The 71,819-nt window shown below is 47.2% G+C and overlaps 2 protein-coding genes and 1 long non-coding RNA gene across 8 annotated transcripts in view; 2 read left to right on the plus strand and 1 right to left on the minus strand.

Moving 5' to 3' along the window:
• The window catches only part of LOC123077468 (ATP-dependent RNA helicase DEAH11, chloroplastic), an 8,036-nt gene extending 3,637 nt beyond the window's left edge, over positions 1-4,399 (minus strand). For both annotated transcript variants that reach the window (XM_044499744.1, XM_044499745.1), the window contains exons 1-2: positions 3,236-4,399; positions 1-2,823 (exon numbers count right to left, since the gene is read on the minus strand). The exon at positions 1-2,823 is cut by the window's left edge. In XM_044499744.1, coding sequence (XP_044355679.1) covers positions 1-2,823; positions 3,236-4,051 — 3,639 coding nt within the window. In that variant the 5' untranslated portion in view covers positions 4,052-4,399. The remainder of the gene's footprint in view (positions 2,824-3,235) is intronic.
• Positions 4,400-29,411: 25,012 nt separating this feature from the next.
• Positions 29,412-33,998, plus strand: LOC123077472 (uncharacterized). Of its 2 annotated transcripts, XR_006436661.1 has the most exons (6): positions 29,412-31,733; positions 31,988-32,043; positions 32,141-32,226; positions 32,311-32,695; positions 33,427-33,516; positions 33,597-33,998. It is a non-coding gene; the product is annotated as an uncharacterized lncRNA (long non-coding RNA). The 2 variants fall into 2 exon arrangements; XR_006436660.1 differs by having other exon boundaries at positions 29,414-31,733; positions 33,427-33,998.
• A 690-nt stretch (positions 33,999-34,688) lies between these two features.
• Positions 34,689-39,304, plus strand: LOC123077470 (protein TWIN LOV 1). 4 transcript variants are annotated; one of them, XM_044499747.1, is made up of 8 exons: positions 34,689-35,617; positions 36,178-36,195; positions 36,939-37,146; positions 37,281-37,345; positions 38,019-38,137; positions 38,230-38,285; positions 38,508-38,571; positions 38,846-39,304. In XM_044499747.1, the coding sequence occupies exons 1-8, from the start codon at positions 35,083-35,085 to the stop codon at positions 38,999-39,001; spliced, it is 1,221 nt and encodes a 406-aa protein (XP_044355682.1). In that variant the 5' UTR covers positions 34,689-35,082; the 3' UTR covers positions 39,002-39,304. The 4 variants fall into 4 exon arrangements, with proteins under 4 accessions (XP_044355682.1, XP_044355683.1, XP_044355684.1 ...); XM_044499749.1 differs by having other exon boundaries at positions 34,694-35,617; positions 38,058-38,137; XM_044499748.1 differs by lacking the exon at positions 36,178-36,195 and having other exon boundaries at positions 34,690-35,617.
• The last annotated feature ends 32,515 nt before the right edge of the window (positions 39,305-71,819 follow it).

The raw sequence follows: 71,819 nt of genomic DNA on the forward strand, positions 1-71,819 counted from the left end.
AGAGGGGCTAGCTATAGTGGCTTCCTTGACCCTGAGCAGGCGGATATTAAGGATTCTCCTTGTTGTTGTGCTGCGAAAAGCATCATATAGTTCCCGCTCCGAGACATGCAATGGAATTCTTTCGACAAATACACAGTTCTCCTCCTTCGTACTAACCCTACAACTGATATACCTTCCATCGATTCCTAAGGCAAAGCAGTCATCTACAACAGATTGAGCTTCCCCACTGGCACATGTTACAAGTGCAAGGCCCCTGCTTTCCTTACGTGGCCAACATAATTTAGCTCTTACTGAAGGAAATCGTAAACCTTGATTATCAGGAGAACATACAGGAACTATTCTTAGAGAGGAACCATGAAATTCTACCCCGTTCAATTTTGAGACAGCATCTTCAGCATTTTCAGGTTTGAGGAATGTAATCTTCCCCCATTTAGTTTCATCTGAGCCTAGCCGGAAATTTCCACTGGATTTATGAAAATTAGCAATACCGGAGACAAGACTATCCACCAAGCTAATAAGCTCCTTGTCATTGATGTCACTTGCATTTTGATGTAGAACCTCTACTGTCAGATATCTCTTCCCAAGTTCTAAATGTTTGACTTCAGCACCTGAGCCAAATAGTGCAATAGGAGAACTGCCTGACCTCTCGGGAAATAAACTTCTCTCAAGGCACTCGTTCCTCATCAACTTACCTTCACATTCCAAAGCATTGTTAACAATGCAAAAGACCTTCTCCATGTGCTGTGCGGTAGCAAATAACACAACTTCGTTATTGTTAAAGTTAACTTCAACAGTTAATCGGTCATCCTTGCAATCTTCCTTGAGACGTGAGATGATCTTCTGCTGATTTTGGCCAGATTTGCCAACAAATTTTCCCAGCAAGTTATTACCAAGCCCACTAATCACCTTTATCTGCAATTTATGTATCTCCAGTTGCTGAATGGAAGACATTGGGTGAATTGCATACAAAGCATCATGATCAACAGCAGTTACGCATACCAGATATTGATTTGGGACGGATAAGATTTCTGAAAACACCACCCAATCTGGCTTGGTACAATAATTAAGCAATGAGCATGAGGGATGAAGGTTCACAATCTGATCTGTTGAAATCACCTGGTAACCAAACCTTTCATGTCCTAAAAACATAGCAAGATTACCTGCAAGAGATGACAGGATAATTCTTTTTAGCAACTTATCATGCTCACTGGGAGCCTCAGGATTCCAACACCAATAACTTGGGATTATAATTTTCAATTCATGCTTTAGACAATTTTCAAGTTCTGATATAGTTTCCTGGCACCTCCTCATGGTTTTGGCGTTGATGCTGTTCTGCCAACACCACATGTTCCTGTTTTCATGCCCGTCCTCCCATTTCTTATAAACAGCGAGTAGAGTGAACAGATCTCCATCTTGGTGACACAAACGGACTTTCTGAAGGTCAGCTTTGTGTTTCTCCTCATCAGTGCCCACTCTACAAAAGATGCTGCTAGAATTTGCCATAACTGCAGCTAAAACTACACCTTCCTTCCTCAAACCAAAACCAAAGCAATCAAGCATAATTTTTCCAAGCCTTGGCTCAATTCCCAATTTGACCAAGTGGCGTCCGGTATCAGTCAGCTCATAGCAATTACAATTACAATTGACAGCACCCAACTGTTCAAGGTTCTTCACAGCCATATTGATTGCTTCTGGATTTGGGGCATCAACAAACTCAAAATTCTGTGCATCTTTAACACCCAAAGCAAGTATTCTTAGAACAGCAGTGCCAAGATGAACTTTTTGGATTTCAGGTTCTTGATGCAGTTCCATCATACTGAAGTCGGCTTCGGAGTAAAGCCTATAACACTTCCCCACTCCTGTTCGACCTGCCCGGCCAGCGCGTTGATTAGCTGAACTTTGGGAAATCCAATTGACTTTCAGAACATTAAGACCACTGCTAGGCACAAATCTGCTGTCCTTGACCAGTCCAGAATCAACAACATACTTCACTTCTTTTATAGTAAGTGATGTTTCAGCTATATTAGTGCAGAAGATAATTTTTCTCATTCCAGAATAACTTTTGAAAACACGACTCTGTTCCACAGGGGAAAGCTTTCCATAAATAGGAAGTACCACCGCACTTGCATCGGTGAAATTTTCACAAGCCCATTCAACTTCTAGCTGGGATGTCAAGAAAGCAAGGATGGCACCCTCTTCTTCGTTCTTGTGGATGATGCTTACCTGTCTTATAACATCATTGACATAAGAAGCAGCAGCACAAGGACCACGCAAAGAGCTTGCCACAATATTGAAAGAAGCATCAACTGATACATCAGGTACATATTTAATTTCAACAGGAAAATTTCTCCCTTTCACATGGAATGTTTGGCAGCCATAAAAGTATTCAGCAAGTCTATTAGCATCAGCAGTGGCAGACATTATAATGAGTCGCAAATCCAACCTATCAAGCAGCTTCTTCTTGATCAAAGCTAAGAGAAGATCGGTGTTCAAGCTTCTTTCATGAGCTTCATCAACAATGATATAGGAAATGCCATTCAGGTCCGCATCGTTCATACAGTGATGTAAAAGACAACTATCTGTGCAAAATATAATCTTCGAACTGAAGTTTTGACCATTCAAAAAGCTTGAATATGACGACATAAAATTGTCCGCATAGCAGCCCTTGCTTTCTTCATCTACTCTATGTGCCAATGATAAAGCAGCAATTTTCCGAGGTTGTGTGCAGACAATTGAATCGTTACCAGAAAGACCTGAGTCAGCAAGAAACTGAACTAGTTGTGTGCTTTTCCCAGAACCAGTTTCCCCAATTAAGATCATAACCTGTAGAGAAGAAAGCTCGTATAATTGAACCTTGACTTTTGCATCAGCATGTTACGGCCGACAAATTCAAATAAACAAGTGAAACTAAATGGTGCACTGCAATATAATAACATGCACATGACAAAGCTCCACAGGCACGGCTCTTTCTCATTGATCCTAAGCATGCAACTCCATAGTTAAAGAATGCACACGGAGGCAGGCGCTTAAGCGTGCCTACGTTATAGAAAAACTTCTAGCGCTTTATTACGCTTATTAAGCATCGCTTTAGTTAGAAAAGCACAAGACGGTGGCAAAACGCACAATTAACGCCTAACGTTTTCTTTAACTTTGTGAAAAATCATAAATTATCAAATGGGTTGCACTGCATTGCAAATTTGCAATGCCATCACAAATAGAACTGCAAATAAGTCACCTGGTTATTGAAAATGTGATTGAGAATCTTTCTGCGGTATGCGTAGATTGGTAGCCCCTCGTTGAGCGTCCTGCACTCGCGCAGCATCATCATGTGCAACCTCACAAAGTCCACATCCTCTCCTTCCCCAATCCCAAACACATCCACACCTTCTTCCTCCACCTCCTCCCCGTCATCCGTCCCACGTAACATGGCGCGCGTTATCAAACTCATCGCTGCTTTGTACTCGGCAATTCGGGCATCTACCAATTCCTTCTCAGCCTCCAGCGTTTTCTTCTGGAGATTGAACTGATCGAAGTCGCGGAAGTTATTGTGACCGCGCAGGCGGCGTTTCACAGACTGGATGGAGACTGCGAGCTCAGCGGAGCGGGCGGCGGAACGGGAGATGAGGCCGGAGTCGAGGAGGCGGGACGCGTGGGAGGCGAAGAGGGAGGCGACGAGAGGGAAGGCGTGGGAGGCGAGGGCGGCGTCGGGGAGGTGCGGGGTGAGGAGGTGGAGGCCGTCGAGGCGGAGCGACCAGAGCTCGCGCGCGGCGGCCGCGGCGGCGGGGAGGGAGCGGAAGAGGAGTCGGGCGGCGTGGCGGCCGGAGGAGCAGACGGAGAGGCCGTCGGGAGGCGGCGACTGGAGGCCCGCGACGAGGGCGTCGACCTCCGTGGCCGGCGGGGAGGAGAAAGTGGGGCCCGCGAGGAGGAGGATCACCGCGAACTGCCGCGCGTGCGGGGGCGGCTGGCGGAGGCGCTGCTGGCGGTGGAGGTGGGGAGGCGGCGAGACCCGGTCCGGCGGGCGGAAGGGGCGGCGGTCCTGAGACGGACGCATGGCGTCGGCGTGCGCTCCGAGGGTTTTGGAGGGTTTCGGCGATGGTTAGAATCGAGGTCGCGGGGGGAGCCCTGCCCTGGGTCGCCGGAGTCGGTGCGGTCGCGCTTCAGGGGACGGTGCGAGATTCTGGTCGAGTTAATTGCACGTTGATACCACACTTCAGCATCTACTCACGGACTGGTACTATTACTCAGAAGTTTTACAGTTCAGTATCAATTCAAGGCCTAAGTGTTACAAAACGGTCTAAGCTATGTATAAACACATATTGACGGTGTATCTGACCTCTGTGACCCGCTGTAAGGGGCTGATGTGGCATGCTTACTCAAAAGTTTTACAGTTCAGTATCAATTCAAGGCCTAAGTGTTACAAAACGGTTTAAGTTGTGTATAAATGCGTATTGACGGTATATCTGACCGCTGGGACCCGCTGTAAGGGGCTTATGTGGCATGCTCTTTTACAAAAAGAACCCTTACTTTTTATTTAATCACGCATATACCCTCTGTTTGTCAAAAAAAGGTATTGCCGCAAGAAATACTTTTATCGAAAATAACCACACGCGCGCCTGCTACACAGTTAATTGCATGTTGATACCACACTTCAGCATCTACTCACGGACTGGTACTATTACTCAAAAGTTTTACAGTTCAGTACCAATTCAAGGCCTAAGTGTTACAAAATGGTCTAAGCTGTGTATAAACGCGTATTGACGGTGTATCTAACCGCTGGGACCCGCTGGAAGGGGCTTATGTGGCATGCTCTTTTACAAAAAGAACCTTTACTTTTTATTTAATCACGCATATACCTCTGTTTGTCAAAAAATGGTATTGCCGCAAAAAATACTTTTATCAAAAATAACCAAACGCGTATTGACGGTGTATCTAACCGCTGGGACCCGCTGGAAGGGGCTTATGTGGCATGCTCTTTTACAAAAAGAACCTTTACTTTTTATTTAATCACGCATATACCTCTGTTTGTCAAAAAATGGTATTGCCGCAAAAAATACTTTTATCAAAAATAACCACAAGCACGCCTGCTGCCGGGTTTCGAACCCACGCCGTGCCGTCCTAAGCGATAGCTGGCTGCCGCTGCACTACTGCTCCTATTCCTTTAGAAAGGACGCCTAAATATATATATACCTTGCGATGTTCGATTTTTTTACGAAGTACAAAAACGCGCACCCGCCCGCCGGAAATCGATCCGCGCCGAGTCGTTCGCGGCGCGCCCTTGCTGTCTCTGCCCCATGGCATCCTATGCGTCAACTCGTTCGTATACGTCTTTAAACTCCGAGCAGTTCCAGTTCTTACACGATATAGAAAATATTATATGACATTAAAAAAATGTTCATCGCGTCATATAATTAAAAATCTGTTCATTGCATCATATATTAAAAGTTTATCGTATAAAAGCTTATCATATATTAGAAAATGTTCACTACATCTTTTAATATATATATATATATATATATATATATATATATATATATATATTAAAAATTATTAATATACAATGATCTTATTTAAATATACGATTTCATATTATAGAAAGTTTATCTTTTTTGGGAAAAGTTAAAAAATATTTGTGCATTTGAAAAAAAATGTTCAGAACATTTTTGGGAAAAGTTGAACGTGTATGTAAAAGCCGTAAATGTATTTTCTAAAATGTTCATCATGCATTATAAAATTTATTACGATAACAAAATAATTTTTAGTACATGTTATCAGTTTTTCGAGTAACTGTGCATTAAAAATACAACAAATATATGCAGTAACTATGAGTAACTTTTCGAGTAATTTTTTATCATATTTTTTAAAAAAATTCATCTTATATTTAAATAAGATATTTCTATATTGAAAATGGTTAAATATATATAAAAAATCACAGAAAAAGATTTAACAGCGCACTTATACATTTTCTGTCAAATCTACTGTGTCAGGTACAACAACGTGGCAGCGGGCCCATGTGAGTCCTTCTTGTCAGTGGGATGGAAGAAATAATTCGAAACTAAAAATAGTAAATGTATTTTTTTAAATGTTCGTCATGCATTATAAAATTTATTATGATTACACAATAATTTTTAATACATGTTATCATATTTTTGAGTAACTGTGCTTTTAAAAAAATACAATCAATATATGCAGTAAGTGTGATATAAATTGTTTAACTGTGATAAAATTTTCTTACATTTGTTCTTTTTTAATCCACATAAATTTTAGAAAAAAGTTCATGCTTGGCACTAAATAATACTAACCCACATGAAATCTTGTCGCGTGTGGGTTCTTGTCTGGTGCTTGGCACTAACTTGTACTAATATATAATCGCAAAAAAACTAATAATTAATATCTTTTTCAGGTCTTTATGTATTAATATCCTGATAAAAAGATGTTGTCAATGTGCAGGCCTCACTCCCCTAAAAAAATGTGAAAAATACTGGAAGTTTTAACAAGCTGGAAGAATACTGGAGGAATGCCATGGCCATTCAGGTGCAGGAGACGAAAGAAATAGTGATGTCGGCTCAACAGCAGTCGATGTGTAAAAAAACTAATAATTAATATCCATTTGTGCCACCGTTGGGCTGCACTGGGACGCGGTTGGGCTGTCCTGCGGCCCACGTGGTGCTGGCTCTCGTCCAGGTCGAGCGAGTAACTCAGGTCGAGCGATTGAGGGTTCGAGGGCGAGGCACACAGGAGCGGCAGATTGTAAATCCAGCGGCGGTTCCTTCGCCCACCGGCAACCACGCCGCCGTGACGCCCTCACCCCTCGTCGCCTAACACCAGATCTGTGGATCTGGGCGACGCCCACACCGCCACCACATCACCCACCTGTGCGCCCCACCAGCATCGCCGACCACCACCGCCCCGGCGAACCAGCGAAGAGGAGAGGAAAGGAAGGAGATGGGAGAGGGGCACCGGTGCTCCGGCGAGCAAGCGACCGGGCTCCGGCGAGGTTGAGGCGACGGGGCTCCGGCGAGCAAGCCCGGCAAGGTCGAGGGGGCGGGGCACAGGGGAGGCGGCTGGGAGTGATTAAATTTAAAGGAAAACGTTTAGAATCAACCGGATGAAATTTTCCTCCCGTAAACCTCTCTCTCCGCGCAACACGTGTCCCTGCCCACCCCACCACTTCCTTCCCCTCCACCTTATCTTCTCCCCGAAGCCTGTCGTCCACCAGTTTCTTCCCCCTTCTCGTTGGCCACTTAGCAGAGAGACAAGCAAAGCCACCGCACTGGAGGAGGGGGACGAACCGTCGGCAGCGGCTGCATCGAAGCTCCGTCCTGGCCGCATTGAAGCTCCGCCGTGGATGCATTGAAGCTCCGTCGTTGTCGCCGCGCGCTGCATAGCAGCTTCCGCCGTCGCTGCGCGCTGCATTTCCAGCTACCGCCATGGCCGTCGTCGGAGCTGCATCATGGCGTCCTCGCGTTGCGTCCCTGCATAGCAGTTCCTGTCGTCGCCGCCGCGTGCTGCGTTTGCAGCTACCGCCATGGCCGTCGCCGGAGCTGTATCGTAGCGTCCCCGCGCTGCGTCGCTGCATAGCAGCTCCTGTCGTCATCGCCGCGTGCTGCATAGCAGCTTCGACCGTCATCGCCGCGCGCCGCGTTGCAGCTTCCGCCATGGCCGTCGCGTGCTGCGTCGCAGCACCTGTCTTCGCCGGCGCTGCATCACAGCCTCCGCCATGGGCACCGCGTGCTGCGTCGCCACACCTGTCGCCGTCGGCACTGCATCGCAAAATCCGCCATCGTCTCCGGCGCTGCAAAGCACATCCCCCGCTCCGCTCGCAGCTTCCGCCGTCATCACCGTGTGCGTCTTAACATCCGCCATGGCCGCCGCGCGCTGCGATGCAACATCCGTCGCCGGCCACCTGTGCTGCGATGCATCCTCACCGGCGTTTGCTGCCGTCGGCGACGTCGAACTGCTGCGTGTGCTCGGGAGGAAGAAAGCGACGGACCGACGAACTCGGGGGAGGAAGGAAGCGACGAAGTGTTGACCCATCGAACGGCTTGGGCGGGATAGATCGGACGGCCACCTACCCGACGGATTTCCTGAAGAAATCAGCCGGATGACGCCTAGCACCGGCCAAATTTAAAACAAAAGGTGTTTTTTGCCAAAAAAAATGCCGAGTTGGCTCCTCACACGTGGGTCCCAGCGGTCAGATACGCCGTCAATACGTCTTTATACGCAGCTTAGACCGTTTTGCAACACTTAGGCCCTGAGTTGGTACTGAACTGTAAAACTTTTGAGTAGCGGTATCAATCCATGAGTAGGTGCTAAAGTGTGGTACCAACATGCAATTAACTCATTCTGATCCGAACTCGAGTACTCCTCGTCTCCTCCGGTTCGTGCTCCCATAAATCTTTCTCGTTTTCCTTTTCCTGCAAAATTTATCGGTTGTACTACTATACGTCGTTGCACGAAAGAGATATTCTTCAGCAGGTGTATCATTTTGCGAAACAAAAATTGTATGCTTTTTGAGCGCATCTCAAACATGTTTTTTTTAACTCTCAAACATGTTGAGATAGCATAAAATTATTGCTCCAGCTAACCTAAGCTACCTTGGTTTCTCCCACATGTTTTTTTTTTGCGAAAAGGATCAATATCTATTATAAAGATTCATTGAGACTACAAACCACCTCAAACATAATAAAACTTACATCGAGGTCCATGAACCACCGAATGACCATTGTTGCCGCTAGAACGAGTCGCTGACGCGCCGCTGTCGACACTCCCATGCCGGAACCGGCCTGGCATGTCAATGGCAGCCGGGAAGTCTTCATGCACGTGCCCCTACGAACCAGCACCCTGGAGCCGTAGTCGCCGCCGTTGAATCCTTCAATAGATTTGAAGAAATTGACACCAAATGTCGCCGTTGTGTACACGGCGAGAAACCCTAACCTCGCCGCCCCGAGGAGCTTGCAGGAATCTACGTCGGTGCTCCGTCTAATCCGTCCCACCGGACGAACTTGAGGAGGATCAGAACCTAGAAGACTGTCTCGAAGAAGGAGCGCCGCCACCCATCCAAACGCCGTCCTTGTGAGGACTAAAACCCTACCTATCTACTAGAGGGAGTCGAGACACCAAGATTCTCCTCCCCGCCACCGACCGCCGGAGCGGCAGACGGAGGGAAGGCGAATGCACTAACTCGCCGCCGGAGATCGAGGGGAGGATGGCTTCCCAAGTTGCCTTGGGAGAGAAGAAAGAAAAGCCCGGTCATGCTTTGTTTGATCGTTCTCCCACGATGCTTTTGATGTACATATGTCTTGTAGCACCACAATCATGTTTCATTGTTTTGTATATGTGTTTCTATGGTACAGATTTCCAGCAAAATGCCGTGACATGATCCCTTCATCTCTCATCTATGTCGCCAATACATGTCACTTGTATGATTTTTTTTTCAGAAACAATGCATAAATGTGTTACATATGCACAGAGACAACATTGCAATATGTTTGATTCTTATAATAATGTAGTTTATCATGTATTGTGCCGAAAACCCAATTCGGTGACCAGGCTCATCTGCACCCGGTCAGAAAAAAATCAAAACAAATACTAAAAAAATTCAACAAAATCTTTTTTTTGTGATAGAAAATTTCATGCGCGTGGTTCGCTCCAAATTTTAACTTATTTGGACATCTGAGCAGCTCTCAGCAAAAAAGACAAATCGGGTCAGAACAGTATGTAAACATTAAACTTTTTTTACAGACCTTGAAATTGACTTTTTTGTTGAGAGTTGCTCAGATGTCCCAATGAGTCGAAACTAGGAGCGCACCTCACGCATAAACTTATCTACCACACAAAAAACACAAAAAATATGGATTTTTTTGATTTTTTTTGTATTTGTTTTGATTTTTTTCGTCGGGAGGGTGCAAATGAGCTCGGGAGCAGAAACGCCGCACTCGTGTTGTGCTCGCTTCTTTTTTTTTTTCTTTGTATTGATGTGAATGCTTAGGTCTTTGTTCATATATCCACTTCACGTAATTATGCCCCATTGTTTTTCACATATGTAGTTAACTTTTGCTTCAACCATTGTCGGTATGCGCATCCTGTCATTTGCTTCAACCATTGCATCTATGAGCTTCAACCATTTGCGAGTGATGCTTCTTTCGGTCCGACTTTAGTTGTACTTCATCCATGATAGTTAACTTACGATAGTTGCTCCACCAGATTCATGCCAAGCTTCTTTGTTTCCGGCACATACCTATGGCACAAAAACAACAAAAACATGTCTCCACTGCGAAAAATAGATCTTAGATAATAAATCACAATTGATTTTATAGATTATTCGGTAGGAAAGATCACAATTTACCAAAAAATATTTTCAAAACTTCCAGATTTGTTTACACGGAGGGGATCAGGCGTGATTCTAGGAAGCAGTTACTAGTAGGAAGCAAATCAAAGTGCATGGATGGTGCGTGGCCAGTAGGTAGTTTTCTTTTCAGGGGCGCCGCTCGATCGTAGGCGGTAGGCAGCATGCGGCATACATACGCTACCTAGCTCAGCACAGCACAGAGGTATGCGCGTACGCGTACGTGCACACGCACGACTGCTCCTCGCTGGCGACGTTGCGGCGCTCGCCGGCTTCCGACTAGCCGCCTACCGCTCCGGCGCGCTTGCAAGCTGGAACCTGTCCGCCAGTCCATCCCGTGCACCGGGGAGACAGCAAACCCGAAGCTCGCCAGGCTGGTGCTGGAGGCCTGTTCGGCCGCTCGTCAGCCTCGACGGCCACCGCTTGCTCAGCCGTAGTGTGGAAGCCGCGAGACACCAGACCGCCCCGTCACGTTGCGAGCCCAGGGACATGAGATGCCTTTCGTCCCGTAGCGGCCTGGTGCTGGCGGGCGCACACAGACACAGGACACAGCAGGACTGCGCACCCGGAAACCGCGCCAACAGAACAGACGCCGACCTGACCCGTCAAAAGAAAGAACAGATGCCGACCTGGGTGGGCGCGCTGGACCTCAGAGAGAGGCTGACGATGGCCGACGAGCGTGGGCCATGGCGAGACGTGTAGCTCCTATCCGCCACGTCCGCTTGACGAAGAACAGGAATTTTCGCTCCGCGCCACCAGCCGTGCGTGTGCGTGCGTGCTCCACCAACGATGTTATTCTCTCTACATCCTGATGACTGTACGCACCTCCTATATGCTGATGGCTCGGCCGCCCCAACAAAGTCCTCTTTGATTCAAATAATTATTACTACTACTAAACGAAATTTTAAAGAATTCTATTCATTGAGATTTGTTTCCCTGCATGCGTTGTTTGATTCATATAGGATTGCAACTTTGCACAATCCTTGTTAATTCATTTCATTTCATTTGTACTAGATTCACAGGAAAAAATATCCACTTAAAACTCGTGTGAAGAATACTTGCTTTTCTGTGCACAATCAAACATACGTGCAATCCGATATGCTAGTACTATTAAACATGGCAATGACACTTCATATTCATACGAATCTCTATTTATTTTTTTCTATTTCGGCATTTTAGATATCATGTTTGGTATAGAACTCTTGCCTAGTGTTGCGCTACGACACCTCCTCTCCAAGCATAGACGACTCCTTATTCAGACGGTGGGTGTAAGTGCATCTAGTGCCCCTTAATGATTTTGGTGTATTGAAGACTTATAGGTTAAGGGACTAATGTGTTTATGAGTGTACACAGGTCTATAAGTCTATGAGGAGTTTGATATTTACAGAGAAATTCGACCCCTAAAAATGAAGTTCTTCGACTGAAGACTTTGGATTTCTGAAGACTTTCTGAAGACTTTGAAAGTGAAGAAATTGGTGTGACCTTGAAGACTTGGTATTCATTTGAGGAACATGAAGCGTGAAGACTTTTATTTTCGTAGTTTCATTTTCTCTTTTTTGAGTCATAGGAAACACCGTACTGTTAAAGGAGTCGAGGAAATACGAAGGAAAAATTTCCATGTGATGCTCAACTCAAAATCCTACACCTACCAATCCCTTCGAGTGAAGACATTGGAAATCTCATACAGTTCAGTCATATTCTTCACTGACAGAGACGAAGTTCTTCTGGTCTCTGAGGAATTTGTTCTGACTGAGGAGTTAGGAATTCGCCAGTGCGGATTGCCTACACAGTGAGGAACATGATAGCCCTGAGGAATTTGATACAAATTTCCGACTGTTGATGTGCTATGCGCCAGCTGCCCCAAAATATCTACCCACCTAACGGTCATATCATTGAAGGGCATTTATGTCTTATCATGATGGGCTGCTCCCTAGGCTATAAATAGCCGCCCCCTACAACCACTAGCTGGTTGGCTGCTCCGAGAGAAACTGACACTTGTCATTTGAGAGCATCCCATCCTCCGAGGACTTTGAGCGAAAATCATCAAGTGAGGAAAACCAAAACCCAAACACCTACAAACCCAAAGTGATTGAGCATCACTGAAGAGATTGATCCTGCGTGGATCTGACGCTTGTTACCTTTGAAGACTGTGTTTCTTTCAGACGGTTAGGCGTCATGGTCTAGAGCATCCAAGAGGAAATTGTGGATCGCCGAGTGACCGAGTTTGTGAAGGTTCGGAAGTCACCCGAAGACTTACCACTACTGATTGGGCGAGGTCTGTGTGACCTTAGCTCAAGGAGAATACGGTGAGGACTGTGTGTCCTCAGGTTTAAATACCTAGCCGCTCCAACCAGATGTACAACTGAGACAACAGTTGGAACTGGTCTACCAAATCATTGTCTTCACCAAGCTTAATGGTTCTATTTTCTCAACTCTTTCATTTCCTCATTACTGTATTGTGTGCTATTCATATATGTGTTTGAAGACTTTGACTGAAGACTTTCTCAATTTCCTCAGTTCAATTTCTTCAGTCTGTTTGTCTTCATCCTGTGTTATCCTGTGTTTACGCTTTCTGTACTCTGTGCTCGTCTTCATTTCACCATGATGACCATGTTTGTGTTTTGCTATGCATACTTTTGAGTACTTATTCCACTGCAAGTAGTTCTTCCTAAGGAATTCCCTCACCCGCAAATTCCTCAGTGAAGAATTCATAAAAATCGCCTATTCACCCCCCTCTAGTCGATATAACGCACTTTCAATTGGTATCAGAGCAAGATACTCCCTTGTTCTGTGTGATTTTGGTTTAACCGCCTGGAGTTTTACTTATGTCGACCGCAGGTATGATCAAGGTCTCTGCTGGGTGTCCTACCTTCGATGGGACGGACTACCCCTACTGGAAGAATAAGATGCGAATGCATCTTGAGGCAATTGATAACGATCTCTGGTATCTTGTGGAAAATGGTGTTCCCTCTGTCTCACCCTCACTAAACGCTACCGATGTGAAGAGATTTAAGCAACTCGGTTCTCAAGCGAAGAATATCATTTGTGGCCATCTGAGCAAAGGACAGTATGGACGAGTGAGTGCTTTGGAAACTGCTAAGCTGATCTGGGATAGGTTGTCCAAAGTCAATGAAGGAGTCTCAACACAGCATGACTCTCGAGTTGATGTTCTTCGCAATCTCTTCAACCGCTTCAAAATACTCGACACTGAAAATGTTCAACAAACCTTCGATCGCCTCACTGACATCTCAAATGAGTTTCAAGCACTTGGTGCCACTGACATCACCGACCATGAGGTGGTGAAGAAACTGCTGAGATCGCTTGATTCCTCATTTGATACTCTGGCATTGATGATACAAGAGCGTGTTGATTACAAGTCACTTGATCCCGCTGATATCCTCGAGAGGCTAAATACTCATGAGTTCCAGCTTGCCGAAAAGAGAGATCTCTATGGTTCGAGCTATGGCAGATCACGTGCACTGAAGGCCAAGGCAGTTTCTGAGTCTGAAGATGAAGACTCTGGCAGCAGCCTTGGTGATCCTGAAGAACCGAGCCATGAACTAGCACTGCTCGTGAAGAAATTCCAGAAGTTCCCAAGACGTGGTCGCTTTGGAAGACCCTCAAGGAGCAATGATTCCTCATCAAGTGACTACAAGAAGAGGCTTTGTCACAAGTGCAAGAAACCTGGACACTACATTCAAGATTGTCCTCAGTGGGAAAAGGAATCGAAGAAGAAGAAATACAAGATTACAGTTCTGATGATGCGAAGAAAAAGAAGAAATCCTCAAAATCTTCATCATCAAAATCCTCAAAGTCTTCATCTCACAAGAAGAGCAGCTCCAAGAAGGCTCGGGCATTCATTGGCAAGGAAATGGACTCTGAAGCTGAATCTGAGGAACATGAGGAAGAGGAGGAATCTGAGGAGTCCGAGTCTGGAGTAGCGAGTCTAGCTCTCGCTACTGCATTCGTCAACAAGTCTATCTTCAACTCTGAAGAAAATGGCTTCACCAACAAGGCTGATGAAGGCAATGATGACTACGCTCCCACCTATTGCTTAATGGAAAAGGGTTCCAAGGTACTCAAATATACCTCCTCTGAATCTAGTGAGAATGAATCTGATGAAAACCTCAAGCCCAGCTACTCTAAACTTGCTAAGATTGCTATGAAACAACAAAGGGCTTTTGAAAAGGTTCAAAACATGTTAGACAAAAGTGATGATATGTTGGGTGAAGAAATGGATCGCACTAAAACCTTGACTGAAAATCTTCAGAGACTTCAGACTAGGTTTGACAACCTTCAAGGTCATCATAACACTCTCTTATCTGATCATGAGAAGCTTTCTTATGAATTTCTTCAAAGAAAGCAAGATCTTGAGAAGCTAAGAGTGAGTTATGAAGATCTTCAGAAGGAGCGCGATTCATTACTTGCCAAATCAGCGCTGCTCAGGAAGAATTTGTTCCTCCATGTTTGAAATGCATTGAACGTGAATCTGCTAATTCTTCACCTGGATGTTCAAATGCTCCTAATGCTATCTTCAACTGTCTCTGCTATCACTAATTCCTCATCTGAGGACATTGCTAGTATCACTGACGATGCAAGGCTGAAGGAATTGTACATGACAGGCATGTACAAAAGCCTCAAAGGGCATCAAACTCTTTGTGATGTGCTTAAAAAGCAGATCCTCAACAGGAACCCTAGGAAAGAGGGTATTGCCTTTGAGAGGAAACTCAATGCTGATGGTACATATTGGAAGCCTGAGCAGTACCCCAAAACCTCATGGGTTGCTGCAAAGGGACCTCCAGTTGATCCATCTAATTTATCTGGCTTTACATGTGAATCTTCTCATTCTTCTGATGAGTCATTTGACTTCAACTATAATCTGTTTAAAAATCAGAATGGTGAAGTATTTGCTATATATGTTGGCACTAACTGCAGGAACGGTTCTCCTATGAAGAAAATCTGGGTTCCCAAAAGGTGCCTTGAAAGTCTTCAGGTGAATGTCCTCATGACACCACCTGTGAAGAATAGGAACCCCAGATCAAATTCTTCATATGGATCAAATTCTTCATATGGATCCAAGTCCTCATACGGATCGAATTCCTCACATGGATCATATTCCTCAAAAGGATCAAAGTCCTCATATGAACATCATCGTGCTAACAACTCTGTTTCGCAGGGAAGAGCTAAGGGCTATGAATATGAGCATTATTCTTCTAATCATTATGTTCATAAGTCCTCGAAAAATTTCTCTGCTTATTCATATGCTTACCCTAACTCCTCTTATGTGAAACGAAATGGATTGGCTTCTAAGCAACCTTTCTCGTATGGAGCTCGCAGAGTGATGAACTCTTTGCCACCCCTTCAGATGTGGGTGGTGAAGAAAAAGAACTAATCTTCTATGCAGGGTCAGGTCTCCAGACGTGTTCAAACGTCTGATGAATTTGCTGGAGACCTGAAAAGTGCCTGAAAGGACGCAGGCTAATCATGAAGAAATGAACTTTCATTTCTCACGTCCTCATACTGTTTTAACTGTTGCATTGCTTGATGAAATTGGTCTGATGAATTGTGATGTCATATTCTTCACTTATGAAGTATATGAAGTTCGTAAGCTGCACTAATTCATCTGCAGGATGATCAACCCAAAGCCACTGAGTGGGTCCTCGATAGTGGATGTACAAATCACATGACTGGTGACAAGAATCTATTGATGGATGCTCCCTTATCACCATTGCATCTGAAGCATATTATCTTCGCTGACAAAGGCAAAAGTCAGGTATTGGGTCTAGGTAAGGTTGCGATCACAAAGGATCGACACATGGACAAAGTCATGCTTGTCGAGTCCTTAGGATACAACCTTATGTCTGTCTCAATGCTTTGTGATCTTGATATGGTTGTTGTCTTTGGCAAGTATCGTTGTGTTGTGGTTATGGAAGCTGACAATTCCAAAGTCTTCGAAGGCTTTAGGAGAGGAGACTTGTATATTGTTGATTTCTCTACATGACCACAACCAGCCGTGTGCCTACTTGCAAAAGCTTCAGAAGGCTGGGTATGGCATCGACGACTTGATCATGCAGGCATGAGGAATTTGCACACGCTTGTGAAGAAGAAGCACGTCATTGGCATTGAGAATATCAAATTCCTCAAGGATCACTTATGCGGAGCTTGTGAAGCTGGAAAGATGAAAAAGGCTAAGCATCCAGCGAAGACTATCATGACCACTACTCGACCATTTGAATTGCTTCATATGGATCTCTTTGGTCCTAACCATTACTCAGCAGTCACAAATGATGCATCTCTCCATGGCTTTGTTATTGTTGATGATTACTCTCGATACACATGGGTACACATTGTTACTTACAGACATGAAGTGCAGGAAGTCTTCAAACGATTTTCCTCGAGGGCTTCAACCAACTTTGGTGTGAATATCAAGCACATCAGAAGTGACAATGGAACTGAGTTCAAGAATTCTGGTCTTGATGACTATCTTGATGAACTTGGTATTACTCATGAGTTATCTGCTCCTTATACTCCTCAGCAGAATGGCGTCGTGGAGCGCAAGAACAGAACTCTTGTTGAGATGGCTCGCACTATGCTTGATGAGTACAAGACGCCTCGTCACTTCTGGATTGAGGCAATTTATACTGCGTGCCACATCATCAACAGGGTATATCTTCACAAATTCTTCCAGAAGACTGCCTATGAACTCCTCACTGACAAGAAACCCAATGTGAGTTATTTCAAAGTCTTCGGTGCTAAATGTTGGATTAGAGATCCTCATCACAATGCTAAATTTGCACCGAAAGCACATGAAGGTTTTATGCTTGGTTACGGAAAGGACTCGCACACCTACAGAGTCTTCAACAACATTCTTCACAAGGTTGTTGAAACTGTAGATGTGCGGTTCGATGAAACTAATGGCTCGCAAAGAGAGCACCTACCCTCTGTGATAGATGAACGAGCACCTGAGGAAACTATCAAGTTCAAGGCTACTGAGGATGTCATTCCTACCGAAGAATCTGCTGAAGAATTCATTCCAGAACGTGAAGAACGTCGAGCTAATGCACCTGAAGAAGATGCTGAAGAAAATGGTGCTGAAGAAAATGCTGATCAAATTCCTCGACGACAACCAACTCATCCTCGCGTTGCAAAAGAAGTGCAAGTTGAAAAGATCATCGATGACATTGAAGCACCAGGTCCTCTCACACGCTCAAAAGCTTCACATTTATCTAACTTTTGTGGGCACTATGCTTTTGTCTCTATCACAGAGCCCACTATGGTAGATGAAGCATTTCTGGAGCCTGAGTGGATTCAGGCCATGCAAGAAGAATTACATCAATTCGAGCTCAACAACGTCTGGGAACTGGTTAAACGTCTGGGAACTGGTTAAACGTCCAGATCCTCGCAAGCACAATATCATTGGCACAAAGTGGATCTACCGCAACAAGCAAGATGAAAATGGCCTTGTGGTGAGGAATAAGGCACGGCTTGTAGCTCAAGGCTACACACAGGTTGAAGGAATTGATTTCGATGAAACTTTTGCACCTGTTGCTAGACTTGAAGCTATTCGCATATTACTTGCTTATGCTAACCATCATGATATCACTTTATATCAAATGGATGTGAAAAGTGCATTCCTCAATGGTAAGCTTGAGGAAGAAGTATATGTTGCTCAACCCCCAGGTTTTGAAGATCCAAAGCATCCTGACAAAGTCTTCAGACTCAATAAGGCCCTCTATGGCCTCAAGCAGGCCCCTCGGGCATGGTATGATACTTTGAAGGAATTCCTCATGAAGAAAGGCTTCAAACCCGGTTCACTCGACCCTACTCTTTTCACTAAATCTTATGACGGTGAATTGTTTGTGTGCCAAATATATGTTGATGATATTATCTTTGGCTGTACTGACCAACGTTATAGTGATGAATTTGACTATATGATGAGTGAAGAATATCAAATGTCTATGATGGTAGAGTTGAAATTCTTCTTAGGTCTTGAAATTCGTCAACAAAGCAATGGCATATTCATATCTCAGGAGAAGTACCTCAAGGATGTACTGAGGAAATTCAGCATGCAAGATTGCAAAGGCGTCAAAATTCCGATGCCCACAAATGGCCATCTGTGCACTGATGAAAATGGTATTGACTTCGATCATAAGGTATACCGCTCCATGATTGGTTCTTTATTGTATTTATGTGCATCTAGGCCAGATATTATCCTTAGTGTTTGCATGTGTGCCCGATTTCAAGCTACACCAAAGGAATCACACCATAAGGCTGTGAAGCATATTCTTCGATATCTAGCTCACACACCAACACTTGGATTATGGTACCCCAAGGGCTCGGCTTTTGATCTCATTGGATATTCTGACTCTGACTATGCTGGTGATCGTGTGGACCGCAAGTCAACATCTGGTACATGTCATTTCCTCGGACGATCTTTGGTCTGTTGGTCCTCGAAGAAACAGAACTGCGTATCACTGTCTACTGCTGAAGCTGAGTACATTGCTGCTGGTTCTTGCTGTGCTCAATTGCTGTGGATGAAGCAAACTCTCAAGGACTACGGCGTCAACGTGAAGAATGTGCCTCTCTTCTGTGACAATGAGAGTGCCATCAAGATTGCTCACAACCCAGTTCAGCACTCGAAGACAAAGCACATTCAGATTCGTCATCACTTTCTTCGAGATCATGTGTTGAAGGGCGACATTTCTATTGAGCATGTGAAGACTGAAGAACACGTAGCCGATATCTTCACAAAGCCCTTGGATGAGAAGAGATTTAGCAAGTTGCGGTGTGAGCTAAATATCTTAGAATCTTCGAATGTTCTTTGAAAAGGACACTCATCCTAACACTTATGCAAAATTGATGATTTAGATGCGCAACACATGAAGAAACGTTTTTCTTCAATCAATGAAGAATAACACTCTAAGTGTGAAGAAATTAATGAAGAATTTGATTCTCAGAGCCCTACGACAATTGTACGCGGTGTCCGAAATCATCATTCTTATACGGTGGGTCACGCCATCCTGCGCAATCAGAGATTAAGCCATAAGATCCCACCCAGAAACTGGAAGAGTCGGGGGCACCTACCGAAGGAGTCTTCCCTCCATCGATTCAATGACAAAATAGCTCTATTGAGAGGGCCTTTGACAACCCTCACAAAAGTTGAAAATCTTCAATTTGAGTTTTTTCTCAGTTTTTGAAATTCCTCAGTTGTTCATGTTCTTCAACTTTGCATTGTCTTCACTGTTTCCGTCATTTTTCTTCATTGGCTATATATATATATATGAGTTTATGTCCTCTACAGCATTCACTTATGACTAATTCTTCAAGTTGGTTTTTTCTGCTAAGTGAATGTGATCGGACCCTTCCCCCTCTATGCTATACTCAACCCAATCTATTCATAAATTCTTCATATGCGTTCTATTTGAAACTCGTTCAAAATCTTAACTATGTCCTTGTCAGCTGAAGAATTTGCGAACGAAACTTTTAACTTATCTTATCCAAATTTTCGGCTTTGCCGCTCAAACCGTTCCGCATCCCACGAAATACTTATCTATTCACCGACGATCTCCACTTCTCAGTACGTGGGTGACACATGTCAAGCGAATGAGAAGGGTCAGGGGCACGTTCGTCCAATTTCTTCGGGCGAACAGTTTTTCACCGTGGCTATAAATACCCCCTCTCCCTTTCCTCACTTCTTTTACTCCGCTCGACCTCTCTCCAGCTCGAGCTTCTCAAACCCTAGCGCCGCTGCTACTTCATCGTCGCCGGTGAGGAAGAGCTTCACTGCCTCGACCTCGTCGCCACCGTACTCGCACCGGCCGCGGAAATCTTCACTCCGCCGCCGCTGTAGCCGTCTTCCTCCGCCGAGTTAGGGCGTGGAAGATCTGCACAGATGAACTTCTCATTTCTACCTCACAGTTCGTCGTGTTCTTCGTTCAGGGTAATTAAAAGTTACTTTTACTGCCCTCCTTGATTCAAATGATTTCTACAAAATCTTCAAAGGTGTTTATTCTTCAAATTTTTCACACACTAAACACCTCACATGTCATCTGTTCTTGATTCGTTTCTCTAAGCATCATTTTTTCTTCAAGATTCCTCAATTGTGTGTATCTTCGATCTATACAACTCTGGAACCTAAGACAAAGAACGCTTAGTGAAATTCTTCAAGACTCATCTGGTCAAATTCCTCAAACTTTTTTAAAAAATCTTCTGAGAACGCATATGACCTCTCCAAATTCCTCGCAACTATACTCTGTTCACAGGTACTCATGTCCGCTGCTGAATCACTAGGTTCTCATCAACTTAACTCATTTGCAGCGTTCCTCGAAGAAAAGTTGCATACTTCTTCAGAGAATTCAATTGTTCAAATTCCTCAACTGAAGAAAATGGCTGATGGAAAGAAGCCACAGAAAGGAGGAAAGAGGCCTGAAATCAACACTGCCTTTGAAATCCCTAAGGACATCTATGTTGGGTACTGCACACCCCCTGAGGAGGATAAAAATCAGCGCAAGGTGCGCATTCAGAAGATAGAGAGGAGATGGGCAAGAGAGTGGAGGGAGTACAGGTATATGACTCCCGAGTACATGAAGAAATTCGCACTCAATCCTCCATGCTCAAGACCTCCGTTGGCACCTGGCCAAGAAGCTGATCTCACCAGCCTCAAGCGTGGTGAAGATTATCCCGAAGAATGGGCCAAGCGCCAGGCCAAGCTGGCCAAACAGGCAAAAGATGCAGTGAGGAAATTCAACGAAGACTCTGCTGCTGCTGCTGCTGCTGCTGAGGCCTCTATAAGGCCGAAGAAATCCATGGCAAAGAAGCCTGCGCATAAGCCAAGTGCTTCTTCTTCAATGCCCTCATGGCCAAGTTCCTCAGCTAAGCCCTCACGACCAATTCCTCACGCTACTCCTGCTCCTCCAAAGTCCTCAGCTGCTCCGACAAAATCCTCAGCACCTGTGCATCTTGCCACGTGCCAAAGGACTACAGGCATCTCTATTGCCTCAGGAGCTTCAGCTAGTTCCTCAGCTGCACCAAATTCTTCAACAGGACCCTCTTTGCTGAAGACAAAAACCACTGCTGGACGAGGCTCTCGCCCAAGTCCTCACAAGAAGCAAGTCGCCTTCCAAGTGCCGTCTAAAGAAGACGAAGCTGATGATGAAGAACTTGCTGAAATCATCAGAGATAGGCAAGTCAGGGCCGCTAGAGCCAAGGGCACAAATGTGCCTCTGCTTTTGGATCCAAAGTTGATCCTCGATTACATTGATCTCTGGCACAAGGACCCAAACACTCCTATGCCTGACTTCAAGCTGACTCCTGGCCAAAGTCATATGCTGACTGCCTTCATCCAAGAAGAGACATGGAAATTTGAGAAGGCCAGGCAGCTCAAGAAAGCGCAGTACAGGAAGGAAAAATTCCTGAAGAACAACGTTGTCTCTATGACAACTGATGAACTTGTGAAGATCCAGTCTGAAATCAAAGTCCTCAGCGATGATTTCAATGCTTACTATGCTGATTGGAAAGGAGCAAAGGTCAGGTTTGTTAAACTGACTAAGATGTTCACCTCCAATGTTGCAGCCCCATCGCAACAAGAAATTCCTCAGGCTGAAGCATCTGCTCAGCCAACTAAAGAACATGCCAGCACCACTGATGACAATCAGGCTGCTGAAGAAAATGTGAGTTCCAGGGCTGATGACTGCATTCCAGCCGCTGATGAAATTGCCAGGGCATCCACTAGTGGTGCGCCTGAAGAAAATGAAGAGGTCAGGGCAACTGCATCAGTTGTGCCTGAAGAAAATCAACCACATTCCTCTGCTCCTCCTGCGCCTACCCCAACTCCAATTCTTCCATCTGCATTAGATGTGAAGAAGACCAAGGCTGCAGAGCGTGCTGCAGTGAAGAAAAGGAAAGCATCAGCTCCTTCAGATTCTTCAGCACCGAAGAAGATGAAGAAATTGACAAGCTCATTTGCTAATCCAATTGATGATGTTCTTGTTTCCTCCATGCCATCAAAGGAAATAGTCCATTTTGATGAAGAATATGTGATCCCTAGCGGATCTGATGAAGAAAATCCTTCTGCTGCTTCGTCAGAGCAGATGGATGAAGAAATTGAAGTGGATAAAATCCCTTCAACCCCCACAGTTTCCTCGCCTATGCCTCAGTTTACTGCTGAAGAGGCTGGCGTTGAAGAAATGGAAGATGAAGATGTGGACATTGGCTGTACCACACCAATGATGAATGATGACTTTTGGGAAAGTCAGCACCCCAACTCTCCACTCTTCACACCATTGCAACAAATTCCTCAGTCCCCAGCAACTACAGTTCAAATGGGATCTGATGAAGCTCATGAAGACATTCCAGCCGCTAGTGCTGAAGAAAATGAAAACGAAGAATTGAAGGCCCAGACTGCCACTGAAGGGGAACCAGAAATTTCTCAGCCTGAAGAACCTGAGATTGCGATTCCTGAGGTTGTGATGCAACTCACTGACACTCCTCTGCCCAAGCCAAAGGATCCATTCTCAAGGAAGCAAAAATTCAAGGCTGATGATTTCTTCGGCGAGCACATATTCTTCACTGATTAAAACCCCTATGACTCTGCTCGCATTAGGAAGAGGCATTTTTGGACTGCCAGCCAGGCAAATTTTTATTCCTCAGTGCTGTTCAACAAAGACAAAGTCTTCGATCATGAGCACATTCCTCACGTCGATATGGAATCTCTGCCGTGCTTCATGCCAGTCCTCAGTGTTCTTTACGACGCTGGACTGTTAAATTTCTGCACTGATATATGTGATTGGAATGAAGAGCTCATTCTTCAGTTTTATGCAACTCTGCACATCACTGGAGACTCTGAAGATGTGAATTCATGGGTGCTGGACTGGATGTCTGAAAATACTCACTACAAGGCACCAGCTACTGAATTGCTTCGTGCTTTGCCACTCAGTCCTCCCCTTGAAACTGCTTGTTGCGTCTACAGTGAACCTGAGCTTACAGATCACTATATGCAAGTGCTGATGAAGCCTTTGAAGCCAGGTCAAGCCCCAAGAACAAAATTCCTTGTGAAGGAATTGTTATATGTGCCTCGGACTGTCTATCGCATTCTGACGAAGACATTGAGTCCTATCAAGGGCCACGACTCGAATGAAGAAGAAGTCGTTGGCATCATGAAGAATCTGCTTTTCAATATCATTCATGGCGTTCCCGTCAACTTCCATGATTTCTTCATGAGGACTCTGGCCAATGTCGCAATGTCATCGTTTGAGTTGAAGCCTTATGCTCCGTGGATTATGAGATTCATCAGAACAAGGTCTTCACTCAACTACAAAGCTGATACACTGAACCATTGCAGCTACTTGCCCCCGATTGAAGTCCTCAAACAGACATTTTCCTCAGCTGATGAAAAGGGCAAGGCTACTTCTGTTATTGATGAAGGCATTCGTCCATTGCATGGTCAATTTCGCAAGGCTGCATCCTACTCCACCAATGATGACTCTGCCACCCATGACTCTGCCGCCAACGCACCCAAGCCAAATCCTCAAGGCACAGCTCCCAGGGTGATGACTGATCGTGAGCTTCTCCTCAGTCTTCACCAGAAGGTTGATCGCAATCACAAATGGGTCAAGCGTCAGTTTGGTTCAATTCTTCACAACATGACTGCTACCCACAATGCAGTGAATAAAAACCATTACTACCTCCATGAAACCTTCAACCGTACCTGGGCTGTTCTGTCGCACATTTATAGCGCAGAAGATCTGAAGAAAATGGGTCTCAAGGAGGACTTTGACTAGTCTACACCTCCACCAAAGAAATACAAGAATGTCAAGGTTCCGACCTTGGTGGCCAGCTCCTATTCTTCATCGCGTGACACCGACGAGCATGAAGACTTGGACGACACTGCGACAGGCCTTACTACAACAAACGACCCCAACAACGCTGACGCTCCTTCATCAACTTGATATTCTTCAGGGGCGTTAGTCCTCATTTTCGAACCTTTTGGTCATTCGATGACAAAGGGGGAGAAATTTGAGTTAGTCTTCAAGCGGGTCTATCTTATATGGGCGTTTTTTTCTAAGTTACAACTCTCGTTCTTCTGATGACTTTGTTGGATCGAGTTGTAAACTTAAACTCTATGGTGGCCTGATACTTTTGTTGTTTCTTCTGCATGCTTATTCCTCGTTAATGTTATTGCACGCATGCTGAATTACATCTGTCACCATATTTCATCATGCATTTCAAATTCTTCATATATTATGTCAAATGCGTGTATGGATTACAAGATATAGGGGGAGATCTCCATGATTTTACTATTCAAGTGTGCATTGCTTCAAAAGCAAATTCCTCACTATGCACATATTTAGGGGGAGTTCTTCTATATCTTGCAATCAAATTCCTCAATATCAGTATTTACACTTCATATGTTTATCCCCGTTGAAAACTTAACCTATATTGTCATCAATCACCAAAAAGGGGGAGATTGTAAGTGCATCTCGTGCCCCTTAGTGATTTTGGTGTATTGAAGACTTATAGGTTAAGGGACTAATGTGTTTATGAGTGTACACAGGTCTATAAGTCTATGAGGAGTTTGATATTTACAGAGAAATTCGACCCCTAAAAATGAAGTTCTTCGACTAAAGACTTTGGATTTCTGAAGACTTTCTGAAGACTTTGAAAGTGAAGAAATTGGTGTGACCTTGAAGACTTGGTATTCATTTGAGGAACATGAAGCGTGAAGACTTTTGTTTTCATAGTTTCATTTTCTCTTTCTTGAGTCATAGGAAACACCGTACTGTTAAAGGGGGTCGAGGAAATACTAAGGAAATATTTCCATGTGATGCTCAACTCAAAATCCTACACCTACCAATCCCTTCGAGTGAAGCCATTGGAAATCTCATACAGTTCAGTCATATTCTTCAGTGTCAGAGACGAAGTTCTTCTGGTCTTTGAGGAATTTGTTCTGACCGAGGAGTTAGGAATTCGCCAGTACGGATTGCCTACACAGTGAGGAACATGATAGCCCTGAGGAATTTGATACAAATTTCCGACTATTGCTGTGCTATGCGCCAGCTGCCCCAAAATATCTACCCACCTAACGGTCATATCATTGAAGGGCATTTATGTCTTATCATGACGGGCTGCTCCCTAGGCTATAAATAGCCGCCCCCTACAACCACTAGCTGGTTGGCTGCTCCGAGAGAAACTGACACTTGTCATTTGAGAGCATCCCATCCTCCGAGGACTTTGAGCGAAAATCATCAAGTGAGGAAAACCAAAACCCAAACACCTACAAACCCAAAGTGATTGAGCATCACTGAAGAGATTGATCCTGCGTGGATCCGACGCTTGTTACCTTTGAAGACTGTGTTTCTTCCAGACGGTTAGGCGTCATGGTCTAGAGCATCCAAGAGGAAATTGTGGATCGCCGAGTGATCGAGTTTGTGAAGGTTCGGAAGTCACCTGAAGACTTACCACGAGTGATTGGGCGAGGTTTGTGTGACCTTAGCTCAAGTAGAATACGGCGAGGACTGTGTGTCCGGGACTGTGTGTCCTCAGGTTTAAATACCTAGCCGCTCCAACTAGATGTACAACTGAGACAGCAGTTGGAACTGGTCTACCAAATCATTGTCTTCACCAATCTTACTGGTTCTATTTCCTCAACTCTTTCATTTCATCATTACTGTGTTGTGTGCTATTCATATCTGTGTTTGAAGACTTTGACTGAAGACTTCCTCAATTTCCTCAGTTCAATTTCTTCAGTCTGTTTGTCTTCATCCTGTGTTATCCCGTGTTTACGCTTTCTGTACTCTGTGCTCGTCTTCATTTCATCATGATGACCATGCTTGTGTTCTGCTATGCATACTTTTGAGTACTTATTCCACTGCAAGTAGTTCTTCGCTAAGGAATTTCCTCACCCGCAAATTCCTCAGTGAAGAATTCATAAAAATCGCCTATTCACCCCCCTCTAGTCGATATAACGCACTTTCAGTGGGCGACATCCATTGGCTCTTAGCCTGCCGTGACAACGCAATGGCATTTCCTCCATGATCATCCTCACGACATGGTGGATCTAGAAGGCATCCAATGCATGTGTGTTTGATGCCAGGCAGCCCTTGATCGCACGCTTCACCCAGAGTATCAGAGAGGAGGCAAGGTCGTCGGCGGGATCTAATGGGGCGCATGGATTTAACGCATTGCTCCCTGAGAAGTAGCCTTAGGATACCGAGTGGTCACATAATTGTTTTCCTCGATCATGCTCACCCCAATTATTTTCTGTACATGCATGTGAGGCTGTGTATTCACGAACAAAGAGAACATGTAAATCAAAGAGACCCTAAAAGGGACATTTAGTGTCCTTCAAGCATCCTAAGGTCCTTTGGCGAGATAATGGTTCTACGTGTAAATTTTCAAAAGAAAGTTGTCACACCTATTTGTTGAAACAAGATTGTCATAGACGACGTCCTTCATGATTTTCTGCTGGCTGCTTCAACTTACTGATAAGATACCCTAGCATCCCTCTCTCTGTCATGCATGTAAGTAATTGATTTTCATTACCTCGAGGGCAAAGTCGCCTATGAGCTTGCGGCCTAGAGTGGAATTCACACTGCCACGGTTGGTCACAAAGTTATTGTGAAGTGCCATTTATCATCTTACTTCACTCAACTTGACATTTTGGTCAAGGTTAAAGAAAAAATTGATAACTTCATAATAGCATTCCTATGGATCATTGTACAAAACTCACATAAGGTAAACCGAAAGCTAACTAGAGGTGGTTTGTCTCTTCCAATGGAGCTCGGGAGTCTAGGCATCCTTAACCTGGACAAGTTCGTGAAACTACCCTTTGATCTCAATGGCTTTGGCATCAACGGACAAAACCCTTTGAGAACTTGCATTATTTTGGGTTCCCTATGCAATAATTATTAGAGTGAATTTTAGTTTTATGCCTATTTTCATATTTTTGACACTAATTACCCCATTTAACAACTTCTCGTCTGGATTACCCCAATTAGTGAAAGTGTTGCCACTTCTTTACCCCTTTTAAAATCATTTTAGGTTGCAGATAGCTCCTCTGAATGTTCTGTTGCCGTACAAAGCATCGATGGAGTTATGTCTAGTATGATGCACCACCGGAAAGCAAGTAGCTTGATGAAAAAATAGGTCGAAGAAACGAACAAGGAGTTGAATGAAGTGAAGAGGGAGCTCGTCAGGTCAAAGTGGCGCATAGATACATTTGACTTCCGTGAGAGAAAAATATGTTCGACCGGCTCAGGTGTGAAAAAATACACCAGGAGAAAAAAACTGACATGGCATGCCATGTGTACTTGGTGGACGAGACTTGCATGGTTGATTGATAAATGGGTAAAAACTTCAAAAACTTTCGCTAAATGAGGTAAAAGCTGATAAAAGTTTCGTTAAATGGAGTAATCCAGATCAATATTTGTAGAATTGAGGCAATTTGGGTGAAAAATGTCAATGTAAAGGATTAATACTACAATACACTCTAACTATTATAGCGACCTTATCGCAGCCGACATGATTGTCACTATGTGCGACACAGTAAAAGCAAGATTCTAGGAATCTTCTTGGTCGAATGATATTAGACCAAGAGATCTAGCTGCTAATGTCTACGAGCTATCCCGTTTGAAGAAATGCTCAGTTCAGAAGGCAATGGAGGACAACCACTAGGAAACTTTAGAAGTCTGCAACATGGACTTAACTTGGACATTTTTTCAAGAGTACGTCAAAGGGTATACCATAGAATTTATATAAAAAAACTTAAAATTTACGAGAGGCTTGTGCAAACCTGTGAACAGGATCACAACACCACACACCCACACCACAAAGCTAAGGTAACTTCTCACAAAATGGTTTACCCCTGCAACAACGAGTTGTTTCATTGATCCCAATCTATCATAATTTCCTCCAAGAGCTTTGAAGGAGAGATTTAACTGGATTTACATCCAACAGTTTGATGCCCTTTGGAAGAAAAATAATATCATGTGCATCTGGATCGAGTGATTTGATAAGATGGAAATTAATGCCTAATGGTATCTACTCTACGAAATTAACCTTCAAGGCTGAAATTGTCGGCATTACGTCTACCATGATCAATCCCATGGCATGGAAAGTATGGGCGCCTACCGTGATCAATCCCATGGCACGGAAAGTATGGGCGCCACTGAAATGCAAATTCTTCACTTGGATGGTTATTCATAGTTGAATTTTGATAATGGACCGTCTCACGCTCTGATGATGGCGAAACTCTGGAAAATCTGCGAGCATGACTTCATCTCCGTTTTACAACCTCAAAGTTGTGAAGATGTGGCTTCGTCTTCGATATGTGTGAGACCTATAAACCTTTTATTAATCAAATTAATGAGCAAACCCTAGAGAGGACTTCACTACAAATTTCACGTCAGATTTTTTTATCATGGCAAATCAAACATTTTTCATGGCAAATTATGTTCATGCAGGATGACAAGTTTATTTGCTCAGCATGACAAATTCTCCTCAGTTCATTTTTTCCAAGAAATTGTCGTGCTTGCGAACTAAATTTTCCATCATCACGCCAATATAAATTGCCATGAAAAACATCAGATTTGCCATGCCAAACAATCTGACATCAGATTTTTAGTTATATATATATCATTAAGTATATTTTCATAGTACATTTGTTTGCTAATATATAATTTCTTTTGCAGGGCATTTGGTAATACAGATAATATTGATTATTTTTATAAATTTGTTCAGCCTTTTTTTACAAGACTGGAGACAAAACAAAAATCCAACTAGACCAAATTAACGTAAACTTTTTTATTAAATAAACCCCAAAATAGTACTCCCCCGTAAACTAATATAAGGGCATTTAGATAACTACTTTAGTGATCTAAACGCTTTTATATTAGTTTACAGAGGGAGTCTCTATTCCTAATGGACGACTTGGTGAATAGACCACGCGGTTTATTTTCGTTGGTTTTTTTTCGTCATCCTCCCACCTCCCCCGGTCGACTGAAGACACCTCGCACGAAAATAACCGGACGACGGCTGAGGCCCCCTCGTACGAAAATAAACCGGAAGAAACGGACGGGCCTGGGAACGACGACCCCTCGCACGAAAGAAACCTCACGACCGAGGCTACCCTCATCTATTCGCTACAACGACGGCAGCCATGCCGCCGCCGCCACCGCGATCCCTGAAACGCCGCCGATCTATTCGCTACATCGACGGAAATCAGGCGCTAGCCACGGATCCCTTTGCCGGCGCCGAGCAGTCATCGAGGAGTCGGCGCCGATGTCCTAAAGGAGGCGCCGCCACCATCGTTGCAGGCCTCCAGGTCGCCATCGGGACACCGCTGCCGAGATCCGCCTTCGCCTTCGTCCGGCAGAGGCGGCGGAAGGCAGCCGGGAGGGGAAGCGCACAACGACCCGGAAGACATCCGCCCTCACGCGCTCATCGTCTTGTTCGATCTACCCGAGGGCTGCCGATGGGCGCCTCGGCGGCGGCCACGGCGAGATCTGCGTCTGGGACGTGACAATCCCTCCACCCCGGTCGCCGGTGAGATTTCACTCCCAGTTTATCAGGTCGTCCCTGACAAAGAGATGCTACTGCCGGGCACGTGCACGCACGTGGGGCGGCCGCCTGCGAGCGGGGCCGCGTCCTCTCTCCTTCGTCGACCATGGCCTCCGAACCACTCCGTTGAGCGGTACCTCTGCGCCCAAGTGTCCGCTCCTCGATCTTAAACAGATTTGTTATCTCCTCTCTTCCGTTGCAGGTCAATCCCAATTTGATTTCTTATCTGCTATATTGCATTTGTTCTCCCAAATGGGTCAGCGTGCCTTCTGTGTCAAAATTTGGAGATGTAGTTCTGAAAACCAGTGAACAAGGAGAAATTTGGAGATGTAGTTCTAAAACCAGTGAACAAGAAGCACATGGGTGCCGCTCAATGCTCTACTATTGAAAGTTGGTGTGGTTGTTTGTCAGTAAAACTTATCTGTAGTCAAGTCATACCCAGCCCGTTGACCATCATCCGAATGCTTCTGATAATAACCAAGTGTTTTCTATTGAATATGTTACAATCCATTCTGAAGCAAACTGAGTTACTAGCAGTTTAAGAAGATGTTATACACCTGACTGACGAAGATCTTTTTTATATCCACAAGGCATTTCATGACGATCCAAGTATATTGCTGATCAAATAGAAAATATGTAATTTTCTGTTTCGGTAATAAACGGGCAATTCAATGTATAGTTGGGGCAGCCTGATTTCCTCTTACACATGCCTGCTAGCAGCAGCAGTTACGACCAGGCGGTTGCGGCCTGACTTGGCGGCTCTTCCTTTTTGTTTTGTGTTTGAATCAGATTTGGCGGTCTCGATTTTACAGGCATGTGTTGATCTTGGTCTTGTTCTGTATGCAGGTAGGGTACACTTGATGTTTCATGTTTGGTGAAAGAAAAGGAGCTTCCTATGTTGATTTCGGGCAAGACATACATTCTGCCATGCATTAGTAGATCAATTGCTTCTCTGTGTAGGGGAACGATTAGCGATTGAATCTCTCTGTCTCGTTTCTTGATTATCCAATTAATTTACCCTCATCTATGCATAAATTGGTCCGATTGAGTTATGCCATTTTTCTAATAATCTATATTGGTTCTATATATGACTAGAACAATATGATACGATGCACATCGGTCCGCTTTACTGGCAGCTATCTTTCAAGATGGAGGGGAGGCACTCGTGTGGACCTGCTCAATGTTCGAGGAGATACGGCTGACTAAACAAGGTTATTTTGAAGTTCTTTGTGGTTCATGTTAGCTATCTATCAGTAATAGTACAACCTTGATTTTTATGTCGTTCAGGTTTACCTAACATTCAGTAACATTACTTTCCATTGGAGACTTCTTACAGGAGGTGCTTATAAAATGATGGTTGAACATGTACAGATTTTGGATCACGATCATCTATTTACCAGGCATCAGTTAACTCAAGGCATCGACCAAAATCTAGCATTCTTTGTTGTGTGCACCATGGAGAAGACAAAGAACAGAGATTGTGTGATATATCCGATAGCGCAATATAATTTTCTCTTGCATATTTATAATCTGCCATTTGAATGATGTTTTCTATGTTGTAGTCAAATCAAGACAATTTGCAACTTTGGTGTTGTGACGTTGGAGGCCGTGCTCAACAGCAATGGGGGACTGTTCGTTGATGCCCGACCCATGATGCCGGCGAAGGAATGAGAGTCGACGAGGAGTGGACACCATGGGTTTGTGAACTGGCGAAGCCTCCGTTGTCCGTTTGGTAATGTCCGACGCATCAGAGGCATAGTATGACTTGCCCCGATTATGATGTCGTCTACAAACATCCGACGGAGGGGAACCCGTCCCAGTTTCCATCTTGATGGTAAGTTCTCTAATCTTCTATCTCATGGGATGTGATGTGGTTGCCTTCATTTTGGCTTTTGACAAAGGGTTGAAATTAGCTTATGTGCTTCCGACAATTAAAATTCCAGTGATATTATCAACCTTCAACGAGCAGTGACAACGAACTCCATCCCCCCACACCACCACACCCAAATGGCGTAGGATAGACTGATGTTTCATGTGATGTGCTTTAAGCCATGTTTCAGCTTGTCTTGACCCAGCATGTATTTTTAGTTTCAGTTGTTGAGCTCTGCACTATAAAACCGAGAAATACCCAAGGCTTTTTACAGGTCAGGCATGTTTACTAAAATATATAATTTCTAAATCATTTCCAGCAATATGTGAGTTGTTTGCTTGCTCAACCTTACGCTGGGATCATGTCTACAGACTACAAATAGAGGGAAGTTTGCATGTGCCTTACTAGAGACAGATGAACCAATAAAATGATTGGAAAGGTTCTTCCCAAGCAAAAGGTAAGCTGAATCTTGTACAGTTTACTTCATAATATATTTTGGTCAGTATGTTGTTTATTTTCTGAAATTGATACTCCATTGTAGATTACCTATGATGAAAATTACATTCTCTGCGGGCGCTGATTCAGATATATTACTATGGGCAAAGGAAGTTCAAAATTTATCTCAATCAAACATGTGCAAAGGAAAATTCAAAATTTGTTATGTCAGGAAAAGATTCTTAAACCAGTGAAGTATCTAGAGGGCTTATTAGGACACTGCTCATATTGTTTGATACTTTACCATCTGGGGATTAGGCTATCGGTGAACACGACAATGCGGCTGTTGGTCACGGATGCCGGGGGCGTGAGCGGGGTTGAGGAGCTCACATGGTGCTATACATGACGACCTGCGAGTGGTGGCAGGAGGTGGCATGCCTGCTGCTTGGCTGGAAGTCCGACATGAACTCCCACGACCGACTGTAAGCATGGTACGTACCCAATCGTCAAACTTTCTTCTTTCACCTCCTTCTTATGTAGAAATTAAACTTCGCTGCACACCGGACATTCCTACTTTCAGTCAGTCATTTCTGCCCATTCTGATTGTTAATACTAAGTGTACATGTCACCCACATTGGACCAGTCTATTGCATTTGAATTACCTTGATCTATGGAAATAGTTAGGCATGCTACGTGCAAGTGCTTATCTAGGCAATCCAAAGTTCAGCCTGTAGTTTTATGCACACCATCCCAGTCAGCAATAGATGCATGGTTGCCCATGCGTTGCCACAGAACAATCCTACAGTGGGGCAGTGCTATCCTAAAGTGGGGATGAGAGGATTCAGCGGCTGCACCGGTGGCTTGTCTATCTCCAGGAGATGGAGCGCGCCGCCTCATCGATGTGGGAGCTACATTGCACTAACAGGGCACGATGCCTCATGGATGCGGGAGCTGCAGTGCACTATTTAAGAGTTCAAAAGCATGAAGGAGGAAATTACCTACAAGTGTTTAAGATCACGAAGGAGGATGTCAAAGTTTTCCATTGTCAAGGACTTGTGAGCAAGTAGTATATGGGCTTCACTCTGATTCTAATGAAAAAGTTGGCTATCTGATTCTAAAAATAAGAGCAGAAAATAATAGAGATGTATCTACATGTGTGTGCATTAAAATTCATTTTATTCTGTTAGTCGAGGTTATAACCTTTCAAACTTTACTTATCCAGGTTGTGAAGACCTTCCAGCATTACCCCAGGAAGCTAACACATCAGCTTGTGCCATACGTGGTGTTTTCTTGTTGATGAATGTTGGTCTAGGTAATTTCTTTGATGAACCATGTGACAATTAATAAAGTTAATAAAGGACATCATACTCTTTTTGTCTGCCTTGATCGCAGTGGGGCGGGGGTGAGCCGTTGGAGAGAGAGGCGGGGCAGTGGTGCATGCGTGCAGTGCGTCTGGACGACAGAATGCATGATCGAGTGATCGGTGTGGTGGTTGGCGGTGCTTGGGCATTGATGTTCGATTTGAGAGGAAGAAGAAAGATTAGCTGCTGATTTTGGGGGGAAGAAGAGAGATTGAGCGTGTTGTTGTTGTCGTGTGTGGTCTTGGGAGAGGAATAAAAGAGAGTAGTAAAGAGCTGTAGAGAGATAGCGAGGGATTGAGAGGCTACTACTATTTTTATTGTTGTCGATGCTTGCACAATGCTATTTCTTATTATACTGGGGTATTCATCTTTGGACTAAAAACAATCATCCCCCCCCCCCCTCAATATTTTAGTCATGACTTAGTTTTACTTACTAACCTCTCTTCATATTTATTTGTAGATTGAATTTAGCTTTTTATGAAGTTCTAAAGAATAGTTCTGACCTTTGTGGGTAGTCAACCCAATTCTGGTTCTTGGTTGAAAGCCTCTTGCATCATAGTTTACTCAAAGGCAGCTTCAGATTGATTCTCGTACCTAGGTAGTCATCCTTGGAAGCAATAGTTCTAATTTTTATAAAGAAGCATGTTATTTGTTTGTTTTTGTATAACCAAAAAAATATTTCAAACATATGTTGTGATTAGAATTATGACAGGATCGTTGTTCATCACTATTCTTTTTGGACTTGAATTGATCTATGTCTAAATTACACATAGTGTGTATGAGCAAATTATTATAGTTTGACTTTCATGTCTTGGATCCGTGGCAAATCATAGTCACCTTAGTACTATGCTGCCTTATGCATGTCTTTCTGATGGCCTTATTAAAGATCGCCGGTTCTATGGTTTTAAACACAAGATGATATTTTTGTAGCATATTTCGTATAAGTTCTACTCTATAATTTTAAATTCAAAAAAACATTTTTAGTTGGGAGAAGAAAAGAAGAAAGAAAATGATAGTTCTTTATAACGGTAAAAAAAAAGTCGGCAATATAGCCCGTGGCAACGCACGGGCGTTCTATTTGTACGAGTAGAGCTTATATCAGCCTGCGGCTGACACCGGCAACGAGCCAGGCGCGGGCGGATCGCCACGCCCGCGTGCATTATCCCGGCTCCGCCGCCCATCAATCATTGCACGTCCGCGAAGCTGCTGCACCCGCACTCCTCTCCGTCGTACCCGCTCCCCGCACAAACCTCCCGCATCGCTATCGCATCACAGTCAGCGCGCCCAGCCTCACACGCCCGTGGCATTCGCGACCGGCCGACGAGACGGAGCTCCAGCCTCCAGCTTCCGCCCCGCCCCGAGCAGAGCCGAAACAGCCAAACAGAGCACGCGATTTTACAACCCTGCCCCGCGCGGCCCCCCTCCATCCGCGCAGATCTTTTCTCTTCCTCCCCCGCGCCCCGCGCCGATCACGCCACCGATCCGGCGGGCGCACCCATCCCTTCCCAGCGGGGGCGATGGAGGGGGAGGAGCGGCGGCTGGCGGCGTCGCTGACGGCGCGGTACTCGGAGTGGGTGCTGGAGGAGCTGGACGAGCTGCGGGGGAGCTTCCTGCTCACGGACCCGGCCATGCCGGGCCACCCCATCGTCTACGCCTCCCGGGGCCTGGCCGCGCTCACGGGCTACCCGCGCCGCGAGCTGCTCGGCCGCAACGCGCGCCTCTTCCAGGGCGCCGCCACCGACCGCGCCGCCGTCTCGGGCGTCCGCGAGGCCGTGCGCGCCCAGCGCGCCCACCAGGTCGCCATCCTCAACTACCGCCGCGACGGCTCGCCCCACTGGGTGCTGCTCCACCTCGCGCCCGTCTTCCACGCCGCCGACGGCCGCGTGCTCCACTTCCTCGCCGTCCAGGTGCCCATCGCCCCCGCGTCGCCGCCGCGCCGTCACCCGGGGCGGCCCGCGCCGCTCGCGGCCTGCCGGGAGGAGGCCAGGGGGGAGGAGGAGCTGCCTTGCGCCAGCCACGTAGGGGAGGTGTTTGTGGATATCGATAAGAGAGGTCAGTTTGATTGGACGTGTTCATCTGTTGCCATCACTAGTACAGTGATCATTTGGGAGTAATAAATTGCACGATAATAAGCACACTGATCAGTGGACCAACCATTAATTGCCCGTGAGATCATTTACAGTACCCCGTGCCTCACTGCTCAACCGTGCCTTGATATGAAATGTATGCTGTAAACACGCCATGTATACAAGTGGCCATGAACATGGCCTTATTTGCTATAATTTATTTCTACATTCATGGTATGGTAATTACAGTTGCGCTGGTTGTCTTATTCTTAAGCATGGACAGCCAAACAAGTATTCCCTCTGTAAAGAAATATAAGATATTAGTGATCTAAACGATCTTATACTCCCTCCATAAAGAAATAACAGCGTTTAGATCACTAATCACTAAAGTAGTGATCTAAACACTCTTATATTTCTTTACAGAGGGAGTACTAGGTGATCATATAAGACTGGTCACTATGTGGCCTTTTTGAGTTGTTAGTTCCTTCTTGGTTCCAAGTTTGACAATAATGGTTACACTAGTCTTGTTTCTTTTACCATTTCCAGGTATGGAGACAAGAAGAAGTAGGTAAAAGTTCTTGTTTGAGTTGATAAATTTTTCGTTTCAACGCTGTATACATGATGCCTTGTTTTTGAGAAACTGAATAGACCGTATTTGTTGTTAAATTGCTGTTGACAGAAACATCCGTTTTTGCTTACAGGATAGAGAAGTTCACACATTAATAGGACAAAAGAAAAAGAGATCCATCCTGCTTTTGTAGGTCCAGATTAACGACGGGGCAGACGAAGGCCCTGCTTGGATTCAGTGTAAAATTAGTGTGATCCCTGGTATTTCAGCTCAAGTTTGAACTAAATACCGGGCAGCAACAAAATTTACATGCAATCCAAACAGGGCATAACCCTACGCATAGAGTCGCTATATATGTGTAAGAAATAGAACTTTTTTTCAATGATAAGAATCTGAATCGTACGATAAATACATCTCTTCGAAATATATGCATGTGTTCTGTAGTATTTAGCGGTGCAACTGTGTCGGAAATTCAGCTAGCTCTCTTAATGAAGATTCAGTTTTGGTAGCGAAACAACACACCTTAAGTCTAGCTTGAGTTTCCATTCTTATATATTAATACTGTCATGTTAGTTTAGTGGTGATTCCAGTCTTGCAGAATATGGTGCCTTCTGCCAATTTGGATGTGTGGTTTACATTTGACCTGGCATTTTCACATTATGTTTTTCTCCCCACAAAATTAAACAGTAGTACTGGAAGCAGAAGTTCTAAATATGTTGTTGCTAGCTTGCTGTTGCAGGGCTGGAGGCTGAGGAACTGCGTATAGCTAGCGGCTGTGACAAAGAGATGGCTCTAAGCACAGCAAACAACATCTTCTCTACGCTGAACCGCTATAGCAAACTAACTGGTTTGGTGGTTTGTGAGAGGAGATGTGATTCTGTTGGTATCCCAGCACTCAGCTCTTCGTTAAATCTCTCTCTCGGTAGAATCAAACAGAGCTTTGTATTGTGAGTTATTTGCATATTCTTGTTCATTTGTTTAATTCTCTTGGCTTAATTCTGTTGTGTACATAGTTTTATTTATGTTGTTCATGCCCGGTTTATTTATTTACTAAATGCACTTTGATTTTTGATTTTAACAGAACTGACCGCCATTTGCCTGACATGCCGATAGTCTATGCTAGTGATGCCTTTCTATCATTAACAGGTACATATTCCTTTATTATTCTAATACCAGAGTATGTGTTCTATGAACTTTTATAAAGCAATCCATTGATTGTAATAAGGGGAATATATGATGTGCAACTGTTTATGATCAGTATTACTTCCGCATTTCAGCAGTTTGATGCCTCTTTGCTCGAGTGACTGAAACTTTTCTATGATCTAGGGATAGTGGGACATTGTGTTTTTTGGCATGTTTGTTGGGATGCTCTCCTATGAAATGCATATATTAGTTCAAGTGCAACAGGCTGAATTTCCACATGTTCTTGTGTTAATATGGGCATGATTGATGGGTAGCATTTGTAATTACCTTCTAACATTAAGTTAGGAATGCAAAGGAAAACCTCTTCCTGACATATGAGAAACATATATAGCTCCTTGCAACATGCTGAATCATGGTGGGTTCTTGAGTTAAGCTGGGCAGGGTTGATGGGTTGGATTTGCAACTACCGTCTAAAATGATGATAAACAATGCAAGGTGGTGCCATCGGGATGGCATGGCATCAATTCATGGTTTCATGGTGTTTACATATTGGGTATGGGTAGGAAAATTTGAAAGTCAAGAGTATGATTAGAAAGATCTAATAATTAAATCTCTTTGCTAAAACATACTGATAATATGGGCACAGATTAACCTTGAAAAGCTTGTTTGTATGCAGGGAAAGATTTCTGCTGTTCTAATCATCTTACTTATCCAGGTTACTCAAGAGAAGAAATATTGGGCTGTAACTGCAGATTTTTAAACGGTCCAGGTACTAGTGCGGAGGTTTTAGAGGAGGTGCGGACCAGCATTTCCTAGCTTGTTTGATTGCAATTTTCCTTATCAAATATGCTCACTTATCAAATTCATATTTGAAATTGAATGCACAGATAAATCAGCATATCTGTCGTGAGGAGGCTTGCACAGTGCATTTGCTTAATTACAGGTGCGCATTCGCATAATATCTTAATTTAGTACTCCCTCCGTCCGGAAATACTTGTCATCAAAATGAATAAAAGGGGATGTATCTAGATGTATTTTAGTTCTAGATACATCCCTTTTTGTCCATTTTGATGACAAGTATTTTCGGACGGAGGGAGTAGTAGTTATCAGGTTCAGATTACGTAAACAACTTAACAGAACTCTTAATTGTTATGTTTTCTATCAGGAAAGACGGAAGTACATTCCGTGATCTGCTACATGTGTCTCCCATCCGAAATTCATCGGGCAAGGTTGGCTTACATCCTTTTCAGATCTTTCCTGGAAGTCACTGTGCTTCTGATGCATCTGCCTTGCTTTTCTAGTAACGCTGAAACTGAATACTAAATGCAACAAAAGTACTTCTGCAGCACGCCTATATTATCTGCTTTGTGTTCTTCTATAATATTCAAGTGGAGAATATTCACAAATTATGGGATTCTTGTTCTTTTGAGCTTAAGTTGGATGGGTTCGAAATGTACCAGTCTGATTTTGGAAAAAAGTTGGACTAATTATCACATTGTGCAGGTTGCGTTTCATGTGTGGGTTCACCTTGACGAGAGCGCGAAGCATGATTTTAGTGGGTTGACCCCTGAGGTATGGCAGCTCGGTGCTGTTGGTGCTGTAAGAGTTGCAGTTAGAAGCCTGTCTGCGTCAGGTAGCCTGTTGAGACCGTCCCAATAGCGTTTTCAGGTTTCTTTCTGATTTTGTGTTACGTTGACTTGCCAACGTTTGTATGTAAAGTAACTGCTTAGTGAAAGAGATTATAGTGCATATGACGGGAAAATGGCTGGTAAAATGAAGTTGTTGTGAATTTTGTAACTACGCAAAATGAAGAAAATTGATAGGGGGTGGTAGTAGTTCAATAGCTCTTTTTTTCTTCTTCTCGAAAAGGGGACTACCCCGGCCTCTGCAAAACATGGGGAGAGTATGGTCCATACGGTCAAAAAGGGCTTCTATAATGCAAAACATGGTCCATTTGAAATATTTGTTTTGCGCATAATGGTCCATTTGATTTGACCTAGCAGGGTATGTTCTGGCAAATATTCTAGTGTCATGTAAATTTGGTATGTAAACGAGTACACATAATCATGCGACCGGGGTCTGGGGAGTTGAAATATACAGATAAGAGTTCTTTGATTTCGTAGTTCATTTTTCATTCTGCATATGTCTACTGCGAAAAAGGGGCAAAATGGCCAGTTTGATTTGACATACTCCCTCCATTCACTTTTATAAGTTGTTTCAGACAATTGAAAATGAGTCTGAAATGTCTTCAAGGCCTTATAAAGGTGAAAAGAGGGAGTACCAGGTTCTGGCAAAATTTACAATTTGTCTTTCTAAAAGAAAAGGAGCTTGTCATGTAAATTTTGTGTGTAAGCGAGAAGGGAGCATTTCATTTCATCCGACCTGCGAATTCAAGTCCACAGATTGATTGAGAGTCGTCCTTTGGAAAGAGGCTTGCATCGGCCACTGGCGTACGTGACCCGGCCAGAAAACGACTCGGTACTTTGTTCTGTTCGTAAAGCTCCAACAAGAACGCCTAATCTTATCTCATCTTCTTGGACTCTTACGCCAGGTACACTGGCCCAACGCAGCCACTTCCGTCGCATTCCCACGCAGGACGCTCACGATCGAGCTTCGTACCTTTGCTGCATCCTCAACCGCTCTCGAAAAGGACAAAGGAATATCTCATAAACACAGCCTTTTTTTTTTGCGGAATACGATCTCATAACAGAACCTGACAGCAGACACTAAGTTGCCGAAAACTGCCATAATTGTGTGAAGTAGTGTGGAAAGCCATCAAAACGCCAACAATTTCCAAAAGCCACCAAAATCTAGCAACATTTTTTTTTCCAGAACCACTAAATGGCCGACTAATCGTGGAAGCATTGGTCGACGAAGTACGAATAGTAAAACTCGACACGTGGGAGCCATTGTTAGGGTAAACGTGGCAGTGGTTGACGCCCGTGCAAACGGCTGTTAGATGGCGCCTCTTTGCAATCCGTTAGACTATCCACAGTGGGAGTAACATAGGTAGTAATATCACACATATCTAGATAAAAGCAGATGATGTGACAAGCAATAAATGAAGAAAGATAGAAAAATGATAACATAGCTAGTTACGTACTAGTAGTATGAGTAACATAACACATATCAAGACAAGATGTGTCTATAGCCTAATAAATAAAGTGTTGCATGTTATCACACATATGTTACTCCTCACTATAGAGGTAGTAACATAGACTACTAAGGTAGTAACATAGACTAGTAACATGGACATGTTACTAGTCTATGTTACTACCCATTGTGGCTAGCCTTAGCACTACGGCTGCCTCTACAATGTGTGTCCCGCGCCAGCTGTCGGCTCCGTCTGGTCAACCGAGCATTGGCAATGGACCCTGCCGGTTTGATTTGGTGTCAAAACACGGCCAGCCAAGCAGTTAGTGGTTTTGGATTTAATTTTTTTTACCGGATTTCATGGTTTTTGCAAACTGTTACCGTTTTGGTGGCTTTCCGCGCTGCTAGACGTAACTGTGGTGGTTTTTGGCAATTTAGTCGACATCAATTTTTTCTTTTTAGTAATTGTTCTTGTCATCTGTCTAGCCAGTTGCCACATCGATCGTCATCCGGTTAATTTTGCTGACGACATGCAAGAAGCAGTGCGAAGCGGAATTTGTGACGTGACGAGAACCTTCCTCCGTATGACCAATGGCATGAAATATCTTAGCTTAAGCTCATGTACGTGGTGGTCGACGAGAGAGAGAATTCCCTAGCGGGCAAGCAAACACGTACCACGCAGAATTTGTACACCACAAAAGCGGGAGCCGATCGAGCTCACAAGTCACAAATGCTTAGGGTCCAGCGTTCCATCGTCGTCGTCGTCGTCCACGGCCCCGAGCACCTGACGCGGAGCTTCCAGGTGCTCAGTCTCGTCGCCTCTGCCGGAGAAGCCACGGCAGGCGATGGTGACCGCGACCCGCACATGCCAGTGCGCGCAGATTCGGCCGCGGCTACGGCTGCGCGGGGCACCGATCGATCAAATCTCCCGGGCTGCGGCTGCGGCTGCGCGCGCGTGCCCGAGTTGGACGGGAAGCCGCCGGTTAAGCAAGTAAACGGGGCTGTGAATTGTCCATTCCACTTACCTGGCGCCACCGCCCACCGGAGTAAACGGCCCCGTTGTCGCCGCCCCTGTGCGCCACGCATGGCGCCTCCGGGTCGGGGTGCGGGGCCGGGGCAGGCTACACTGCCACAGACAGCTACTCCTCGTGCTACATTTTTCGGGTTCAGCCAGTTCCCACGGCACTGGGGCGCACGTGGACATGAGCTAATCTGAACGAGACACGTGCCGGCGCTTTTCTCTCTTTATTTTCTCAACGAGTAAATTATACAGAAGTATCACAATTGGGGCATTGGAAGCAGATTGGTACCAAGTTTGGTAATTTTTACGTGTCAGTACCAAGTCTGGGGCTAGACGTTACAAAAAGGTCTAAATCGCGTATAAACGTGTATTGACGGTGTATCTGACCGGTGGGGCCTGCATGTCAGCTACCGATGTGGCATTCTTTTTGCAGAAAGCCCCTTGCTTCGCCGACGCTACTGTTCATCGTCTCCACGCACGGCGGCGCCCGATCTAGATCGAGGGGAGGAGCCCCTCGAGCCCGAGCTCCTTCGCCTCCCGTAACCGCCGCCCTGTCCTGGCCTCCACCTCGCCTCGCGTGCTTGCAGCCGAAGCAGGGGAGGCAGGGGGACTTGGCGCAACTCCGGCGGCAGGGAGCGGCGAAGGGCGCGGGAATCGACGGATCTGGACGGCGACTCGCGCGGCGGAGGGCAGGAGGGCCGGCGCTGGTCCTCTGTTCATACAACAGAGAGGAAGGAAACAGGGAGGCCGCGAGGGGACCTGGTCACCGGCGATGGCTGCTCTGGCGAGGCGCGTGGGGCGGGTCGACAAGACGCTCGGGCGGAGGCGGCTGGGAGGAGGAGCCCGAGAACGAGGAGGCGGCGGCGTGCTGGTGAGCTCGGGAGAAGGCGCGAGGGGTCCTCGTGGCTGCTGCTGCTCGCCGGCGACGGCTGGGGGCGGGGTCGGCGAGACCCTCGGGCGGAGGCGGCTGGGAGGAGGAGCCCAGGCACGAGGAGGCGGCGGCGCGCTCGTGAGCGAGCTGGGGAGCTCGGGAGGAGGCGCGAGGGGTCCTCGTGGCTGCTGCTGCTTGCCGGCGACGGCTGGATCGGCTGGTTTTCTGCGCGCGGGGGGAGGGGGTGTTTATGCAAAAAATGCCACGTCGGCACCCGACAGGCGGGCCCCACCGGTCAGATACACCGTCAATACGTGTTTATACGCGATTTAGACCTTTTTGTAACGGCTAGCCCCAGACTTGGTATTGACACGTAAAAATTACCAAACTTGGTACCAATCTGTTTCCGATACCTCAATTGTGATACTTCTGTACAATTAACTCTTTTCTCAACGCTAGCGTGGCGTTGCGGAGCACTCTAGCTCGAGACATCACATACACGTCGATTTCATGGGGTACGTACTACGTACTAATCGCACGTTTTCTCTACGGCGGTGTATGAACTATGCACGCGTAGGTTCATGGTGGCTACGCAGCTTATACCTATATACTCCTATATCTTAATTTCGACTACATGTTTGCCTTTTAAATAAAATTGATAAAATAAAATAATGGCCAAATGGACTACTTGGAGAGAAGCACGGCGCAGAGACGTTGCACCTGAGCTTCCATCGGTGTAACATGCATGCATGCTGCGTATGCATATATATCGGCCAAATGGATACGTCAAGCAAAGCCTGTTCATACGTGTTTTGGAATGGGGTGGGTTATCATAGTTCAGCTTATCTTAACCATTTTTTATTTCTTATACTCCCTCTATAACTTAATATACTGTAACACGTTTTTTAAACTATCACCGTATAAAAAAAAATGCCTTATAGTATTAAGTTATGGAGGCAATATTTGATTGATCCACTGCTATGTACTTCCATAACTATTTTCCCCACTTTTCAGTAATTGTAAACTTTAGTGTTACTAGTCATAGCCTGGTGGTACTCTTGGTGCCGTCAGGGACGCTCTTAAAGAGATGATGGCGAAGCTGCGTTCTTGGAGTAAGGAGAACTTTGGTCATGTCACGTCTGAAATTGAAAAACTCCGGCGACAGCTAGCTGATTTGCAGCTCCAAGACGCGGACAGATACTTGATAAAACAGAAGATGTACCAGTTAGATGAACTCCTCTATAGAGAAGAGATGCTATGGTTACAGTGTTCGAGGATCACGTGGTTAAAAGAAGGTGAGCGTAACACTGCATATTTGCATCGACGGGCTGTGTGGCGGGCGCGTCGGAACTACATCCAGCGTCTGCGTCAAGCTAATGGTACATGGTGCTCAGTGACGTCCGATATGGAGCGCATGGCGACCTCGTATTTTTAGGAAGTTTTCACCAAGGATCCGACACTTACACCTACGGGTGTGCTCGACGGTATAGCTCCTAAAGTGACACAGGGCATGAATGATATGTTGTGTGCGCCCTTTTCAGAGGAGGAAGTGTCTAATGCTTTGTTTCAGATCGGCCCAATCAAAGCGCCTGGTACGGATGGCCTGCCGGCTAGGTTTTTCCAGCGCAACCGGGCTGTTTTGAAGACAGAAATTATAGCTGCGGTGTTGGATTTATTTAAGTCAGGAGTAATGCCAGAGGGAGTGAACGATACGACCATCGTCCTTATTCCAAAAGTTTCTCATCCAAAGGAACTAAAGGATTTCAGACCGGTAAGTCTTTGTAACGTGCTGTATAAAATCGTGTCTAAGTGCTTGGTCAATCGTCTGCGACCCTTGTTGGGAGAATTGATCTCAGAAAATCAAAGTGCATTCATTCCTGGAAGACTTATTTATGATAATTCCATCATAGCTTTCGAGTGCATCCACCATATACAAACTATGAAAACAAACAGTCCAGCAGCTTGTGCTTACAAGCTGGATCTCTCAGAGGCATATGATCGTGTGGATTGGGAGTTTTTGGAGCAAGCCCTAATTAAATGGGGGTTCTCGAGGGAGTGGATTTCATGGATAATGGCTTGTGTTAAGTCTGTCAAATACTCTATCAAGTTCAATGGGAAGTTACTAGAGTCGTTTACCCCATCTCGTGGGCTAAGGCAAGGTGACCCCGTGTCCCCCTTCCTCTTCCTGTTTATAGCTGATGCTTTGTCCTCTCTGTTATCTAAGTCAGTTAATGAGGGAGAATTGAAGGGGGCATCGATCTGCCGTGGAGCACCAGTCATATCTCATCTACTGTTCGCAGATGATACTATGTTATTGTTTGAAGCGACGAGCCACCAAGCGACCATTGTCAAAGGTTTGTTGAATACTTATTCCAGAGCGACTGGTCAACTTATCAACCCCGAAAAGTGTTCCATCCTTTTTTCAGACAATTGTGTTGAGTCTGTGGCAGTGGAGATGAAGGGTATTTTGGAGGTGACACAGCAAGTGTTTGAGCCTAAATACCTGGGCTTACCTGTACCGGAAGGAAGAGCACATAAAGGGCAATTTGAGACCGTGCAGGATAGGCTTAGGAAGAGGCTGGTTGATTGGGGTGAACAATATGTGTCGTCGGATAATAAGGAAATTTTAATAAAGGCGGTGGCACAAGCATTACCAACTTATGTGATGAGTGTCTTCCGCCTGCCGGCGTCTGTGTGTGATGATTTAACAAGGATGATGAGATAGTATTGGTGGGGAGTGGAGAAGGGCAAGAGAAAGATGGCCTGGCTTAGCTGGGCGAAGATGACCTTACCCAAGGATATGGGGGGCATGGGGTTTAGAGACATGCGGGCTTTCAACCAGGCATTACTTGCGAAACAGGCTTGGAGGTTACTGCACAGCCCGAACAGTCTCTGCGCTCGCCTCCTACGGGCGAAATACTACCCGAACGGTAATCTCTTGGACACGGTATTCCGTCCAACTCTTCTGCAGTCTGGAAAGGAATTACTCATGGCCTGGATCTGTTGAAAAAGGGGTTGATCTGGAGGGTGGGGAACAACACGATGATTAAAACATGGAGGGATGCATGGATACCCAGGAGGCATGATTTCAAACCAATAACTCCAAAAGGAAATTGCAGATACAACTGGGTAGCTGATTTTCTGGAAGAGTCAGGAGCCTGTAATGTGAACAGGCTACGACAATATTTTTGGGAGATGGATGTGTGTGAAATATTGAAGATTCGGACTTCGCCGAGAGGTGGGCAAGACTTTTTTGGCATGGTTTCCAGAGAAGAGTGGATGCTTTACGGTTAGAAGCCCTTATCGTCTCACTTCTTCAGACGGGCAGACAGGACAGGGGTCATCTAGTGCCGCTCCTGACGGGCACCGGTCGATCTGGCGGCGTATTTGGAGCGCAAGCTTGCCCCTGAAGATGCGGATACTAGCCTGGAAAGTGGTGTCCGGGGCGTTAGCCACTAATGCATGCAAGAAGTACAGACACATTGCAACCCGTGATACCTGCCCGTTGTGTGGTTCAGAGAAGGAGTCCAGCTTCCATGCTCTTATCACATGTGGTCATGCACGGGCGCTGTGGACTCAAATGCGCCAGGTTTGGGCTTTGCCAGATAACCAAGTGCTGAAGGACACCGGAAAGGATTGGCTCCTTAATATCTTGCTAAATTGTGACGATGCAATGAGGGATTGCACAATCATGCTCCAGTGGAGAATCTAGTCGCTACGCAATGATCTCACACATGCTACGGCAATCCCGATGACTGCAGCGACATCAGACTATCTTCAGAGTTACATGGCCTCAATACAGCTAGCCAGGAGGTATACAACTGAGGAAATAATCAAAGGAAAAATGTCAACTGTCGTTTCTAACCGAGCTACTGCACAAATAACTGCACCGGTGCTGCACTGGCCAAGGCCTCCACCTGGACAGACCGCCTTGTCTGTGGATGGCGCCTTCTCGGGGGCAGATGGCTCAGTAGCAGCGGGGATGGTGTTGCGAAGAAGTGACGGTAGTGTTATCTTTGCAGCGTATTGGTGTATCTTTAACTGCAATGACGCCCTAGAAGCCGAACTACATGCTCTAATGCAAGGAATGGCCCTTGCTAATCAGCATTGTGAGGGGCCGGTCATTGTTCAAACCGACTCATCAGAAGCAATGTTGGCAATGAAGGGGGACAGTCTTCTCTGCTTATGGACATTTGGTGGCTGAGATTCAGCATCATATGGGTGTAAGAGAGTTTATTCTGTCGAAAATTAAGCGTGAGCAAAATAGGGTAGCAGATCGATTGGCTTCGTATAGTCGTACGGAGAGTACTACTGTTGTATGGCTAGGTAGAGGTCCACCATGTGTGGAGGAACTTTTGCCTCTGGATTGTAACCCTGTGATTTTGGAATAAAATCTCTTTTACCCTCGCAAAAAAGTCAATTTGTACGTGCAATGCACGTTAATTTGAAAGTGTATTAAGTGCATACGGATATTAAGTAGGATATTATTTGCGTGTTATTATGTGATTAACACTATATTTGGCATGAAATTAAGTGCACGCTAAACGTGTTGAGCGCTCAACATTGAAGCAGTCTAGATTGTTGGATTGACATGATTTGATGGCCGAGATTAATTGGATCTGCCCATTTGGGTCTTTTTATATTGATATAGATTATTTATTTTATAGTATTCTTAATACTTTCTAGGGTGCTTGTGTGATCTGTCCTTGGCTTGTTTTGTATGTAAGAACCTCTCTAGTAGAGTCCTCATATCCACGGCCTCCATAATGCGTATGAAGTGCGCTCCACAAATATTTGGAGGTTGCAGATGCAACGCGTAAACTTAGAATCGTTACATTCCGGCCTCCATATTCCATCTACCTCATGGGATCCACTTGTTAATGGGACATCTTTTCCTCCAATCTTCCTTTCACGCCCCATGAGGTGAGGAACCACTTGAAGTTTTCTGCATGTTGCACTTTTTGTTGGATGGAGTGCACTTTAAAAGTTGGCCTGAGGTGCCAAATATGGAGGTTGGGAGGTGGAGGGCCGATACGGGAATAAAATTGTAAAAACCACCACATTTGTGACTCTAAATTAAAAAATCATCATGTTATTTTTTTGTTTCAGAAAACCGTCACCACTATGCTAACAGTTTGCGAAAAACACTGATCACTCAGTTAAGCACTTGTTGACGCTAAAACTGACAAAGAGGTCCCACCGTAAGCAATGATGTGGCAACCAAAACCATAGACCAAAATATATGTGGGGCCTGCATATCAGTGTGATCTCTCTCCTCCAACAAATAAACACATCTCAGTGTCTTCCTCTCGATCCACTGTGCACAACCATCGCGACCCCAACCCAGAAGGATCCCACACCAAAACATGGGTTGCCGCCGGCGAGCCAATTCGCCGCCGCCCCGCCGTTCTTTCTCCCCCGTCTTCCTTTCTACCTTGCCGCCTGGCCTAAGCCGCGTCATGCATGCTGCCGTGGGTCTCCGTCGAGCCGCCCGAGAACACTGCCTCGCTGCCGATCGTAACCCGCGTAGCCAGCGCCGACAAATCGCTAGACCGTGTCACTAAGCTCCGCCTCCTCGGGATGATCTCCCTCACCGAGGGTTCGAGGAAGGATGCCCGAAGACGATAGAATCGAGCCTTTCTCCACCGCTTTCACCGGATGCTTCTCGCCGTCGATTGAACGTCTCCAAGTCTGCTCTGAGCCCGCTAAGCTCCCCTGCCACATCAAAGTGCGCTCCTCTCGATTTGCCCCCATCTCCTCTGCTCTATTTCACACTGTAGCCTCATACTCCGCGCACCAAGCAGGACCGCTGCCATGGCCTACGAATCCAAGCAGTTCAAGGTCCCCTCTTCCATCTAGGAGCTCCAGGAGCTCATGTGATTCCCTTGAGCACCTTAGTTAGCCTAAACGCATTCAGTAGCTCCAACCGTGTCCAACCCATGCCATTGCGGCTGCCGACCTCGTTGTTGGCTTTGATTTTGGCGACCATTTGGACCGTGTCCATCCACTGTCCATTGAGGGTGACACTTAGCTTCCTTGTGCCACAAACTGTGTAAAATAATGCCCTGTAGCAAGCACACGGTGAACCTCCAGCGTCGGTTGAGGATGTCGGCAAATTTTCCGGTGAGTTGATGTGGTTGTAATTTAGCTTAGGCCTAATTGCTTCGGGTCAACCTCAACATACAATGACAGGTGGGTCCCCATGGTTAAATAACTAACTATTATTTGTGTTAAGAAAAGGGGTTAACCGCAATGTGTCCCACACATGGGTGTGTGCGGAGAAAAGTCAGGGGAGACGGGGTTGACTAGTAGCGTCGTCTCCCGTCTCTCCTCCGCCACCGTCAAGACCCACCAGCCAGGTTTTCACTCAAACTGTTATAATCCAGCAATCTGTGTTTTTCGTAAACTGTGAGCACAATGATGACGGGTTCTTTATAAAAAATGAAACATGGTGTTTTTTATTTAGGTTTAAAAAATGTGGTGTTTTTTTGCAATTTACTCCAGACATGGAGGGCGTTCCATAATGCATGACAATAATGGCCCATATGACGACTCAACCAGAGCAATTTTTTTGCATGCCGTTCGTATGAAAATTATTATAGATTTCAGGTGTTTTTGGCGACTCTGGTAGAGTTGCTCTAAGATCTTATACTGGACTTGTTTCAAAACGCATATCTACACAATGTCGGAGCGAGGATTTTACCATGAAGCGTCCTAGTGGAGCCATGATATAACCAAACTCTCACCACTACTGTAGTCTTCTTACAATGACATGACCATTGGAATCTATAAAAGTTAGAAGGGAGTAATAACTAGAAATAAACTTGAGGAAAAACCTCGAACCCCAGAGCATGTCTCTGCCCTATATGCCGTGAAAGACCGGGTGGCGACCATGACCCTACTGCATTTATGAGACAATACGATGTCATCCTTTCTCTCTCGCACATTTTGATCCTTTCACGCTCTACTTACTCTTGTCCATCATGGCTACTACTTATTTATTTCATCACCGATGTAGAACCACTCCCTCATGTCCGTCCACTTTGTGTTTCACTTGTTTCGAAAACAAAATACAAGGCAAACACGAAAATTCATCACACACCACTATCGGAGCATCCTCTTTCTGCTTGCCCTCTTGCTCCATCCCCAGTACCATTGTGTCATTGGCCCGCCTTGCCCCTCTTGTCACACATCCTACCTACTAGTTGTGCACTATATACAAAGTGCTTTGCCACCTTGCCTTTGATGTGCGTCACCATTTGTGAATCATCCCTCCATGTCCACTGCTTAAAAATCTGGGGAGAACTAGTGAACTCCTACTCCCTTCTCATACTACCATTGTCCTTCCTATAACTCGCATCTTCTTCCTACTTCCAGTGCTCGCAAGCAATATACTACATCAGTCCTCTCATTGTGCCTCTGGGCGTCCTCCATAATGCAAACAAAATTGAGAGGGATTTTCTTTGGGTATGTATGGACAATGCGCCCGGTGCTGCAAAGTTAATTGGAACACGGTGTGCCTCGCCAAGGATCTTGCTGAGCTCGGGATGCTCAGCCTCCAAAATTTTGCCCGGGCACTAAGATTACTGTGGTTTTGGTTTGAGTGAAAGGAGCCGTCCAAGATGTGGATGTGCATAGGCAACCCACGTGATGAGGATGATAAACCTTGTTCTATGTCTCCACCACCATTTTCGTTGGTGATGGTGCACGTGCCCCTTTTGGAGACCCCTCTTGGTTGCATTGGAGGAAGCTCATGGAGATCGCCCCCCTCATTTATGAGTGATCAAGGAGGAAGAGTTGGAAGGTCAATGAGGCCTTGAAGGACGATGCATGGATTCTAAAGATCAACATCCCCGATGTCGTATCCTTGGATCATATCCGTGAAATCATCTTCCTTTGGTTAGAGCTTCGAGATATCCACCTTCAACTAGGAACCCACGACGACATCATTTCGAAGCACAGAATGAGTGGGCATTACTCGTCGGCCTCCGCCTACAAGGCACAATTCTTGGGTACAAGATGCACCTCTATGGAAAGAATGGTTTGGAAGGCTTGAGCTCCCCTAAAGATGACATTCTTCGCTTGGTTGGCCATCCAACATATCATAGGATTTGGACACTGATAGGTTGGCTAAAAGAGATTGGATTAGTTGCAGCCTATGTCCCTTGTGCAAAAGTGTGGGATAGTAAGGATAGGTCTAGAGGGTGGTGGTGGTGGTGGTGGTGTGTGTGTGTGTGTGTGGGGGGGGGGGGGGGTGAATAGACACTAACTAGGCAAAATGTGCAATGTTTAGTTCTCTTGAAACTTTGGAAGATTTTAGCACAAGTTAGATAGCAAGCAATACACCCAACACATGCATATCTAGAGTAGGATGCGAAAAGTAAACAACATGCAAGTGCAAGGATGTAAGAAGTAGAATCTAGGAGATTTTGCAAACAAAGGGTGACACAGAGATTTTCCCTATGGTTCCCATAAGTGGTTCTATCGTACATCCACGTTGATGGAGACTTCAATCCCTAGAGGGATAGCAGCTGCGCGAGTCCACGGAGGGCTCGACCCATGAAGGATCCACGAAGAAGCAACCTTGTCTATTCCACCATGGGTTACGCCCAAGAAGGACTAGCCTCACTCGGGGTAGATCTTTGTGAAGTAGGCGATCTCCTTGCCCTTACAAACTCCTTGGTTCACTCCACAAGCATTGGAGTCTCCCAAGTGACACCTAACCATTCTAGGAGACACCACTCTCCAGAAGGTAATAGATGTTGTTGATGATGATGAAATCCTTACTCTTGTGCTTCAAAAGATAGTCTGCTCTGTTGGAAATATGCCCTAGAGGCAATCAAATTGTATTATTTGATACATCTCCCACGTATCTATAATTTTTTATTGTTCCATGCTATTATAGTATCAATCTTGGATGTTTTATATTCATTTACAAGTAACTTTCAATCATTTTTTGGGACTAACCTATTAACTTAGTGCCTAGTGCCAGTTGCTGTTTTGTGCTTGTTTTTGACTTTTCAGGAATTCAATATCAAATAGAGTCCAAACAAAGAAAAAACTTTGGATTAATTTTTTCTGGACCAGAAGAGACCATAGAAGGTTCGGGGGAAGACTAGAAGACTCATGAGGGAGCGACAAGCCCGTGAGGCACGCCCCAAGGGGGTGGGGGCACAGACTTGTGGGCCCCTCATGGCATGTTTTGATCTAATTCCGTCTCTATAAATTCTCCAATATTCCGCTCACATCATAGAGCCACCCAAAATAATTTTTTCGCCACCGCAAGTTTCTATTCTCGTGAGATCCATTTGGAGGCCTCCGCCGGCACTCCGCCGGAGGGGTAATTGATCACGGAGGGGCTCTACATCAACCTTGCTGCCCTTCCGATGATGCGTGAGTAGTTTGCCACAGACCTATGGGTCCATAGTTTGTAGCTAGATGGCTTCTTCTCTCATGATGTTCTTCAATATAATGTTCTCCTTAATGTTGTTGGAGTTCTGTCCGATGTAATTCCTTTTTGCAGTGTGTTTGTTGGGATCCGATGAATTGTGAGTTTATGATCAGATTATCCATGAATATTATTTGAGTTTTCTCTGAACTCTTTTATGCATGATTGTTATAGCTTCGTATTTCTCTCTGATTATTGATTTGGTTAGGCCAAATAGATTGATTTATCTTGCAATGGGAGATGTGCTTTGTAATGGGTTTGATCTTGCGGTGCTCAATCCCAGTGACAGAAAGGGACATGACACGTATGTATCATTGCTATTAAGGGTAAAAAGATGGGGTTTATTCATGCGTGAGTTTACTTTGTCTATATCATGTCATCTTGCTTAAGGCGTTACTCCGTTCTTTATGAACTTAATACTCTAGATGCATGCTGGATAGCGGTCGATGTGTGGAGTAATAGTAGTAGATGCAGAATCGTTTTGGTCTACTTGTCTCGGACGTGATGCCTATATACATGATCATTGCCTTGGATAAGGTCATGATTATTTGCTTTTCTATCAATTGCCCAACAGTAATTTGTCTACCCACCGTATGCTATTTTCTCAAGAGAAGCCTCTAGGGAAAACTATGCCCCCTGGGTCTACTTTTACCATATATTAAAATCCAAAAATACCTTGCTGCAATTTTTATTTCTTTATTTCTTTTATATTTTTGTGCAATCTATCTATCTATCTATCTATCTATCACCATACAATTTAATCTTGCAATTAGCCGCCAAGGGATTGACAACCCCTTGTTCGCGTTGGGTGTAAGGATTTGTTATCTTGTGTGGAGGCACTGTTAATGAGGTGTTGCGTGGTTCTACTACTATATTGATAAACTTGGTTCTTAGCTGAGGGAAATACTTATCTCTATTGTACTGCATCATCCTCTCCTCTTCGAGGAAATCCCAATGCAGCTCACAAGTAGCAGGAAGAATTTCTGGCGCCGTTGCCGGGGAGACATCATCAACATCTATCAAGTACCTACGCATAAAATTTCATCTCCTTGAATTTATTTTATTTGCCTTTGCCTCTCGTTTTCATCTCCCCCACTTCTAAAAAGTTTTTACAAAACAATTATTACAAAAATATTTTCCGTTTTCCTTTTGCTTGTTTGCTCGTTTGAAACTGTATTCATGAGTGATTTTGGCATGGCAGAAACTGATGATGGTAAAACTCCTAAAATTGGAATTTCTACCAATCTTGATGCTAAATTTTTTTGATGGGACAAAGGAATGTTATAGGGAAAAGTGTTATCCAAGAATTCTTTAACTGTGTTGTAACCTTGGCTTGTGATGATGCCCCTATAATTAAAAGAACTAAAGATTATGCCGAAGCTATTTTCGCACTTGATCTTAAACTTGAAAGAAGATTTATTCGTACCCATCCTACTTTGCAAAGATTGTTTTATGAGTTGCCGGTTGTAAAGAAACCCTAGGGCTAAGGAGATAGCTACCCTTGTCCTCATGAATGAATTTGATTACATAGTCACTCGTACAACGAGGTGCTATACAAACGGTTTTTAACCCCTTTCCGTGACGGCATTTGGAACCGTCGCCAAGTGAGTGTGGGTGTCAATGTCAAAACCGGCGGATCTTGGGTAGGGGGTCCCGAACTGTGCGTCTAAGGTCGATGGTAACAGGAGACAGGGGACATAATGTTTACCCAGGTTCGGGCCCTCTCTATGGAGGTAATACCCTAATTCCTGCTTGATTGATCTTTGACGAATATGAGTATTACAAGAGTTGATCTACCACGAGATCGTAATGGCTAAAACCCTAGAAGTCTAGCCTGTACGACTATGATTATGATTGTTCACCTCTACGGATCTACCCCTCCGGTTTATATAGACACCGGAGGGGATTAGGGTTGTACAAAGTCGGTTACAGAGAAAGGAATCTTCATATTTGGACGCCAAGCTTGCCTTCCACGCCAAGGAGAGTCCCATCCGGACACGAGAGAGAGTCTTTGGTCTTGTATCTTCATAGCCCATTAGTCCGGCCCATGTCCAACAGGCCGGACGCCCGAGGACCTCTTAGTCCAGGACTCCCACAGTAGCCCCTGAACCAGGCTTCAATGACGAGGTGTCCGGCACGCGGATTGTCTTCGGCATTGCAAGGCGGGTTCCCCTTTCCGAATACTCCAAGATAGTCTTCGGACGTAACGAACGTGTCCGGATTTGCAACACAAGTACCACACACAAAACCGTAGAGAGTATAATATTTCACGAGTCCAATCCGCTGACAACTTTTTGCAATGTGACATCACGTCTTCCCGGTCATTATTTCAAACTATTTTCGTCTGCCGTCCCACATTTCGAGACGTGGTTCTTATTGGCACGTCTTGTCAAAGCAGAGATCGTGTCCCCTTATTGTGGGATTCTCATCAATACGAGCGTGGGTAACCCAACCGTCCGTTGGCATGATTCCTTAGGAATAGGCAGGTTTTCAGGCTTAGGAGGAGGCGTTCGATATCCGTTGCCTTTATAAAGGAGCCAAGGGCCGCCTCTTTCTTTTACTCCGACCCTCTCCTCAGCCCGTCCAACCTCGAGTTCTAGCACCCAAGGTTCAACTTCATTGTTTCGAGCTTCCCAATCATGTCCGGACCCAGCACACAGGGCCGATGGGTGGCTTCCTCTGTTACAGAGGAGGACATTGCGAAGCTCCGGACGGCCAGATACCTGACCGCGGAGATCCCCCACAGGCTCCCTGCTCAAGGACAGGTTATTCCTACTCCCAGATCCGGCGGGAGGGTCGTACTCATCTCCCACTTCCTCCAAGGGCTAGGATTCGCTCTTCATCCCTTCGTCCGGGGCTCATGTTTTATTACGGACTAGATTTTCACGATCTAGCCCCAGATTCTTTTCTTCACGTCTCGGCGTTCACTATTACGTGCGAGGCTTTCCTCCGTATTCCCCCACACTTCGGCTTATGGCTCAAGACCTTTAATGTGAAGCCGAAGGTAGTCGACGCGAAACAGGCGGAGTGCGGCGGTGCTATAGTGAGCAAGCTTGCCAATGCTCTCTGGCCAAAAGGCTCCTTCACCAAAACATCCGACCCATGGCAGCGGGAGTGGTTTTACGTCACTGAACCCTGTGGTACCAAGTGGGCAGCTATACCCGCGTTCCGACCTGGCCCTCCGTTACAGCTTGCATCATGGATTAATAAGGGGCTGGACTGGGATCAATTGACGAAGTGCAGACTCTACAGATCCGCATCCGGAGCCTCCTTGAGAAGGACATCGATCTTATCAACGTGATTCAAGTAATGCTAGGCCGCGGGGCCCTGCTGTGCCAGCGACGGCCTCTCAGTATGTGGGAGTTTAATCCGGAAGGACCATGGACCCTCCAACACTTCTTCGGCACTACGCACAAAGGAATGTGGAAGTTGTGTTTCGGGAAACGAAAGCAGTGGCCGGACACCACCGAGGACATCGGCCTCGACTGCAACCATCCGGATACCTCGCTAACCACTCGACTCCCGAACAACTTTTTAGTTAAGTATGCTGTAATACGATACTGAGCAAACTATCTTCTTCCAGGGCTGGATAAAGAAAGCAGAGCGAATTAGGTGTTCGGCCCCCCTTCCCGAAGACTCAACGGATCCCGTGCTAACAAGGATGCTGGCTCCGGCACCGTACCAGGTGCCCGTGAAGGAGGACAAGGCAGAGAGCGGGAAGACCAAAGGTGGCCTCCATTCCGAAGGTATGTCAGTCACGGTGTCCGGGGAGATCAAAGTTCCCCCGCCCGAAGACAAAAGTGAAGGAGAAGCCAACATCCCTTCTCCCCATGGTAAGAAAAGGGCCGCCTCCGAAGATTGGGAGGAAAAGGCTCCTAAGTGAGGCAAGATGCCCCTGTCGGGCGGCTCGGGCTTGGAGGACGACGTACAATCTTCTTCAACCATCCCCTTTCTCGGGGGATCTTCTCCCGGAGATGATGGAAAGCGAGACGCCTCCACCGGCCTCCTCGCCCAATAGGGCGGACGACTTCGAGGTGTCGTCCCGGAGGGTCTCTCCTGATCAACAAGTGGTGCGAGGGATGATGAAAAAGACATTACCCGAAGATGATACTTCGGTTGCCCAGGGTCCGGGGGCCAACAATAAAGGCCCCGGACTGTCCGGTTTATAGCCGGAGACGACTCTAGGGACGAATAAACGGATCCCTTCGAAGGGAGGCCGTACTCCTATAGCAGCTTTCGGAGATCCAGAAGCGCCAGATATATTGACGAACATGCTGCGACAAGCGTCCGTTGAGGGAGTCCTGGACTAAGGGGTCCTCGGACGTCCGGCCTGTTGGACATGGGCCGGACTAATGGGCTGTGAAGATACAAAGACCGAAGACTTAACCCGTGTCCGGATGGGACTCTCCTTGGCGTGGAAGGCAAGCTTGGTGACCAAATATGAAGATTCCTTTCTCTGTAACCGACTTTGTACAACCCTAGTCACCTCCGGTGTCTATATAAACCGGAGGGCTTAGTCCGGAAACGGATATAGTCATACATGCTAGACTTCTAGGGATTTAGCCATTACGATCTCGTGGTAGATCAACTCTTGTAATACTCATATTCATCAAGATCAATCAAGCAGGAAGTAGGGTATTACCTCCATAGAGAGGGCCCGAACCTGGGTAAACATTGTGTCCCCCGTCTCCTGTTACCATCGACCTTAGACGCACAGTTCGGGACCCCCTACCCGAGATCCGCCGGTTTTGACACCGACATTGGTGCTTTCATTGAGAGTTCCACTGTGCCATCCCCAAAAGGTTCGATGGCTCCTTCAATCATTAACAATGATGCTATCCAAGGGGAAGCCTTCCTCCCCAGACAGAACTTCGTGTTCGGCGGCTTCGCACTGCGGGCCAACTCACTTGGCCATCTGGAGCAGATCGATAGCTACGCCCCTGGCCATCAGGTCAGATTTGGGAGCTTGAACTACGCCGCGGATATCCGTGGAGACTTGATCTTCGATGGCTTTGAGACCACGGCAGCCGCTCCCTGTCCCTACGATGAACATGACCTAAATCTGTCATTGGACCATGCTCAGGAAATTGCACCTGAAACTACTCCGGCCTTAGATCCGGAGCAAATCGCGCCATCCGAGGACGGGAAGCTCAACCACGCCACGGAGGCCGCAGATTCCACGGTGTCGGAGCCGCACACAGACCTAACCTCGGGTGATACCTGTGTCTCCGGAACCTCGGACTCATTTGCGTCCGCGCATATTGAGCTGGAACGGTCATCAATCATCGAATTCAGCGCCGCGGACATCTTCCGACACTCGCCTTTAGGCGACGTGTTAAACTCATTAAAAAATCTATCCTTAGTGGAGGGCTCACATCCGAACTATGTCCGGTTCAAACTAGAGGCTGATGACGGGGAATTTCGCTTCCCACCTGCCACCCACTACATAGCCACTGTCGAGGACTTGACCGACATGCTCGATTATGGCTCCGAAGACATCGACGGTATGGACGACGATGAGGAGCAGGGCCAAAATCCACCGTTCACCGGACGCTGGACGGCCACTTCTTCGTACGACGTATACTTGGTGGATACACCCAAAGAAACTAACAACGATGACAAAGAGGATCCAGTTGAGGATAAACCTCCGGAGACACATCCCAGACGGCGGCGTCAATGGCGCCGCTCTGAGTCACGTCGTGCAAAAGACAACAACACCGGCACCAGAGAAAACAATACTCCGGACAATGCCGAAGACAATGAAGACCCTGTTGGGGCATTCTCCTAATAGGATGAACGGGAAGACGAGCATGTTAGCCCTGATGAACAGGCCATACACGAAGACTCGGAGGATAGTAATTATCTTCCGCTCTCCGAGGATAAGGAGAGCCTCGGCAACGAGGATTTTATCATGCCTGTGGAACCTTTCGAGCAGGAGCGCTTTAAACGCTGGCTAATAGCCACTGCAAGGAGCCTGAAAAAGAAGCAACAACAGCTTCAAGCTGACCAAGATCTGCTCAATGATAGATGGACCGAAGTCCTGGCCGCCGAGGAATACGGCCTTAGTGGCCCAACCAAAAATTACCCGAAGCGCAAATTGCTACCTCAGTTCGATGACGAGGTGCTGGAGCCCGTACCATAATCGCGCAACGCGGCTGACCGACTGCCACGCGGTCGGGATAAAGAGGCAACTCAAGCCGAACACCAGACTGCCCCACCTCACCGTAAAGGCAAGGATAAAACAGCTCGGGGTTATACATACGACCTTCGGCAGGACCTGGACAGTAGAGCAGGACATACAAGATCGATCTACGGATCGCGAGGACATGCCTCGACACGCGACGACGGCTACCTATTCAGACATGACAAACCTAGCCACGCCCGGGCCGAAAACCGCAAACGGACTCCACCGGAGGTACGCCGCAATGTGGCCCAATATAGAGGCGCCGCACACCCTCTTTGCTTCACAGACGAAGTAATGGAGCACGAATTCCCAGACGGGTTTAAGCCCATATCGAATCATAGGACAGAATGACTTCCTCCTCCATATCCACATGGCCCGCGGCGACGACCTCCATGCCATCAAATACCTGCCACTAAAACTCAAAGGACCAGCTCGATACTGGTTAAACAGTCTGCCGGAAAACTCTATTGGCAGCTGGGAGGACTTGGAAGACGCCTTCTACGACAACTTCCAAGGAACATATGTCCGGCCACCAGATGCCGATGACTTAAGTCACATTGTCCAGCAGTCCGGAGAGTCAGCCAGGAAGCTCTGGACTAGGTTCTTAGTTAAAAAGAACCAAATCGTCGACTGTCCGAACGCGGAAGCCCTAGCGGCCTTCAAACACAGCGTCCAGGATGAGTGGCTTGCCCGCCACCTCGGTCAAGAAAAACCAAAATCCATGTCAACCCTTACTGCTCTGATGACCCGCTTTTGCGCGGAAGAAGACAGCTGGCTCGCTTGTAGAAGCAACAACGCCAGTGATCCGGGCACTTCCGAAGTCCGAGATGGCAATGGAAAGCCATGACGCAGCGAACACAAACGTCGCAATGATAATGAAAGAACGCGCGACATAGCGGTCAACGCCGGATTCAGCGGTCCCAAACCCGGTCAAGGGAAAAAGCCATTCAAGGCGAACAGAGACGGACCATCCAATTTAGACATGATATTGGATCGACCCTGCCAGATTCACGGCCACCCCGACAAACCAGCTAATCATACCAACAAAAGCTGTTGGGTCTTCAAGTAGGCCGGCAAGCTCAACGCCGAACACAAGGGGGGGGGGGGAGGCCGCCCGGTGATAGCGATGACGAAGGGACTCACCAACCAAATACCGGGGGTTAGAAGCAATTCCCCCCTGAAGTAAAAATAGTGAACATGGTATACGCGACACACAACTCTATAAGGGAGCAGGAGAAGCACTCCCTCCGGACTGAAGATCATACTGCGGCAACTTCAGTACAAAGCGGTCTTATTAAACCGCATACCTTGTCAGCCATTAAGCCACCGGTCTCCATTCAACATGATTGACCAATTCCGGAGCGGAAATAGCAGTTCGGCTTCCACCGCCCACCTCATATACCTGCAAAATCTATACTGCGCATACATAAATATGCACTTAAGATACCCTGGGCACCGGCGGAAGCACAATATGGACGAGCCTGCAAGCACTGCCATAACCTTTGTTTCTTTCTAATTATTCTTTCTCTTTCATTATCCTTTACCACAGGTGACGCAAAGACTAATCATCTCATGGACTCTATCGGAGTTCGGATTCGTACACTCACCTAAGGGCTATTTCCGTCAAGGAGTCCCCTCGCCGAGGACAGGCGACGCAGACGTGCGACAGGAGGTCCAAAATAACTTTTTGTAGACCGCACTCTTTATTTCGAGCCTGTAATATGCCTTTTTCCTCCGCCCTCGACCCCGGGCATGTCAAATAGCCGGGGTTGCGGCTCTTTTTTTTTTATCCATAAAATAACCATTGGCATATCACTCAGGTCCCAGTAAACATAATCCGCATCTAGCATTCACTTTTTTCTAAAAAGAATTGAATTTGGCTCCTGTGGTTGTTTCACACATACACATCGGCATAACTTGCCAGGGGCTCGGTATGGGAACAAATGAGTTGCCGACAAGTCCGAACAGCTTTATAGCGCACTTCGGCGTCGCGAGTTTGGCCTTATATGCATCAGCTCCGAATCATGTCTTGGGTCAATAGTTGGGTTGCGCGGCTCCTGTGCTTGCTACCTTACGTTCCGCTCTATCGGCTAGGGTAGTAAAGGGAGAACTACTGCGATTGTGCTGCCGGTTCATCTGGTCAAGCACCTCAGTAGAGAAAGCCGAAAACTGACTGTCATGATGCGGCGAGAGCTGGTCAACCACTCGATGACTTACCGGAATCTTTCGCGATTCCCTCCGTATTATACGAAGGACCTTTTCTTCAGGTCACATATGTAACGCACCATATTGGAATAAGCCGTGTACATACAAGGGGCTATATCGTAGTCCCCCCATAAAACTCCTATGGCTAAGTGAAAGTGTTAACGCCCTATAGTCCGATTGCCTCGTTCACCGCATTGACACCTCCTTGATGGACCAAGACGTTGGGTTAAGAGTGATCAAATGCTTTTCCGAACACCCCCGTACTTTATACGAGGGGGCTGAAGCCGACAACTGGAAAACTTTCAGATTAATACAAAAATGGCCGCACAGGAGGAACAAAAGTTTTAGGCGAAACTACAAAAAATAGCCTTATTATAATATTGTCTTTTACAAATTTTCATACATATCACTCGAATATCATGTTTTAGGGGCTACTAACTATACACAGGTGCAGTGTGTGAGTCAAGCACAGTAAAAAAAAATACATTACAAACCTCGAAGCCTCTTAGCAGGCTCACAAAGGTTTCATTCAATCCGCTTTTTGCGGATAGAACTCTTTCAACCACCGTACCCATCAGGGTACGATGTTCCTCTGAGACGAACGCCTTTTGCAGCATGTTCGTCAATACATCCGGTGCTTCAGGATCTCCAGAAGCTGCCGTAGGAGTACGGCCTCCCTTTGAAGGGATCCGTTTATTCGTCCCTGTGGTTGTCTCCGGCCGTAGGCCGGACAACTCGGGGCCTTTGTTGTTGGCCCCTGGACTCTGGGCTACTGAAGTATTACCTTCGGGTTGTGTCTTCGCCATCCCTCGCACCACTTGTTGATCAGGAGAGACCCTCCGTGACGACACCTCAAGGTCGTCCGCCCTATTGGGCGAGGAGACCGGTGGAGGCGTCTCGCTTTCCATCATCTCTGGGAGAAGGTCCCCCGAGGAAGAGGATTGGTGAAGACTATTCGCCGAGCTGGAAAAAACATATATTCTAGATGTTACCTCGGTCACAAGAAAGGGACGAAATATGTTTAAACCACCCTTGTTCACTTACGGTTTGCCTGAAGGCTTGTCCTCTCTATGGGACCACGCGACGACGTCGCCCTCCAAGCCCGGGCCACCCAATGGGGGCATCTTGCCTCGCTTAGGAGCCGTTTCCTCCCAACCTTCAGAGGCGGCCCTTTTCTTACCATGGGGAGAGGGAATATTGGCTTCTCCTTCACTTTGGCCTTCGGGCGAGGGAATCTTGATCTCCCCAAACACGGTTTCTGATGTACCCTCGGAAGGGAGGCCACCTTTGGACTTCCCGCTCTCTGCCTTGTCACCCTTCACCGGCACCTGGTACGGCGCTGGGGCCAGCATCCTCGTTAGTACGGGATCCGCTGAGTCTTCGGGAAGGGGGGCCGAACACCTATCGATCCACTTTCTTTATCCAGCCCTGGAGGAAGATAGTCTGTTCAGGAACGTATTACGGTGTACTTAACTACAAAGCGTTCGGAAGTTGAGCGCTTACCGAGGTATCCGGATGGTTGCAGTCGAGGCCGAGGTCCTCGGTGGTGTCCGGCCACTGTTTTCGTTTCCCGAAAAACAATTTCCACATTCCTTTGTGCGTGGTGCCGAAGAAGTGTTGGAGGGTTCGTGGTCCTTCCGGATTAAACTCCCACATACGGAGAGGCCTACACTGACATGGCAGGGTTCGACGGATTAGCATTACTTGCATCACGTTGACAAGATCGATGTCCCTCTCGAGGAGGGTTTGGATGCGGCTCTGGAGAGTCTGCACTTCATCAACTGATCCCCAGTCCAGCCCCTTATTAATCCATGATGCAAGCTGTAATGGAGGGCCAGAACGGAACGCAGGTATAGCTGCCCACTTGGTACCATGGGGTTCTGTGATGTAAAACCACTCCCACTGCCATTGGTTGGAAGTTTCGGTGAAAGAGCCTTTTGGCCAGTGAGTATTGGTAAGCTTGCTCACTACAGCACTGCCGCACTCCGTTTGTTTCCCGTCGACCACCTTCGGCGTCACACTAAAGGTCTTGAGCCATAAGCCGAAGTGTGGGGGAATTCGGAGGAAGGCCTCACACGTAATGATAAACGCCAAGACGTGGAGGAAAGAATCTGGGGCTAGATCGTGAAAATCTAGTCCGTAATAAAACATGAGCCCCCGGACAAAGGGGTGAAGAGCGAACCCTGGCCCTCGGAGGAAGTGAGAGATGAATACGACCCTCTCGCCGGATCTGGGAGTCAGAATAACCTGTCCTTGAGTAGGAAGCCTGTGGGGGATCTCCGCGGTCAGGTATCAAGCCGCCCGAAGCTTCGCAATGTCCTCCTCTGTAATGGTGGAAGCCACCCATTGGCCCTGAGGGCTGGGTCCGGACATGATTGGGGGAGCTTGAAGCAATGAAGTCGAACCTGGGGTGCTAGAACTCGAGGTTGGAAAGGCTGAGGAGATGTTTGGCGTAAAAAGAGACGACCCTTGGCTCCTTTATAAAGACAATGGGTATCGAACGCCTCCTCCTAAGCCTGAAAACCTGCCTATTCCTAAGGAATCTTTCCAGTGGAACGGTTGGGTTACCCACGCTCGCATTGATGAGAATCCCGCGATAAGGGGACACGATCTCTGCTTCGACAGGACGTGCCAATAAAAACCACGCCTCAAAACGTGGAACGGCAGGACAAGAAATGGTTCGAAATAATGACCGGACAAGCGCGATGTCACGTTCCAAAAAGTTGTCGGCAGATTGGACTCGTGAAATATTATACTCTCTGCGGTTGTGTGTGGTACTTGTGTTGCAGATCCGGACACATTTGTTGTGTCCGAAGACTATTTTGGAGTATTCGGAGGAGGGAACCCGCCTTGCAATGCCGAAGACAATATGCGCGCCGGACACCTCGTCATTGAAGCCTGGTTCAGGGGCTACTGAGGGAGTCCTGGACTAAGGGGTCCTCGGACGTCCGGCCTATTGGACATGGGCCGGACTAATGGGCTGTGAAGATACAAAGACCGAAGACTTTACCCGTGTCCGGATGGGACTCTCCTTGGCGTGGAAGGCAAGCTTGGCGACCAAATATGAAGATTCCTTTCTCTGTAACCGACTTTGTACAACCCTAGTCCCCTCCGGTGTCTATATAAACCGGAGGGCTTAGTACGGAAACGGATATAGTCATACATGCTAGACTTCTAAGGTTTTAGCCATTACGATCTCGTGGTAGATCAACTCTTGTAATACTCATATTCATCAAGATCAATCAAGCAGGAAGTAGGGTATTACCTCCATAGAGAGGGCCCGAACCTGGGTAAACATTGTGTCCCCCGTCTCCTGTTACCATCGACCTTAGACGCACAGTTCGGGACCCCCTACCCGAGATCCGCCGGTTTTGACACCGAGATCCGTCTTAGAGGAACATCATATCTTGATGGGTACGGTGGTTGAAAGGGTTCTGTCCGTGAAAAGTGGATTGAATGAAGCCTTGACGAGCCTGCTAAGAGGCTTCGAGGTTTGTAATGTAATATTTTCGATTATGCTTTATTCACAAAATGCACCTGTGTATAGATAGTAGCCCCTGAGACTCTGGTTAGCTTCCCAAGGGAGGCGATCAGAGGATCAAAAAAAAAGATATGCCTAGTAAATAATTTGATTAATTGGAACACAGGCTGTTACCTCCCTGGCGACTGCCCAAACTATAGAGGTTGCAGACCTGCAGCGGAAGCTTGATGTGGTGGATCATGACATCACGCTTATCAATAGACGGCTTGATGAGGTGCATGGTATGTCTTGGGGGAAGTCATTACATGCACGTGCTTATAATATAAGCATGACGCTAAGAATTGTATACTGAGATATGTATGACTACAGATAGTGCCGCCGCAGTGGAGATCGTTCGGGCTGAGCTAGCTCGGGCCTAGGAGCAGGCCCGGATTAGTAATGCGGCTGCCGAAAAGGCATCTGTCGAGTTGAAGGCCGAACAGGCTGCTCGGCGCCAATACGAGGAGAGAACATCTGCGATGGCGCTCGAGCTAAAGGATGCCGCTAGCCGCTGCGAATTTCTCGAGGAGGATAATAAAGCCAGAACGGCTGATCTTGAAAAGGCCTTACGAGAGGCGAGAGAAGCGCGATCCGAGTCTAGAGCGGCCCGTGAGGAGGTCCGGCAAGCTGGGGAGATCGTGGCTGGTAAGCCCTTTTTATTGCAAACTAAGTTCGGCGATCCAAATTATGCTCCGCTTAACCAAGTGTGGAGTTCTCCAGACACATTGTTGGACTTGCCGAAGAGTGTCTCCGATGCGACGCAGTTGTTCCAAGCGCAAGAAGGGCGTGCAGTAGAAAAGCTGTTCTGGTCGCAGTTTAGCATGCCGAAGCGTCCGCTGTTGCTGAACGAACAGATGGCTCAATGGGCAGAGCTCCACAGGATATCCGGATCTGCCATGAAGGACATCGTGGTCCAGCTGTGGCCGACCGAGCCAATTCTGGATAGTTATTTCGGTTTGGTGCAGCGACTTGTTGATGCGGTGCCGCGTATCGACGCAGTTAAGCGGCTAGCATGCATTGAAGGTGCACGGATGGCCTTTGGCCGCGTCAAGGCGTACTGGGCGAAGATGAAGGCCACCGACATTGCAGCGAAGAGTCCGCCCAAGGGCAAGGACCATCACGCACCAGAGCATTATTTCGAGGATGTCTTAGAGGGTGCCCGCTTGATAGAGGGTCAGTGCTCAAAAGGCATGATATTCGAGTGAAATGTATTGAAATTGTAAAAGACAATATTATGGCAATAAAGCTATTTTATTTTTAGTTCCGCTTAAAAGCTTTGGTTCCTCCTGTGCGGCCGTTTTTGTATAATCTGAAAGTTTTCCAGTCGTCGGCTTCAGCCCCCTCATAGAAAATACGGGGGTGTTCGGAAAAGCATTTGATCACTCTTAATCCAATGTCTTGGTCCGTGAAGGAGGTGTCAATGCGGCGAACTAGGCAATCGGACTATAGGGCGTTAACACTTTCACTTAGCCATAGGAGTTTTATAGTGGGTCTATGATATAGCCCCTAGTATGTACGCGGTTATCCCAATATGGTGCGTGACATGTATGACCTGAAGAGAGGTCCTTCGTGTAATACGGAGGGAATCGCGAAAGATTCCGGTAAGTCATCGAGTGGTTGACCAGCTCTCGCCTTATCATGACAGTCAGTTTTCGGCTTTCTCTACTGAGGTGCTTGACCAGATGAACCGGAAACACAATCGCAGTAGTTCTCCCTTTACTACCCTAGCCGATAGAGCGGAACGTAAGGTAGTAGGCACAGGAGCCGGGCAACCCAACTATTGACCCAAGACATGATTCGGAGCTGATGCATATAAGGCCAAACTCGCGACACCGAAGTGTGCTATAAAGTTGTTCGGACTTGTTGGCAACTCATTTTGTTCCCATACCGAGCCCTTGGCAAGTTATGTCGGGGTGTGTGTGTGAAACAACCAGAAGAGCAAAATCCAATTCTTTAGAGAAAAGTGAATACTGGATACGGATTATGTTCACTGGAACCTGAGTGATATGCCAATCATCATAATAACGTCACAACCCCGGCTATTTGACATGCCAGGGGTCGACGGCTGAGGAAAAAGGCACTTTACAGGCTTGAAAATAGAGAGTGCGGTCTACAAAAAGTTGTTTTGGACCTTCTGTCGCACGTCTGTGCCGCCTTTCCTCGGTAAAGGGCCTCCTTAACAGGAGCAGCCTTTGGGTGAATGTACGAACCCGAACTCCGATAGAGTCCGTGAGATGACCAACCTTTGAGCCACTTGTGGTAATGAAAAAGAAAGATTAGTTAGAAAAGAAAAGGTAGGAGGTTATGGGAGTACTTGTAGGCCCGTCCGTATTGTGCTTTCGCCGATGCCCAGGGTATTTTACGTGCATAGTTATGTATGCGCAGTAGAAATTTCGGAGGTATATGAGGCAGACGGCGGAAGCCGGACTACTAGTCCAGCTCCGAAATAGGTCGGTCCTGTTGAACGGAGGCCGGTGGCTTAATGGCTGACAAGGGATGCGGTTTAATAAGACCGTTTTGTACTTCGGCTGAAGTGGCCGTAGTATTATCCTTTGTCCGGAGGGAGCGCTCCGTACGCTCCCCTGTGGAGGTGTGTGTCATGTATACTATGTTCACTGTTTTTACTTCGGGGGGAAATTGCTTCTGATCCCCGGTGTTTGGTTGGTGAGTTTCTTCGTCGTCGCTATCACCGGGCGGCCTCTTCCCCTTGTGTTCGGCGTTGAGCTTGCCGGCCTGTTTGAAGATCCAACAGCTTCTGTTGGTGTGATTAGCTGGTTTATCAGAGTTGCCATGAATCTGGCAGGGCCGATCCAATATCTTGTCTAAATTGGATGGTCCGTCTCTGTTTGTCTTGAATGGCTTTTTCCGTTGACCGGGTTTGGGGCCGCTGAATCCGGCGTTGACCGCTGTGTCGTGCGTTCCTTCATTATTATTGCGACGTTTGTGTTTACTGCGTCGTGGCTTGCCGTTACCGTCTCGAACTTCGGAAGTGCCTGGATCGCTGGCACTGTTGCTTCTACGAGGCAGCCAGCTGTCTTCTCCCGCGCAAAAGCGGGTCATCAGAGCGGTAAGGGCCGACATAGATTTTGGTTTTTCTTGGCCAAGGTGGCGGGCAAGCCACTCATCCCGGACGCTGTGTTTGAAGGCCGCTAGAGCTTCCGCGTCCGGACAGTTCACAATTTGGTTCTTTTTAACTAAGAACCTAGTCCAAAGCTTCCTGGCCGACTCTCTGGGCTGCTAGACGATGTGACTTAAGTCATCGGCATCTGGTGGCCGGACATATGTACCCAAGAAGTTGTCGCGGAAGGCCTCTTCCAAATCCTCCCAGCTGCCAATAGAGTTTTCAGGCAGACTATTTAACCAGTGCCGAGCTGGTCCTTTGAGTTTTAGCGGGAGGTATTTGATGGCGTGAAGGTCATCTTCGCGGGCCATATGGATATGGAGAAGAAAATCCTCGATCCATACCGCGGGATCAGTTGTTCCAACGTTGTCGGTGTACAAAAGTAGGGGCTCTCCTTTTGACCCCTTTACTTGTGCACGGGCAGTCAGAGCCACGCGCCGCGACCACACCTAGCAGGGAAGAAGAGGGAAGCCGGAGAGAAGCCGAAGCGCAAGACAACCAAGGCCACACTAAGACCAGAAACACAGGAGGGCAAAAGGGCGAGGTGGACTCCCCCGGCAAGACCCTTGCCGGGGCTCTTGCCGGGGCAACTTGCCCGATGCCAGCAGAGTAGGCCACCCTTGAGCCCGTGGGTTCCAACACCAGCCAACCAGCTACATTGGAACCAGGGCTTGGGAGGCGCCTCTGTGGTGGCATGCAGATCTTTGTCAAGATCATAAACATGTGAGATCAGATGAGGACCAGAAGACGGCGACCCTCGGTGGGATCCCAGCCGAGGGAATCCACAAGACCCCTGGCAAGCGCCTTGCCGGGGATGACTGCAGCGCCACGACAAGATCCTTGCCGGGCCCCCGGCAAGACCCTTGCCGAGGGCATCAGCGGGGCCACTGCCAAGCCCGCACAAGCCAAGACTCCACCGCCGTCCACAAGCAGCTGCTAGCTCAACCAGCTGGGCAGGGACCTGCGTGGCGATGGGCGGCCTCTACACCAACTCAGCAAGCACCTGCGTGGTGGCATGCAGATCTTCGTGAAGGCTCCACCACCGCGCCACCTCAGCTGCCTGCCTGCCTACATGGCACCACGCGCATCGCTGGCCTGGGCGCGTGTCGAAGCAAGACGGAGCGGCGACGGACGGGACGGGCCTCGTTCCCGTCCCTAATAAAGCTAAGGGACACCTAAGCGATGCATTAAATGCGTCTTGTCCTGTAATACGGGCGATAAGCTCGCAGCACTGTAGACCTTTCCACCTCCTGTGTGTCACCGTGGCAGCCCCTTTCGCTATAAAAGAAGGCCCATGGCATACTGGAGGAGGGGGATTCGGCTCTTTTGGGCAAGTCACACCCCGTAGCTAGCTCAAGAACACAAGAACATTTAATACATCCACCAAAGCAAGACTAGGGTATTACGCATCCTTGCGGCCCGAACCTGGGTAAACGATCCATGTGCTTCCTGTTAGATCTGCTCTTCTCACAACCCCGCGCCCGCCAACCGTAGAAGGGATTCTAGTGATCCCAGAGGTGTCGTTTCCTTGACATCTTTGGCGCGCCAGGTAGGGGACGCAGTTGTGGGAATCTGATCTAGCAGTTAGCCTAACGGTTCTTCATCGCCATGGCTCCTAAGAAGAAGACGATCATGGCGATCGGCTCGTCGGGAGACGAACGGCCCGTGCCAGTGTGGACGAGCAGCGGGCCGGTCGCGGACAGAACCCGAGTCGCAGCCCGCGAGCACCAGCATCGCTCTGGTAGACAGAGCCTGGCGAGCGGCGTCGTTCGTGCGCCAAATGACGGGCCGCGCATCGCCAAATCCAAAGACAGGGCTGGCCCCCCGCAGGCGGCGCGGGGCCCTCCAGGGGCGTCGTTGTGCCCCCTACAGGCGGCGCAGCGACCTCCAAGACACCCACCCCAGCGCCCACAGTGTGCTCTTCCCATGGTGTGCGCGACGAGCAGCGTCACCACGCCGGTGACCCTGGACACCGCCGTGGGAAGAGCCCTGTGCATCGTCCGCGGGATGGAGTCCAGCATGCCCGCCGAAGTGCTGGCGAAAATGGCACGCAGCCGCTGGGCCGTGATAGAGCTCCTTCTAACGTGGTTAGAAGTCGAAGCACGCCGCGGTCCACGCAGCTGTCGCCACCACCCACGCTAGCAGAGGCTTTGGTGCGCGCACAACTGCTCCTCGACTTCCCTCCTGCTGCAGAGAAGCTCGACGAGTGGAGAGCCACCATCCGGAGCCTCGTCGCCGTTGCCAATAAAGATGATCCGCGACCGGCAGGGCCCTCGGGCCGGCGCTCCGTCGAGCCACCACATGTCAGCGATGGGAGAACCGGGGGAGCTGCAGCCATAGTACACTCTCCTCCCCCGCTCCAGTTGCCGCCGGTGCCGGTCCGTCGTGACGACGCATGTGATAACATTTCCATAGCGTCGTCCGACCCATGGACCCACCGCGACCAGCGCCAAGTTCTTTGAGAATGAGCCCATGAAGACGCTCAAACCACTATCGAGCGCCGGCGCGATACACGCCACCAGTCGGATAAGCGGGCGGGACCCGCTATGGACCACCCAGCACCGGGGGGCTCCGGCGGCCTACCTTACGAGGTGGGTTGCCCAGACTTTACCCGTGAGCTGCAGCAGTTCCAGTGGCCGTCCCACCGCACATTCAAGCCCGACGTCGGCGAGAAGTACAATGGCAAGACCCATCCGTCGGAGTTCCTCAGCATTTACACCATCGCGATGCAAGCTGCCGGAGCTCGCGACGACAAGGTGCTTGCCAATTACTTCCCATTGGCACTGAAGCCCAACGTCATGTCTTGGTTGATGCACTTGCCGGCGGATTCCATTTCCTCTTGGTCGGATCTGTGCCACAAGTTCGTTGGTGCCTTCACAGGAGGCCACCAAGCTCATGGCCAGGCCAGTGATTTGCATATCATCCCCCAAAAGGAAGGGGAAACCCTGCGCAAGTACATCCAGAGGTTCAGTCGGGTGCAGTACAACATTCCCGATGTTCATCTCGCCGCCGTTATTAGCGCGTTCCATCAGAACGTGCGCAACCACAAGATGCGCAAAGAGCTGGCGATGAACAAGGTTAAGGATGTGGCTGAACTTTATGTTCTGGCCGATAGGTGCGCCTGGGCTGAAGAGGGAAGGAAGTACCCCGGCGAGGACGCCGGCGTGGAAACCGACTCTACTGATGAAGACAATGCCACCCCGACGAAGAAGGGCCGACGTCGTAACAGGAAAAGCAAGGGCAAGACCGTGCTTGCCGTCGAGGGATCTGACGACACCGGCGCCGCCAAGAAGGCCAAGGCAGACGACCCCAACAAGGAAATTGCCGGGTGCGCCGCCTGCCGGGCCTTGGCGTCTGCCGATAAGCCAGGGGGCTCCGACAAGCAGTATTGCAAGATCCATCGCACCAAAGGCCACGACCTCCAGAACTGTCGGCAAGTTGAGCTGCTTGCTGAGAAGTAAAAGGCCGAGTATGAGAGGCGGGACAAGGAGAAGGGCCAGGATGGTGCCGAAGTGGTCCAGCACGCCCCTCATCTTTGACGTCGAGGACCACCCTGACCGCACAACTGCGGTCGGGTGTTTGCTGTTGTTGGTCTCACCAAGGATACGCAACCTCAAGGTGAACAAGATGCTGGTCGACGGCGGGGCCGGTCTGAACACCAGCCAACCAGCTACATTGGAACCAGGGCTCGGGAGGCGCCTCTGTGGTGGCATGCAGATCTTTGTCAAGATCATAAACATGTGAGATCAGATGAGGACCAGAAGACGGCGACCCTCGGCGGGATCCCAGCCGAGGGAATCCACAAGACCCCCGGCAAGCACCTTGCCGGGGACGACTGCAGCCCCACGGCAAGATCCTTACCGGGCCCCAGGCAAGACCCTTGCCGAGGGCATCAGCGGGGCCACTGCCAGGCCCACACCAGCCAAGACTCCACCGCTGTCCCCAAGCAGCTGCTAGCTCAACCAGCTGGGCAGGAACCTGCGTGGCGACGGGCGGCCTCTACACCAACTCAGCAAGCACCTGCGTGGTGGCATGCAGATCTTCGTGAAGGCTCCACCACCGCGCCACCTCAGCTGCCTGCCTGCCTACATGGCACCACGCGCATCACTAGCCTGGGCGCGTGTCGAAGTGAGACGGAGCAGCGACGGACGGGACGGGCCTCGTTCCCGTCCCCAATAAAGCTAAGGGACACCTAAGCAATGCATTAAATGCGTCTTGTCCTGTAATACGGGCGAGAAGCTCGCAGCACTGTAGACCTTTCCACCTCCTGTGTGTCACCGTGGTAGCCCCTTTCGCTATAAAAGGAGGCCCATGGCGTACTGGAGGGGGATTCGGCTCTTTTGGGCAAGTCACACCCCGTAGCTAGCTCAAGAACACAAGAACATTCAATACATCCAGCAAAGCAGGACTAGGGTATTACGCATCCTCGCGGCCTGAACCTGGGTAAACGATCCTTGTGCTTCCTGTTAGACCTGCTCTTCTCACAACCCCGCGCCTGCCAACTATAGAAGGGATTCCAGTGATCCCATATGTGTTGTTTCCCCGACAATTGTATGATTTGATATTCACGGGTTTAAACCCTTCTGGGAATTCATGCTCCATTACTTCATCAGTGAAGCAAAGAGGGTGTGCAACGCCTCTATATCGGGCCACATCGTGACGTAGCTCAGATGGAGTCCGTCTGCGGTTTTCGGCCCGGGCGTGACTAGGCTTGTCACGTCCGAATAGGTAGCCATCGTCGCATGTCGGGGCGCGTCCTCGCGATCCGTAGATCGATCTGGTATGTCCCGCTCTACTGTCCAGGTTCTGCCGAAGGTCATATGTATAACCCCGAGCTGTTTTATCTCTGCCTTTACGGTGAGATGGAGCGGGCTGGTGTTCGGCTTGAGTCGCCGCTTTGTCCCGACCACGTGGTGGTCGGTCGGCGACATTGCGCGATGATGGTACGGGCTCCGGCGCCTCATCATCGAACTGAGGTAGTAATTTGCACTTTGGGTAACTTTTGGCTGGGTGC

Source organism: Triticum aestivum, chromosome 3D, assembly GCF_018294505.1.
Source record: "Triticum aestivum cultivar Chinese Spring chromosome 3D, IWGSC CS RefSeq v2.1, whole genome shotgun sequence".
Classification (NCBI taxonomy): Eukaryota; Viridiplantae; Streptophyta; class Magnoliopsida; order Poales; family Poaceae; genus Triticum; species Triticum aestivum.

What these genes read in the sequence shown, in the direction of transcription:
- LOC123077470 (XM_044499747.1), top strand. Translation starts at nt 35,083, where the DNA reads ATGGAGGGGGAGGAGCGGCGGCTGGCGGCGTCGCTGACGGCGCGGTAC. An exon ending in ATCAAACAGAGCTTTGTATT is followed by an intron (nt 37,147 to 37,280) that starts GTGAGTTATTTG and finishes TGATTTTAACAG; the next exon opens with AACTGACCGCCATTTGCCTG. An exon ending in TCCGAAATTCATCGGGCAAG is followed by an intron (nt 38,572 to 38,845) that starts GTTGGCTTACAT and finishes CACATTGTGCAG; the next exon opens with GTTGCGTTTCATGTGTGGGT.